Here is a 59422-nt window from a genome sequence, read left to right on the forward strand (position 1 = left end):
TTGTGTTTCTGACTGACAGGCTGTAGATTAGAGGTCCCCACGACCCTGTCCTTGGTGTCGAGGAACATATCTGCTAGAGGAACTCAAAGAACTCAGAGAAGCTTTTCACTTACTGGATTACTGGTTTTTTACAAAAAAAATGTAACTCAGAAACAGCCAGATGGAGGAGATGCACTAGGAAAGGGGCAGGGAGCTTCCATGCCCTCTCCAGGTGTGCCACTCTCCCAGAACCTCCACATGCTCGCCAACCCGGAAGCTCTCTGAACCCCATCTTTTTGTTTTTTTATGGAGGCTTTGTTATATAAGCATGATTGGTTAAATCATTGGCTATTGGTGACTGGTTTCAACTTCCAGTCCCTCTCCTCTCCAGGGAGAGAGTCTGAAAGTCCCAACCCTCTAATTACATGGTTGGTTCCCCTGGCAACCAGCCCCCATCCTTAAATGCTTTCCAAAAGTCACCTCATAAACATAAGCTTAGGTGTGGCTGAAAGGAGTTTATCATGAATATCAAGACACCTTTATCACTCTAATTACTTACGAATTTCCAAGGGTTTTAAGAGCTCCGTGCCAGAAACCAGGATGAAGACCAATGATACGTTTCTTAAATCACAATATCACAGCATCTATTATTGATTCTTGCCTGAATCAGGTATCATTCTAAAGGTTGCCAAATGATGATCTGATTCCATGACTCCTTATACAATCATTCATTCATTTTTGACTATAAGAATACTCTTGCCTCTCTCTTTTTAATTTATTTTACTTATTTATTTAATGTCAGTATATAGTCATGGATTCTTGTTTATTCTGTGGGTTATAATCTTTTACTATCCTTATTTAATCTAAGGCTCAACTTGTCCCAGATTTGGTCATGGAAATCCTCCTTAAGATGTCTTCTTGTGTCCTTCTGACACACCCCCATCATTCTTTGAGTACTTCCTTACTTTCTAGATCATCTTTTTTTACAGACGGAGAAACTGAGAGAGAGCAGTTGGATAACTTGCCAAAGTTACCCTGCTGGTGGCTGGCAGCACCAAGATTTGAATGCAGGCAGTGTGTTTCCAGAATCCAAGCTCTTAACCATTGATCGTATTGCCTCATTACAGGGGCAAGAACCATGACTTCTTGTTCATAGCCATATCCCCACCACTCAGCATGATGCCTGACCCATGATTAAGTGTTCAATACAAATGTGTTGAACAAATTAATAAATGAATGAATGAATGGTCTGTCATATCTCTCAGGTCCTAACTTCCCTCCTTTCCAGCTTTAAATTCCACTCTTAATCATTATAATTACTCTTTTGCATACACTCCCAAGTTTCTGGCTTTGTCCTATTCAAAAGACAATCTGCCAATATCCAACTTTTTACCCACTCAGTGCTTCTACCAAAGTGATGTAAGTGACCAATGCTGGTGTCAACTGAAAAATAATGTAGGAGCCTGCAAGTAAGAAAAAGAGTTTATTTGGGGTCTTAAGAATTGCAATTTGGGAGACACAGATTCAGGGAACTCTGAAAGAGTGTTCCAAGGAAGAGAAAAAGTCGGATGTTCATAAAGACATAAAGACAAAAAGCCACGAAGTTGTTAAAAGTTGCCTGGTGAGAATAGTGATTGACTCTAACAAAAGTCAGAAAATATCTGTCCTTAAGGAATTACAAGTTGTTTGAGCATCGGAGTCCAATAAGTAGATAGACTGTCACGAGTTATTTTAGGGTAGTGTTGGAGAAGTATCTTGAGTTTCTGGCCAGGAATCTGGTCAAAAGATCAGATTCCATCCAGGCTGAGGCTTGCATAAGTCACACTTCCTTAATGGCCTCTTGGCTCCATTTTAGAGAGCTCTCTTAGCAATACCAACTCCATTTTGATTTTCCTTTCACACTGGAGAAAAATCACACAACCCTGCCGAAAAGCCTGACTTTAAATTTGTGATCTATAACCTCCAGTAAGCCCTTAATTCTACCTAGAAATCAGCCTAGACTTTCACGGTCCATTTGCATGCCACCTCTATTTCATACCTTCTCAACTCTCCACAAAGTTCCTCCCATTATCCCCTTGGATACCATACAAGTGAAAAATTACTCAAAATTATCAGTCTTATGGGAAATGCATCTTAAAACCACAATTAGATACCACAACACACCTACCAGAATGGATAAAATTTAAAAGACCTAGTGACATATGTTGACAATAATGTGGAGCAACAGGAACTCTTATTTACTAGTAGGACCGTGAAGTAGGACGACCAACTTTGGAAAGTGTCTGCTAGATTCTTATTAAATTAAGTATACTTCAATCCTTTGACATGGCAGTTCCACTCAGTATCTACACAAGAGAAACGAAAGCTTATCTTCATAAAACACAAGTATACAAGAACACTCGTAGCAGCTTCATTCATAATAGCCCCAAATTGGAAACAGGTGTCCATCAATAGAAGCATGAATAAACAAACAGTGACATACCACATTCCGTTGAGTGAAAGAAGCCTTACACAAATGAATGTATACAGGTGGGGGAGGGTATAGCTCAGTGGTGGAGAATGTGCTTAGTATGTACAAGGTCCTAGGTTCAATCCCCAGTACCTCCGTGAAAAATAAATAAATAAATAAATAAATAAATAAATAATTACCCCCCCAAAACCCCCCAAAATTTAAAAAAATATGAAATTATAAAAAATGCTCAAAAAAGGAAAAAAAATTTTTAAATGAATGTATATAGTATATTTCCATTTATACAAAGTTCTAAATCTTTAGATATTGAGCACTTGCAACATGGCTAGTGCATGGGGGGTGGGTTACAGCTTAGCAGTACAGCACATGCTTAGCACGCAGGAAGTCCTCGGTTCAAGCCCCAGGATCTCCATTAAAAAAATAATAATAATATAATAAAAGGAAAGAAACATGGCTAGTGCAAATTGAAATGTAATACAACCATAAAATACACGTGGGATTCCAAAGACTTCATACTACTCCCCCAAAATATCTCATTAATAATGCTTTCATATTGACTATATATTTAAATGATAATATTTGCATTAAAATATATTATTAAAATGAATTGTTTCTTCTCATTTTACTTTCTTTAATGTGGATACTAGAAAATTTTAAATTACATATGTAATTTAATTTGTCTTATAATATACTTCTGCTGGGCCACTTGGAAATAAAGTAAAAGAGGGACCACATGTAACAGGCCCACTCAGGGATTATCTGATTCTCTGGGGTAATAGGAATATGTCTTAGTATTTATTATTGATTAGGGACCAAACTCTATAAAGCTTAGATATTAACTTTGCAAATAATATGATGGATTGATAAGTTGCAAATGACTTTTGTCTGGCAAAGATGCAAATAATATCTGATGGAATGATTTCTGCCCAGTAAACAATAAAGCCCCAGAAATTAAGGTTTTATCAGCCTGTAAGACAAGAATTAGGTTTTGAATCTCACTTATCAATCTTATTTCAGCATTCTTTCTTCCCTTGACTAAATATGCTTCCATCTCGCCTATATGTTTTTGAATCAACTGTCCCATCTTGCTGATTCCCTCTATTCTGAGCACTTACTACATGGCAGGCTCTGAACTTGACTTACCTTATCAAGTTAAGTCTCATAAGAGTCCTAAAGGTTGGAAATATTATTATCCCCATTTAAGAGATGAAGAAACTGAGGCTTAGAGAGAATTTCCTAGCTCACTCATAGTGAAACAGGGTACAGAGTAGTAACGGAGCTGGGATTTAAACTTGGGTTGTCTGACACGAGTCTGGCCTCTGAACCTCTATTTTACACTGTGTCTTTGTTATGAAGGAAACTGTCCCCCCTACCCAGTAAAGATATGTTGAAGTCCCAACCACCAAGACCTGTGAATGAGGCCTTATTTGGCAATAAGGTCTTTGCAGATTTAATCAAGTCAAGATGACTAATATCTAATACGACCTTATAAGAAGAGAGAAATTTGGACACAGACAGCGAGAATGCCACATGAAGAAGGAGGCGGTGATTGGAGCGAGGCACCTACAAGCCAAGGAACACCTGGGGCACCAGAAGCTGGAAGAGGCAAGGCAAGATCCTCCCCTAGAGGCTTTGAAGGGAGTATGGCCCTACCAACACCTTGATTTTGGACTTCGGGCCTCCTGAACTGTGAGACACCAAATGCCTGTTGTCTTAAGCCACCCAGTTTGTGGTACTTTGCCATGGCAGCCCCAGGAGAATAAGTCTCTGAAATGGACCACACAGGGTGGGTACATAGTGTGGAGATGAGTGAGGTACCCCCAGCAATAGGGGACCCATACCTGGAGGGCATCTTTCCTCTGTCCCTCATCTGTGTTTGCAAAATGCCCTGCTCCAACTCATAGGGCACCATATCAGGACAGACTGTGTCTTGGTCTCCCCAACCACAGCGGCGGCTTCTGGAAGTGAAAGCTTTATGGGCAGAAGGGATTACCTGGTGTCCTATCTAGCACACCCATCTGGGTTAGCTCCACTTTTCATTGTCTTAAAGTATGATAGTTACACTAAACTAACAGTAAACTGATCACAAGGCTAAAGATTACTGCCTGGTGGGAAACAGTCGGTTATTTCCTTCTGGATATTGACCAGTTCGGCATCCACTTATAAATTTATTTCAGCATTCCTGATCGCTGATATGCATGTGTACTTGGAGTTCTCCTTTGAACTGGCTGTAACATTTTATAGGTTCCCTCATTCATGAATGAGCTAAATAAAATCTCTGACATATGTTCATCTTGTATCTGTGTAAGAGCTATGATTTTACGTTTTAAAAAATAGTATCCTTCAACACCTGCTCCAGCTCTGAGACTGTACATCGTCTGCCACGCAGGCCTGAGCAGGAGGCAGGGGTTCAGGACACACTGGGGAGAGGCAAGAGAAGCCTTCATGCCAGAAGTCCTAGGGGAAATCCAAGAGTCTTTCCCTCAACCTTGGAATTTCTTCTAAAGATCAGAAAAAGCCCCCACAGAGTAGAGGTGATAAATTTCCAGCCTCAACACCCTCAGAAGCCCAGAAGTCCTCTTACACCACCAAGATGGTAAAAAAAAATTGGCTCAGAGTTACCTGAAATCATGTAACATGCTGGTTATTAGGTCCAGCTTGTCAAAGCAAAAACTGCACGGGACAACATTAAACAGGCAAGAAGCCTTCGTTCAAGGGCATTGCAATAGAAGACAGAGGCCACAACTCAGTCTGAACTCAACTCAGCTCAAACAAAAGGCAGCTGGGTTTTTAAGAACCGGGGTAGGGGGTGGGGGTCTTAGGTCATTTGTGGTTGCTAATTGTCTTCACCCAAAGGAAAAGGAATCATTCTTGTATTTTGAGGACAAGAGGTAGCTTCACAACTTGGAGAAAGGCATCCACCAAAATCAGGCTTCTAAGGAGACTGGGAGATATAAGTGCTATTGCCTTTGATATTTATATTTCAGAGAGATGGTTCCCAGGTCCGTGTGAAAGACATTTCCTGGGTTGTAAAACTGGTGAGAGGCTTTTAAAGAGATTTATATGCATCTCAAAAGGGCAGAGAAAGAATGTACAATGGTAAGTTTTATAAAGTAAATGCACTAAGAAACAGGAGGTCGGGGCCACTGTGGTTAGACCATCCGGATTCTGGAAGGGCTAGGGTGAGAAGGAAGTCAGTGGTTTAGAGGCAGGAACAAGTCCATCTAAAGTTTAGTTAAGCTGAGGGAAAAGTTACAGCCCCTTGGTCATGCTCTATACAGCTGGTCTGCTTGGGTTCAAATTCAGACTCCACTGCTTATTAGCTTGGTGACCTGGGGCAAGTTACTCAACCTCTCTGGGCCTGGTTTCCTCATCTTATAAAATGCAAATAATTTATACTTAATTCATAAGATGGTGGTGTAGATTAAATGTGTTAATCCAAGTACAGCACGTAAGCCAGTACCTGGCACATAATAAATATATTACTTGCTGTGGGTTAAGTTACTTTACCATCCCGAGCCTGGGTTTCTCCAATCATCCCATCCGAGAATTCACATGTAAAATTAAATGAAATAATGGCTGCAAATAACCTTAGCACAAGCCTGGCACCTGGTAAGACTCTTAAATGACTAACATTCCTGGAACTATAGTTACTATTACTGATATTTGTATTGTTTGTTGTTCAGGCTCTTATTCCGTATTTTGTTACTATAATCACTATTTACTATTATTTTATTTTATTATTACCTCACACTACCCCCTATTATTAATAGTAATATTGGCAATGTTATTATTATTATTTCACTATTCCCCACATCTGGTCCCCTCCCTCAAGCAGTCTCAAAGGCTGCCAGGGCCTCTCCTTCCTAAGCCAGGCTTTTCCTCCCTGGGCCTCTACGCCTTCATCTGATTGGAGGAGAGGCGGGTGGGGCTCAGGCCCCAAGTCTCCAACAGGAAGCAAAGACTGACAGCAGCACCTTACATCCCTCTGGACAGGTGGGACGCCGGGTCAGAGCCACTGAATGAGTCCTAAGAAACCAGACAGATGGCAAGGTGGGCGGGGCCTGGGGAGGTGTACAAACCTGTGAAACATGCATGGCTCCCAAGCATGGCTAAAAGCCCTATTCACCCCTCCATGCTGCTCAATTGTCTCATCCGGTCTCCCCCTCACCAGTGGGATCGTCCATAAGTGTGGCTCCACCTCAGAAGACAAAGGAGTTGAAAGCCAACATCCCCCAGGGCTGTGACTTGGGATCTCAGCTTCTTTATCTGCTAAAGGTCTTGACTTTCCCATCCTAGCCCAGTTTCAGGTTAGTGTAAGCAATGAGGTAAAAATTACTTCTTTAAAACACTATACAAAGTAAACGTTTATTGAAGCCTTTATGTGCCAGACATTGACCGCACAGAGGCCTAAGGTACAGTCCCTGCCCTTGAGGAGCTCACAGTCTAGAAAAGAAGACTCCAAAACGATTCCCACAAAGATGGAGGGGCAGGGGGCAGAGCCTTCAGAGGACGGAGCCATTTTGTGAGCCCGCCTCTCCTATTCCAGGTTGGCTGTGAAAAAGCGAATAGGAAGCTTAGCATCGTCTATCCTACCTTCCCTGGGACAACTGACTTCCCTCTGTCCTAGGCACCGAGAGGAGACCAAGGAAAGACAAAGATGAGGGGGATGCAATTGATGCCCTCAAAAAGCTAGGACACCCTGGCAGGATGTATACAACGGTGACTTTATTTCCCGAAGCCGCAAACCAGTGCAGCAGAAGCTGGGGGGGGGGGGGGGAGGGGGGCGGAGGGGAGGAGACTGGGAGAACAGGGGCTGGGCCAGCCCAGTCCAGTGGTGAGAGAGGGAGTAATGGGAAGAGAGGGGACCCAGGGCCGAGGAAGTAGGACAAGAGGTGGAGAAGCTCAGAGTAGGATGCCGGCAGCCGCAGCCAACAGAAGAGCAACCCACCCCGCCGACGGAGCTGCAGAGCCTTTATTATGGGCCTCATCTTTTATAGGGTACTGCCCCATATTCCTACGGTCCTGGTGGCCACCGGCACCACCAACCGCTGGCACCTCTTCCCGGGAAGTCTCAGGTTTGACCTCTGGTGGAGAAGTCTGGCTGGTAGGGGCCGGGGTGGGTTTGGTAGTGGTGGTAGAGGTGGAGGTGGTTGGTGCTGGGGTAGAGGTAGTGACGGAGGTGGTTGGGGCCGCAGTGGTGGACCGAGGAGGGGGCAGCAGGACAAGGGGCGGGAATCGAGGAGAGAAGTAGGTCTTGTTGCGGAGGTCCGAGTTACAGCGGGACCCCTGGCAGCAGGAGCCGCTGAGCATGAACCCCGGGCCTGTCACCGAATCCCGGGTGCAGAACTCATCCTGGACGCAGCCCCGGACAGGCAAGGATACAGTCACATTTGCTGCAGGAGGGAGACACCGGTAGGTCCGTGATTGGAGGGAGGGCACAGCCAGAATGAAACTTAGGGGCAAGACAAGAGCAAGAACCCCCAAAACAGAGGACAGAAGGGCTCTTCATCCAATAATCCAAAAGTCTCAGTTCAGGCCCCACTTTGAAAAACACCGTCTCACTGTCTTTGGTGCATGGTGGACCACATTTCCCACAGTACTTTGAGAGGAAAAATGTGTAGGCTGAACTACAAGTCCCACAATGCCTTGGAAGAAAAGTTTGGACTGGGATACACTTCTCCAAAGAGCACTGCCCCACTCCTCCCCATCTCCCGCCAAAATTCAGTCAGAGTCAGAACTACATCTCCCATGATACACCTGGCAGACGATGGCATTCGAAGACCATCTCCCATGGTTCCCTGAGGCTGAGGACAGGAGGCTAAACGGCGTTTCACCTAATACTCTGGGACATGTGGCGACCCTAACCCCTTCGGTTTTAAGGAGTCAGAAATAGATTTCCCACGATACTGGGCAGAAGCTTGGAGGCTTAAATACGTTTCCCATTGTACGTCCTCCCAATTCTGCACTGGACAGGCCTCCATGGAAATTAATTTCTCCCAAAACTCTAGGCCAAAAGCATTCCTATTTCCGCGCTGTTTTGGGGAGAGGGCTGCATTTCTCACTATGCTTTAGGACAAGCCAAGAACGTAGGCCTACAGTTCCCAGAATGCACCAGAGTTGGGGGAACTCTTTGGGTAAAGAGCTATCTGCCGCCCATGAGGCCTCAAAAAGGCTACCACAACCCTTGCAGACCCAGCGCTCCAGAGCTCGCTCACCTGCAGTCAATGTGACGTTGCCGTCGAAACAGCCCTTGTAGCCGTGGTCGCTGGCGTTGTAGCAGCTCACAACAGGTGGCGCCGTACCCTGGCACGCCTCGCGGCTCAGCCCCACGCAGCTGTAGCACTCGACGCCGTTGGGCTCGTAGGCACTCTCATTGCCTGCGAGGGGAGCGAGGAGGAAGGAGGAGGTCGAGGGGGTTCAGGAGGCACAGCTCTACTCGCCGTCCCTGTAGCCGAAGGCTCTGACCCTCGACGTACAATCAGCTCAGCCTCTGGCCCCGCCCTGTACAGTGGCCCCGCCCATTGATCATAGCCCCGCCCCTAGCTTCTCCGTACGTCAACAATAAAGTCCCGCCCCCTGCCTCGAGGCCCCCGCCCCCAACCCGCGCGGCGTGCTCCCCTTCCAGCTTGTGACCGCCCCTAGCCGCCCAGCCCCGATGTGGCTCCGCCTCTGGGCCTACGGCCCCGCGTCCACCGACCTGCAGGGTTGAGCGCTCTCGAGGTGAGGTTGAGCTTGGCGTTGCAGCGGTCCTGGGAGCACTGCTGCAGCTGGATGAAGGCCAGAAGCCCATGAAGGTCCAGTCCGCGGTCATTCTTGCCGGGCAGTCCCGAACCGCAGCCCCGCACTGCCACCGAGAATTGCCCGTGGACTGTAGAGAGGGGAGAAGGCGGGGTCAGAGGGCCGGGGCCTCTGGGCGGGGCCTCGAGTGGACCAGAACGAGAGGATAGACCCGCAAGTGTAGCAGGGCTGGGGCCTCAGAAAAAGCCGCTCCGAAGGGACATCCTACAGACCGAGGGGCGGAACCTCAAAGAGCGGAGTGCGAGGTGAGAGACAGGAAGAGAAACACGGGACACAATCGACGCGGGACGGCCAAGAGTGGAGCTAGGACGGGGCACGACCATAGAGGGGCAGAACCGCAGAAAGCAACATCAGAAGAGACTGAGACTGACAAAAAAGGCACGGGATCAGAGACAGATAGGGACTTCTAGGAGCTGTGGCCTCAGACAGGGGCGGGTCAGAGGGGCGGAGCCTCAGCCTAGGGACCCTAGGAGAAGACCCCACTAGGGATCTGCAATACCAAAGACCCCCTTGAATATGGGAAGCTGGATTGATGGGGAGAGGATTCTGGCAGGGACAGAAGAGGGCAGGGAGATCTCAATGGTGCAGGGAAAATGGATAGGGTGTGCCCTTGAAGGAAACGAGGTCCCAGATCTGGGTACTCCCAGTTCACCCCACCTGTTCGCAACTCTCCTCACCGCTTTAAGCCCTAATAGTGTGTTGAAGGGCTCAGTCCAGGCTGAAAGGGAGGAATCAGGCTGCATTGTGTGGGGTGTGGCCAAATTCAGAGGGAGGAACGGTACTATAAGGAGGCGGGGCGCGGATGGAAGAGCGTGAAGGGTTACGAAGAGACCCCGAGAACCCACTCACTAGTCTCCACCGCCCCTACGGCCTCGGTGCATACGTCCACGCCCGGCGGGCACTTCACGGTCTTGGTCTTCTGCGGAGAGCATCCGTCATCTGCTTTCTGCACGCAGCTGTAACACTCCAGGGCCTGCACTCCTGAGGGTGCAGGGACCGGTAGAACTGAGCGATCCTTACTGAAGCCTCTTCCCCCAAAGGAGAAATAGTCCTTCCCACTCCCTCTGTCTCTGTACAATCCTACTGCACACCCTTTTCCAGGGCAGGGGTAAGAAAAACCTCCCCACAAATCTGAGGCCATGAGATACATTGTGTCCCTTTCCTTCAAACCCCCTCTGTCTATAGTGGAAGCATCTTTTCCAGAGCTTCCTATGCCCAAGGTGGAGGAACCCCTGCCATGGATGAAGGGGCTCCTTCCAACAGTGTTCCACTCAGGATGGGAGAATTTTACCCACAGTCAGATCGGCTCAGTGAGTGATCCCTTCCCACAGCGCTCAGGATGGAAGAAATTTTCCCACAGCACCCCCGGCCGGAGAAGCCGATCTTTCCCACAGCCGGTCTGCTCAGGGTGAAAGAACTTTTCCCACAGCCCCCTCTGCTCAGGATTGGAGATCCTTCTCACAGCCCTGTCTGCAGGGGGTGGGGGAACTCTCCTCCCTAGAGCTCCCACTCAAACTTTCCCAGCAGCAGACTCACCTTCTCGAAGCAGCAGTGGCAGCAGCAGCAGCAGCCAGCCTGTAGTCCAGATCACTGCCCGGGTGCCTGCTTTCCTGGTGGGGCCCATGGTTCCAACCTGCTCTCTCGGCTTCCCCCCTAGGTGTGCCGCCTCCCAACCCTGGCCCTCTTACCTGAGCCCAAGATGAGTAACCTCCCCGCAGGCAACCCTGGCCTTGCCCAACCAGGCCAAATCAGCGTCCGCTGTGGGGTGCGACACCCGCCCCTGGGTGCGTCACCCACAGCTGCCAAGGAGGGAAAGGGCGGGATTCAAGGTTCCCTGGCAGTTCCCAGGAGAAAGTCTGTGTGTTTGGGGGGGGGGGGGGAGAGTACTGAGGCTCACAGAGAGGTCTACTCCATACCTAGCATTCAGTAAATACTGAATGGGTGCCTGCAGCATGCCAGCTTTGAGCTGAGTGATGCTGGAGACTAAGACAGAACCAGCACCTGTCCTCACAGAGCTCACAGTCTGATGGGGGAGACAGATATTAATCAAATAATCATACAGATTGTTATTTATGAGGACAATGAAGGAAGAAGTGTAGGGAGCTACAGGGTGGTGTGGAGTCTAGAAGTGGGGGCTGGTGGGTGAAGCTTCCCTAAGGGTGTAAATGGAGTTGCCTTAGGGTCTCAAAGACTTGAAGGTTTAGTCCGTGAGGCTGGTGGGGAGTGGGAGGGGCAGATCCCATTAGCAAGCAGAGGGAGCAGCCTGTGCAAAGACCTCTGTGGGAAGTAGCATGGACCATTCAAAATACAGAAAAGAGCAGTATGCCTGGAGCTCAGAAGGTGAGAAGAAAGAGGTGGAAAATGAGGCAGAAGAGCCAGGCAGGGGCGAGATCATTCGGGGCATCACAGGCCCTGAGGAGAGATTTAAATTAATTCTGAGAAAGATGGAGAATGTTTCAGGGGGTATAAATAATCTGGGGGATACAATCAGATTTGCTTTTTAGTCTATAAGTCTGGCAAGTGATGCAAAAACTGGTCAAGAGATGAAAAGGAAAGAGGGAAGAGTGGTTCCCTAATCCCATGGAATTACATGGCCATGAAGACAGACCAACTACTGGTCTGGGCAGCAACGTGAGTCTCGTAATTCTATGTTGAGTTTGGGAGACCTTAAACAAATAAAAGATAGCATGTGACTCCATTCCTATGTCTAGAACAGACAAAACTAATCAGTGGTGAGAGAAATCAAAACAGTGGTTACTTTGGGGAGGGCACTGCCCCGGAGTGAAAGTAAGGAGACCCCACTATCTTCATCTGGGTGATAGTTACATGTGTGTACAAATATGTGATGAATCACCAAGCTGTATGGGGTCTACTTATGCACTTCAATGACTGTGAACTATTCTTACAAAAAGAAATGGGGGGTGGGGTGTAGTATAGCTCAGTGGTAGTGCTTGTGCTGAGCATGCACAAGGTCCTGGGTTCAATCCCCAGTACCTCCATTAAAATAAATAAATAATAAATAAATAAACCTAATTACCTCCCCCCTACTCCCCCCAAAAAGAAAAAAGAAGTGGGGGGAATACCACTGTGGCCTCTATTTAAAAAAAAACAAAACTGTAGAAGGAGTGAGAGAGAAGACCAGGAGACCAGGGAGGGAGCTGAGCAATCTCCCATGTAAGAAAGAAAGAAGCAGCCCCTGGCAGCTGGGAGTTGCCTGGAACTCACAGTGAGGCCTGGGCCCTCTGTTACACCCCAGCATCAACAGAACACTAACATCAGACGGGACCACCCAGTGACCTGGATGGAGAGAGATACACAATCAGGACCATTGCCCGAACACAGAAAGAAAGAAACAAACAAGAACACTGTGTGAACCACGAAATAACTAAGCATCTCCATGTATAAGCAAACATAAGTGACTGTATTGTATTGTATTGTATTATATTATATTGTATTATATTATATTATATTATATTATATTATATTATATTATATTATATTATATTATATTATATCATATCATATCATATTATATTATATTATATTTTGAGCTACAGCTTTAACTGTGCTTTGTTTCTCCTGACTCATAGATAAGATTTAGCTATGGCGGGAAAAATAGCGGCTGTGTTCATAAAGATTTTATCCATTCCCCTGACCCCGTAGGGCACCCCTGTTCCCCAACAATGACTATCACTTCAGTCACCTAGGTTGGGTCACCTGGCATCAGGCTGAAGCTCAGAGAGAGAAAGTGAATGACTGATCATGAAGTCATTCAGCACTGCCCCCTGACTCTCTGCCCCCCAGCCTTGAAATCCCAGCCCCACTTATGGTTTGCTGTGTGACCCTGTCTAAGTGTCTTAACCTCTCTGAGCCTCTGAGGTGTCTGGTTTCTAATGAAGGAGAGTCTTTCAGGGTGGAGTGAGGCAGTGGACAAAGTATCAAGTCTGAAGTCAGACAGACTGAAATTTTAATCCTCTCTGCTGTGTGAACTCAAGCAACTCCATCTCCCTCTCTGAACTTCAGCTGCCTCCTTTGTCAAAGGGGTCTGAAACCTCCTGTCTCCTGAGGGATGGAGTGAGGCAGGGTGACAATACTATTATTATTGTGTGCTCAGGAGCAGAAGGCCCTGCAGGCTCCAGCAGCGTGGGAGAGTTTCAGGGAGGAACCCCAACTGGCCAGACCAGAAGAGCTGGCGTCTTGGGAGGGAGTGGGACCCAGGGTGGGGAGTCTCCTCTTGCTCAGGCCTGCCCGGATCCTGGGTGCCTGAGCCTGGAACCAGAGCCCCTGCCTGGCCCGGGGCCAGAGACAGAGGAAGGTTTGAATGCTGGGCCTCTACTTACACCAACTCTGTGACTCTCCCCAGCTCCTCTCCACAGGGATCACTGCAAAATGATTTAGAATTGGTTCCCCAGATAGATGAGCAGAAGGGTCAGTGTGGAGGCACCACATCCCCAGCCCTGGAGTTCAGGCCAGGGCCTCAGACAAGCCTAGGGCGATATTTACTATGGGTTTTCTGTCCCCTGGGGAAGAGCAGGCTTGAGTCCAGTGACGTTCCCAGCCTGTCTCAGACCCACTCCCTCTGGGACGTGCTGAGATGTGTCAGAGAAGGGGTGGGGTCAGACTCAGGGCTAGCTACATAATTTGTGGGGCTCAGTACAAAATGAAAATATGTGGACCTGGTTCAAAAGACAGGAAAGAGTGTTATTAAATAAATATAGTATTGTGCACTTAAAAATCTGTTAACAACAACAACAATTTGTTGACAGGATTGATCTCATATTAAATATTCTTACTGTTGAAAACACACACATAAATGGACACCTAGGAAATGTTGGAGATGGATGCATTTATTACCTTGATTGTGGTGATAGTGTTATAGGTATATACATATGTCTAAATCCATCAAATTGTATACATTAAATATATGCAGTTTTCTTATATAAATTATACTTCAACAAAGCTATAAAAAATAAAAATTTTAAAAGTAAATGCACAAAAAAAGGCACTAAAGTAGAAACTCTCTTTTCCTTTCTTCCCCCACCTCTCTCAATCCTTACGGTGTCTAATGTCATGTGCCCTTGGGCACAAGGATACTCGTGGGGTGAGCACGGCACAGACCCTCACAGGTATCTAGAGACCCTGCCCCCCAACTAAAACAACCTGGGTTCCCCTTCCACTAGCTGCCCGCTGCCACGTCCCACTTGAGATGCCATCAGGCACGAGATGCCTGACCTTCCCGGGGGCACCCAGGCCCCTACCAGAGCTGGAGGATAGCAGAGGTCACTGGGCAGGGGCAGGCAGACAGAACCTGTCCCGAGGAGATGGGAGATGGCAGGTGTGGGACCCTGTTTGAGCCGAGGCCCCAGTCTCCCTAGTTCATGCTCCATGAAACTTCAGACTCCACTTACAAAACACAAATTCAAATACAAAATTAAGAATTTTCAGCCAAGGAGCTTTTCTGAACTCAGAGACCTGTCAACTATACTAGTCACACGCTTATGATGCTGGTTCCAGAAAGAGAACCCAGTTTGTAGACGGGCTGGGGGAATGAAATGATCCAAAAATGATCTCTGACATCTGGAGGTAGAGGCCAAGGAACACCTGGGGTCCCCAAGGGCCTGGGGATGGGAGTGTTTGCATTCCCAGGCCTCAGGGGGCACATCTGGATCCTCAAGGAATCCTGAGACAGGACACCCAGGTCCTGAGATGTGAATCAGAGACCGAATGCTGTTCCAGAGAGGTTTAAGGGAGGAAAAGACCTGTTCCACACAGTGACAGCCCAGAGTCGTCAGGGCAGTAGGGGAGCCCAGGTGACTGTGGAAGCCTACCAGAGATCAGGGAGAGCTTCCTGAAGGAGGGGACAGACACCTCGGGTGAGACTTAAAAGATGAAAAGTTCTATGTCTGTCTTGTTCACCACCGCCCCATCCTCAGCATCTTTGTCATCAATTTATTCAACCATAAGACAGTCCCTCAACACCTAGTTTGCAGATAGGCCCTCTGCTGTGTGCGAAGGACTCAGTAATGATGGAAACAGCCCAACTCCCACCTCCTGGGGCTCCCACCCAGCACCGGAAACACAGTCATCAGGAAAGACGACCCAGAGTAGTCAAGACTGTGATGCGGAGAGCACGAGCAGAGTGATCAGGGCTAGGGTGGGAAGGCCTGACTCAGTCAGGAGAATCAGGGATGGCTTCCTGGAGAAGGAAACATCTGATCTATGACCTAAACGCTGAGGAGTAGGGCGGAGTGGGGAAAGGTGATTTAGCAAAGCGAACATTATGTACAAAGACCAGACTGAGAGGTGAAAAGATAGCATTTTTTTCACTTTCATAGAATATAATGTGCCCTATGGTCCTGGGGACACAGTCGTGACCAGGACAGCCCTGGCTATGCCCTCATAGATCTCCCTGTCCATCAGGACATGGGTCCATCACCAGTGATGATGCAGGATGTTCAGGGATGGGACAGCTTAGCTCAAAGCCAGGGCTTGACCCAGCTAGGGGAGTCAGGAAGGGCTTCTTGAAGGAGGCGACATCCCAGTTAAGGCCTGAAGAATAAGGAGCTGGCTGGTTAAGGGAAGGGCAGAGGGAATGACATGTGCTAAGGCCTGGAGGGCAGAAGCCTCTGAGTTCCCAGAAATTGCCAGTAGCCCAGTCAGGTCCAAAAGGGTGGAAACAGGCGGGCCCACAAACTGAAAAAACAAAATTGCCACAAGACTAAGGATGCATGCCTCCCCACTCTCCCTCTCCCAGCCATGACCTTGGGGTGGAAGGCCTCCATTCCTAAAGGGGAGAGCTCTCACAGATACCCATACCTCAAGGGTCCTGCCTAGGAGCCAAGGGGCCCTGGACCCCTGTGCTGGGAACCTCAGCAGTAACCACTGTTTTCCTTCCATGTTTAATTCGGTATCACAGGAGCACCAATAAATAGTTTCTTCCGGTCCCCGAAATCTTCCTCCTGCCCGGGACAGAGCCCCAGGGGCTGGCTTCCCGTCTGGGGAAGGCACCTGCAGCCCAGAACATCAAGGCTTAGACCAGCCCAGCCTCGAAAATTCCCAAGAGAGTTCCAAAGGGGAGGGGCAGGGCTTCCAGGTGGTGGGCGTGGCCTGGGAGGAGGGCGGGCAGCGCGGGCAGGGCGGGGCCTCGCTAGGACGTCCCCCTGATAGGGTGTGGCCAATCAGGGGGCGTGGTTCTCGTCAGCGGCTGTCACGATGACGTCCATCCAAATACGCATGGCCTCAGGGCTCGGGGCCACCATGTAGAACAGGCGTTCATAAGTTTTGACACAGAACGTTAGGCGAGGGTTGGGGCTCTGGAATAAGTAGTGGAGTAGAGGTAGTTAAGAGAATGGATACGGGTTCACCTGCTTCGAATCCCACCCTTGCTAACTGACATGCTGTGTGGCACTGGGCAAGTTATTTAGACCCCCTGAATGTTTCCCCATCTGTCTTCCTAAATGATGCTACCTACTTCACTGGGTTATGACGATTAAATGAATCAACACAGGAAGGCGCTTAGAATTTTGGGAGCGAGAGGAATTTAAAAGAAGGACTCATGTCCTCTCCCTCTAGCTTACCTTCTCCTATATTAGAAATATGGATATTCTAATTTCCCCCCTCCCCCCGAATCTAGGTCCCCTTGGTTTGTAACTGGGGAAAGCTAGTGTCTACAATCCCTGTATTGAGTATTCACTTGCCAACCTTGAATAAAGTAAATCCCTTACATCTGTTATCTATTTTGAACCTCAACTCTAAGGAAATGGACTGACGGCTCATTTCGCAGGTGAGAAACTACGACTGGAGAAGGGAAGTCATTTTCCTGATGTCCCACAGCGGGGATTCCAACATAAACTCTAAAAAGCCACAGTCGGTCACTCTCCAGAGCTTTCTAAACATTGTATCAGTTGCCAACATGTAGATTTCTGGCACTGCATTTTTATAAAAGTTCCAATTCCTGAGTTCTCAAGGAAAAAAATAAATATGGATATGACACCATGGGGCCCATTCCCTTTTGGCAGTTCATGGGCAGATGCTGAGAAATGATCATGTCTTTTCGATGTTCCCTGGCTGCCTCAGTTCTCACCCTGCCCTTTTTCAGTCTTTTAGTCTCAGCTTGGCATCTGAGTTTGCCAAATTTTTGCTCTAAAACTTTTGTTCCAAGAAGAGTTACAGTGGCTGAGAGCCAGAGAATGAGCTCTTAATTTTTGGTCCCTGCAGTGAAATGACCATTGGTCTCCTCGGCTGGATGGAGGACCCTGACAGTAAGGGCTGTGGGTGGCCTTTCCTGGGAATAAACTCAGGCCTGAATGCTGAGGCTCCAACCAGGAGGACAGGGCAGAACCCAGCAGGGGCTTCACCTTGAAGGCACAGCGTAAATGGTCATAGTAGACTTCCTCGATGGCCTGGAAGTAGATGACGCCTTTTAGCTTGGCCTCTTCTTTGTCTGATGGAGGGAGGTGAGGGAGAAACAGAGCCAGTGAGAGGTGTGTGTGTGTGTGTGTGTGTATGTGTAGACGTCAGGGCAGGAGGGAAGTTATTGGACCCAAGTCCTGAGACTGGGGTTGGCATAAGGAACATGGTGACAGATTCTGAAGGTCCCTAAAGTAATGTGGCTGGGAGGTGAAGCGAGATGGAAGACTGAGTGTGGAGACTGGACAAGATTGGAGAATGGGATCCTGGGAGCTGGAATCCTAGGTCCCCGAGAGCCTTGGTCCAAGAAGGGAAGGGACTCAGGGAGAGGTTCAGGTCCTTCCTAGAGAGGAAGGAGGAGGGGCCTGGGCCCCTGGGATTTGGGGGTGGGGCCTGGACCCCTGGGTTTAGGGTGCTGGTAATGTCCAGACTCCTCCTGTGTATCTTATCTTGGGGTTTGGGAAGCCTGAATTGTACAAAACTGTTACCCATGTTACTCAGGAGGGCTGGGTCACTAAATGGGGAAGGGGCTAGGGATCCAGACTCATGGGCCTAAGAGAGAAGAGGGCCAGGGGTGAGACTTCTAGGTCTCTGGAGTAAAAGTCTGGCATCACCTCTTCCAGGGTCCTGGGGGCCTGAGGCCCAAGGCGGCCAGGCTGCGCTTACCCGCATAGTAGGCCAGGCGGCGGGCCTGGCGGTCAAAGCAGAACCACCTCTTCCTCCAGGTTTTGATGCGGCCTCCCATCTTCACCAGGGATCCGCGGCAGCATGCCCCGGACACCTGTATATGTGGGCAGTTATCCGGGTTGTGGCCCCAGCGTTCTAGGTGCTGCCGCAGATCCAAGACTCGAGGGCCTGGAGGGCCAGATGGGGGAGTGGGAGGGGCCTGGGGAGGGAAGAGAAGGGGGCAGCTGACGTTGTAGGGTCAGGAGGGGGTCCTGTAGCTCCAGTGTAAGGCTAGGCATGGCCTTTAAACAGGAACATCAATAATGACGATCAAGGTGATATTTCCAACAGCTGCGCTAATTGACTGACATTGCCTGGGGCTTTACCAGCATCAATTCCTTGACTCCCCACGGCCACCCTTGGGACAGGGCTACTATGAGCCCCATTCTTCAGATGAACACACTGAGGTACAGAGAAGGAAAATAATCCAGCCAAGGTCACACAGTGGCAGAGCTGGGATGCAAACCCAGGTCTTCCTGACCCTAGCACTGACCCTGAAACACTAGAGGCATGTCACAGAAGTAAGGGACCCTGATGGGACCTACTGCCTCTGTAAAACAGGAGCCAAATAGTGAGTGATTAATAAATTAGAGCACTGTTTCCATTATTATTATTGCTGATGACATTATTTTTGTGATGAAATTAGTGATTATTACCTGTGCTAAGCACTTTATAGGTATAATCCCTTTGCCCCTTCAAACTCTCCTGGAGGGTAAGTACATCATTTTACAGATGTGGAAGCCAAGACTCAGAGAGGTTAAGTAACTAGGCCCAAGGCACACAACCAGAGCTGACCGAGCCAGGACTCCCCAGGCAGAGTGGTCATCTCAGGTGGCCATAAGGGGAGAAGAATTAAGGCCATGAAAGTGTCTACTGCCCCGAGGCCCAGTCTGATTATACCTATTCTTCCCAAATCATCCCTGCAAAGAATGGTAAGATCCCCATGGCCACGCTGAGGCTCAGAGCAGTACACCTCAGGCTTCAGCATGCAAGTGGACCCTGCAGGGATCTTGCAAAAATGCAGACTCAGATTTAGTCTGCACAGGGACCCTGATGCTGCTTGTCCACGGACCACACTTTGAGTACTGGGGGCTGAAAAGACTGAAGCAAGGCCAAAGCAAGAAGGGATGAGAAACAGAGGTGAGACTCATTGGATGGAGACAGAGGAGAGTGAGGAGGGGAAGTGGGGAGGAGCCCGGAATGCACAGGAGGGGAAGGGGTGCTTAAAGGGCATCCCTGGGGTCATCTCACCAAATCTGCACAGTAACCCTAAGGTTCTCCATGTATGGAAGGTCCCACTAGGTGTCTGGCACCATGCCAAGTGATCACCTCGTTGCCTCTCCCAAACAACTGTCCTCATTTCACAGAGGAGGAAACTCCCATCAGGCTTTCTGACCTGGCCATTCTGATTCCAGCCATGAATCCCAAAGACACACTTGCTTACGCATACAAGAAGGCAGCCCGAGGTGTAAGGGGGCGGTGGCGGGGTGACAATGCAGACAACACAGGGCAGGCTGTTTAATAAGTGATGATGTTACACAGCAAGTGCTTCATTTTTAATGAGGTAGAGCTTAGGCCTGACAACCCAGAAGGCTCCCCCGGCCTTCCTGCTTTATTTCTCTCCCTGGCTCTTAACGGCACCTGACCTGCTACTTGTTTTACTTATTGATGTTGCTTTTTGTTTATTTTCCCCGCTACACACAGCTTCCCCGAGGGCAGGGATTGTCACTTTGGTCACTGCTTTCACTCAGGGTCTACCACATGGTAGGCACTCCTTAAATATTGGGTTGAAATAAATAGGGAAAGGCCAAATGGCTGAGAAAACAAAAACCAGGTTGGGAATGATGTGCTCGTTTACAAGGAAAATAAATTCACAAAATATGGTCTGATTGATGTCTGGAAAAGTAGAAAAAAAAGATCTGAAGGCTTCTCAACAATAGAAAACACCTGCACTTCAAGCAGGGCAAAGGGAGACCTTCACGTTCCCAAATTCTATAGTGTTTGTTATAACAAAAAAGTATCCGTGCTATTAGTGGAGGTAAAAATAACATTTTAATAAGAAGCTGTCAGCTAAATCCAGAATACGAGAAACTCTACAGGATAAGTGACTTTGTCCATGAACAAATGGCATTTTTTTAAGTGGGGGAGGGAGCAGATTTCAGAAATTTTTAAAAAAAAATTTCGAGGAGGGTAGGTAATTAGATTTATTTATTTACTTATCTATTTATTTTAATGACGGTACTAGGGATTGAACCCAGGACCTCCTCCATGGTAAGCAGGAGCTTTATCACTGAGCTGTACCTTCCCCCCATCTCAGAGATTTAAGAGACGTTTTAACTACATGCATCGGGTGTGCTTTGTTTGGATCCAGATTTAAATAACCAACTTTAGAAAGACATTTTGGAGATCATTAGGGAAACGTGAATATGGACTATATATTAGAATGTTCCAGTATTTTAATAATCTCATAAAGTATGACAGTGGAATTTTTCTTATGTTAAAAAAAAGCTTATCTGTTGGAGATACATAGTGAGGTATGGATGAAATGATACAATATCTGGAATTTGCTGTAAAATATTCCACTGCAGAGTAAAGTATGGGTGAAATGATACAATATCTGGAATTTGCTCTAAAATACAGGAGGAATCAGTACAACAAAGTTGGCAAGGAAAACAAGATTCAATATTGATAATCCCTTGAGCTGTGTGGTAGGTATATGGGGCATTTATTAATCTATTCTATCTTTGAACATGCTTGGCTATTTCTGTAATAAAAGTTTTTTTAAAGCAATCAAACAAGTAAAACAGAATTTAAAGTAGTATTTAAAAGCCCCAGCATGTGGTTACCCTCATTCTACAGTAAGTGCTGACACTGTCACCCACTTACAGGAGAGGAAACTGAGGCACAGAAAACCGAGCATGTTACCCAAGGACGTGCCATGGAGACAGAAGACCCTGAGGGAAACAGAAACTAGGTCTTTTGAGCCCCCCTTTCCTTGCCAAGCTGGGGACACTTTTCTGTGCCACTGGAGGAGAGGATGGGGGAGATGAGAAAGGCCACAGGCCAGGGGACCAGACAGAGCAGGGGAGAGGAGGGGGGAGGGGGAGGGGGGACTGACCATGATGGCAGGTACAGCGGGGCCCGAGGAACCTTCCGTGCTCCTCCTGGTCCCTTCCTGTGGATGTGAAAGAAAGCATCAAGGAGAATGCTCACATAAGAACTGGGGACAATGTCCTGGGTTCCTGGGTCCTGAAGGAGGAGGGGCGGGGGGTCTGGGCTCCTGGATCTGAGGGAGGAGGGGCTGAATCTCCTGACCCCAGGGAGGAGGGTCTGGGGTCTCACCCTGGCCTGGAGCAGCCGCTCCCTCTCCGCCACCGCCTGCTGCAGGAGCCGCTCCATGCGGGCGATGTCTGGGTGGAGGGCCCCACAGCTGGGAGGAGGGGACAGAGACCAGGACAGGTTACAGGGGCCCAGCCTCTTCCTCCCATCTCCCCACCTTCTCCCTGACATCTCACCTATTCCCGGGGCCACAGTTCAGCAGCTGATAGAGGGGGTGTCTCCCAGAGTCTCCTGCTGCTGGTGGGAGGGCGGAGGCCTCCAGGGCTCCTGGGGGGAGAAGAGCTGGGGCTAGGGGGCTGAGATTCTCCCATGTCTAAGCCCCTCCATCTCTCACCCAGTGGAGGCACCCAGGTTCCTGTGCTGCAGAGGGCTGGTGACGGGGGAAGAAGGAACAGGGGACGGCGGCTATACTCACCAGTACAATGGAGAGACAGAGGCCGCGGGGATCCCCTCTGGCTCCCTCTCTCTCCCCTCTTCCGTGTTAGGCTTCCCGTCCTCTGCAGGCCAATGGAGCCCTGAAAACACACAGGGCCCACGCACACCGGAAAAGATGCTCAATCTCAACCATTAAGTCAGAGAACCGCCAAGTAAAACCACTATCTCATTGGCACAGATCAAAAAGCGACTGTAAACATGATGCTGAGTGAAAGCAGCCAGTCACAAAGGACCACACAGTGTAATGTCCAGAACGGGCAGATCTAGAGACAGGAAGTGGTTTAGTGGTTGCCAGGGGCTGGGAGGAGAGGGGAATTGAGGGGTGACGGCTAAAGGGGACAGGGTTTCTCTGAGGGCAATGAGTATACTCCAAAATTGATTGCGGTGATGGTCGCGCAACTCTGTGATTATACTAAAAACCACTGAATTGTACACTTCAAATGGGTGAGTGGTGGGGGCAGGGAATAGCGCAGTGGTAGAGCTCATGCTTAGCATGCACGAGGTCCCTGGGTTCAATTCCCAGTATCTCCACTAAAAAAACTAAATAAATATACCTAATTACTTACCCCCCAAATAAATGGGTGAGCGGTAGACTAGGTGAATTATTATCTGGATAAAACTGTTGGAAAAAAAAAAGCCCACTGTGCTGGTGAGGATGTGGGAAACCCAGACACTTTCCCATTATGCTGGGGCATGTTTTATTGGAACTACCTTTATGGAAGCCAATTTAGCTCTTCTTCAAAAATCAAAATGACAAATGCATAAACCTTTGAGCCCCAATTCTACTTCCAGGACTATATAGCCTGTGGATACACTCAGACATGTGCAAAATGACCTGAGTTCAAGGTTACTCCCTGCAGAAGCCTGGGGACCACCTAAGTGCCCATCACAGGGGCTGGGGTCTATAAATCAGGGATCATTTGTCCAGAGGAAAACTCAGAAGCATATGAAAGGAAGAGGATGCTCCTCACATCAAGTAGAAAATCATGTCCAAGACAAAAGCAAGTACAGAGCAGTGGAAAGAGGATACTACCCATGCATAAAAAGAGGGGGAAAGGATATACATGACTGACTGTATCAACACAGAGTATCTCTGGGAAGATGCAAGAACCTGGTAGCCCTGGCCGCCGCGGGGAGGGGAACTGCGTGGCTGGAAACAATGGCGGGAGGCTTTTCTCTGAATATCCTCCTGTACCCTTTGAACTTAGAACGAGGGGACTGTTAGGTTTTTAAAAAATAAAAAATAAACATGACAACCAAATGGAGCCTGTGTTCCTGGACCAGAAAAAAATTTTTTTTGTTTGTTTTTTTGTTAGAAAAAAAACATTTGTGGACAACTGACAAAATATGAGTAACATCTGTGGACTTGAACAGTATTATTTCAATGTTAGCTTCCTGAATGTGGTCACTGCACTGTGGTTATGTAAGAGAATGACCTTGACCTTAGGTAATAAATATAGAAGTATTTAGGGGTAAAGGGGAATTACGCTTCAGAAGAGAATACATTGTGTGTGCGTGTGCGTGTGTGCGTAGAGAGAAGAAAGCAAATGTCAAATGTGGGAACATGTTAATTACAGAATCTGGGTGACAGGTATACAGGAATTCTTTCTACTATTTCTGCAATTTTCCTGTAAGTCTTAAATTATTTCAAAATTTAAAAAATACCAAAAAATAAAAATAAACTTATTTGAAAGTAAGTAAGTAAAGAAATAAACCTGAAATAATTTCTTAAAGAAAAAAACAGCAACAGCTCTGCATGAAAATAAAAAACAATAAAAATAAATAAGTTGCATAATTTGAGCACTGATAGGGATATTCATTGCCATAGATGGTAACTCATCCAATATATGTAATCCATGAGTTAATAATAATACTAAAAGAAAAATCGAATTGGTCACCTTGGAGGATGCAAGAGAACCAGTCCTTTATTCTAAAGACAGGTGAACAAAGTGAAACCATCAAGCATTTTTCCTCCATTTCCTACAAAAAACCATATCCCTGGGTAGCCAAATAATCAACGAAGGCAAGTCCTTCTTTATAGAAATACTTCAATCAATAACTAAAGGACTGACAGATGGAATTTTACCACTCATGACCTCTAGTGAGCCAATCAACAAAGGCACGGAGGCCACAAAAAGAGAATCAGATGTACAGCCCCAAGAATACTTGCCAAAGTGCTGACCCTGCATCTGCTCAGCGCCCCCATCAACTTTATAGGAAACAAAGAGGCAGAGCGAGGTGACATGGACCCCCGTGGATGCAATCAGCAAACCCTGCCTGGGACACTCTACAGAGCAACAACCTGCTTTCTCCACCAGATAAATTGCAAGGGGGACAATAAAAGAAATGGTTGGGTTTGGGGTGGGGTCTATGGGTTAAAGGAGACTTAAAAGAAAGACAGAGCCATGGAGGGGGAGAGGATAGGTCTACCATAGCTCAGTGGTAGAGCGCGTGCTTAGCGTGCACAAGATCCTGGGTTCAATCTCCAGTACCTCCATTAAATAAACAAATAAACCTGATTACCTCCCCACTTCCAAAAAAAGACACCCACACAGAAAAGACAGCCACACACAAAAAAGTAAGACTCAACTATAGTTTTTAGGGATAGACACATAACTGGTGGAACTTTAAAGAAATTTAAGAAAGATACTACGATAAACATCAGTCCAGGGCTACCGTCCAGGAGACTGATGCAGGGGCACGTGGGGGCTTCTGGACCAGCTGCCAGGTCTATCTCCTGACCCAGGTGGCTGGTACCAGACTGTTTCCATATAATAAATGTAATCATTAAGCTGTGTATGTGTTGGATGTGATTTTCTATATTTGTATTATTATTTTTAATAATGAAAAGTTTAAAAAAAAACATAGCCAATATTTATCAAGAGCTCAGTCTGTGCCTAACAAGGTACTGGGCACTCAGCAGGCCCATTTCAGCTTCTGACAGCCCTGGGAGTTGGGAAAGTTTGGCTCCACTTCATAAAGAGGAAACGAGTCCTGAGTTTCTGTACCCCTTCACACTTTCCTTCCTTCAACTGATCTTCCCCACACTTCCTGGCTGAGAGAACATAGCACTGAGGAAAAAGGCGAGTAGAGAGACCCAAGCCCTGTCTGTAAGGGACTTCCGTTGTAGGAACTGAATGACCCGTCATATAAGTGTATTGTCAGAAACTGCTGTGAGTGAAGAGTGTTATAAAAAAGGATCACCCTTACATCTATCAAAATTCATCAAATTGTACATTTGAAATATGTGTATTTACTGTACAGAAATTATTCCACAATAAATTAATTTTTTTAAAAAAAGGATCATCTTCCAACTGGAAGACCAGAAACAGCCTTCTAGACACTGACTCTAAGGCTCAAAAAATAAGAGTTGGCCAGGGGAGACTGAGGGAAAGGGTGTTCTAGGGGCAGATCAGCAAGTGCAAAGGCCCTGAGGCAGGAACAAATATGGCATTTTGGTGGGTCAGCACTCCTGCAGCTGAGCAGAGTGAATATAGGGAGGAATGGTGAGAGATGGGCAGGGGCCAGATCATGTGGAGACTGTGAGCCATGGTGAGGAGCCTGGAGGAATTACTGAAGGCTTTTGGTGGGAAAGTGAAGTAGGAGGGATGAAAGTCACTCTGGCTGTGGTTTGGAGAATAGATTACTGGGAGACAAAAAGTAAGATGGAGACACCATTGAAGAGGCTGGTATAGGGTCACAAAAACCAGAGATCAGGATGGGAGTGGATAGAACAAGGATGATAAAAGTTATAATAATATTAATCATTATAACTGTAATCAGAGCAATAGCAGCCCACATTTACTGAGCACCTACTGTATGCCTGGCAAACACTAAGCACTTAAATGCGTTAACCAATGAATGCTGTTATTAGTCCCATTTCGCAGCTAAGTAAACTGAGGCACACCCGTGTATCTAAGTTCAGCCGGCTAGGAAGTGGCAGAACAGGTATTGGAACTCAAGCAGAGTCGGTATACTTAGGCATCATGTGATCCTGGGAAGAAGGGGTGGAACTTGAGAAGGATTTAATAGGACTTGGAGGGAGAGAGAGAAAGGGGCAAGGAGGAGTAATTTGTTAATTCCTGCATCCATTTAGCCACTGTTTACTGTTTATCTGGCTGAGTAAATAAATATTCTCTGGGCTCTTTGTGTGCCCTGAGGACTCCCATTGCTCCCTCTGACCTAGTGCTAATCAGGTGCCCACTTGGATTCTGAAGGATGCCTATGAAACCCTCGTCTCCCAAAAGGCACAGGCTGTGGAAACAGGCAGACCTGGTTCAAACCTAGCTCTGCCGCGAAACTGGGTGTGTGCCTTTGGCAAGTCACGTCTCTTCTCAGGCAGATTCCCCCTCTGTAATGTCCCGCCGCCATGCCGTGGCTGATGCATGGGTTCACCGGGTGACCTCATGTGAAGCACAGAGAAGAGTGCCCAGCACAGCCACCAGTGCCCAGGGGCCAGTGTCTGGCCCCCAGGCGACCCCAGGTGCAAGGTGGGTACCAGATCCATGCCGGTGGGTATAGGGTCCACCTGGCCATAGAAGCTCCATGTCCACAAGGGCCAATAAGTCAGGGAAGGGCTCCGTAGGAATGGACACGGCTTCCCACCAAGTATTTATACATACACAATTCACTTATAAGGGTCATGTTTACCCTAAGTCATGTTGCCTGGCAACAGAGCTGACAATCCACCTTTATCACCCTTCTAGGGGAACCAGCTAGAAAGATCTGCTAACCATTTACCCAGATAATAATAGAACCTACTTCTGCAGGCTCTTCTGAGCAAAAAATAAAATTTTATACATATATAATTTCATGAATATATAGTATATACTGTTGAATTATATGTCCATGAATTCTATAATATAACTTTTATATTAATATATATATAATTTTATACTATACATATATGTAAAATTAGGTTGAAGCATGTCAATTGTCAATATTTGACTGTTTCTAACCTCCAAATAATAGCAATTCCATATGGTTTAAAGAGATAAGATGGCTTTGAGTAGACCCTGGCCTAAATTAAGCTCTCAAAAATTATTATTAATAATATTAGTGTTGTTAATATTAATTAACAAATAAAGAATATGTAGCATATTATATCAGACAACATAATTAACAATTATATTTTACCCTAGACAATGTGATTAATCGATAATAATTAATAGTGTTATTATTATTGTGTGTACAAAGCCACACACAGAGATCTCTATGACAGCATTGCTTAAACTGCAGAAAACCTCAAATCACCATCCGCAGAGGGAGGGGTAGCTCAGCGCCCCCATGTAGGATTGTGTGCGACACAGAAGCTCAGAGTAATTAGAGCATAGGCTCTGGAAATAGTGCCTGGGTTCAAATCGCTAGCTGGTTAAGAAGCAGCACCTCTCTGCCTCAGTGTCTTCATCTAAAAATGGAAATAAGAACCTAGCTTGCAGAGTTGTTGCAAAGTCTTAATGAGTGAACCCATGGGGAACATTTAAAACAGTACCTGGCACCCCATAAAGTCTCAACGAATATTTGCTGTCATTATTACTGTTCCTGTAGACATTGTTATCATTAGAGTCATTAAAAAGGATGAGGCACATCTGAGTGTATCAACAGGAAACAATCCCTGTGACAGTCTTAAGTTAGAAAATAAAAGCCAACAAGTAGCTAAGACACCCTTTTCTTGGAAAAAAAAATTTTACATGATATAACAAAAGCTACCAATTTCTAAGCACTTACCCCATGTCCATGCAACTGAAACAAAACTTTTTCATTGTGTATTTACCCCTGCGTCACACACATCTACTCTATTTCATTAAAAAAATTTTTTTTAACTTTTATTTTTAATGGAAGTACTGGGGATTGAACCCAGGACCTTGTGCACGCTAAGCATGCCCTCTACCAGTGAGCTATACCCTCCTCCTACTCTATTTCATTTAAAAAATTGATAGCAACCCACTCAACAAGTGTTTTAACCCATTAATACGTTGGGTCCCCCCAGTTTTAAGCAGCTCTGGAAGGAAGGATATCCAAGAGACAAGGAGCTGCACTGCTTCTGGGGAAGGGCTGTGGGCTTTCTTATCAATATGTCCTCTTTGGTCGCTTTTAAAATTTACACCTGGGTGGGCACGTTCCCATTTCTCCAAGGGAAGGGTGGGGTGTTAGGCAGAAGAAAGAAAAAGAATAATAAAGCTGGAGGCTGATAAAAATAAAAATACCCCCTGATCAACCTTCCCTCTCCCCCACGCCCCACGGCAGAGAAAGCCCCTGTGACCAGGGAGACCCGGGGTAACCGAGGCATTGAGGGGGCACCTGGAGGGAGCTGTGAACGGAGAAGAGGCAGGAAGAGGTGGCGGCGGCAGCATGGGCAGTGGGGTCCTGGAGAACCAGCAACTGGCGGTCTGTTTTCTGGGTGAACAGGAGCTGCAGGAGAGGGGGTGAAGGTGGGTGACTGCTGGAAGGATGCTCTGGCCCCTGCCTCCAGTGCCAGCCCATTTCTTGGATGGAAAAACAAAGGCTAAGGTCTCAAGAGAGCTGAAATGTGGTCTCAGTGAGGGAGGACTGTGGACAGAGGCTGCTGGTTCCCTGAGGAGGAGGGCCTGGAGGCCTGAACTCCTGGGTCCCAAGAGTAAAAGGGGTCAGGCGTTGAAAATCCTGGATTTCAAGGGGGTCGAGGGCCTGGCTTATTGGGTCTGAGGGAGGAGGAGGCGGACAGGTACATGAAATGCCCATACCTTAGTGAGGGCCTGTTTGGACTCAGGGAAGTCCCCGCCAGGGGCTCCCTGAAGGTGATTGAGCTCCAGCAGGCGGCTCCGTTCCTAGGGGAGGAGCAAAGGCAAGACCTCAGCGACCACCACACCTTGGCACCACACGGGACCATCTCAGCAGCTGTCCTGGCGCCAGGAGACATCTGCGGTGCAGGGGTGGGGTGCCCCCGGGGGAAGTGAGGACAGCGGACAGGTGTCTGGGGCACCCTTACCTGCATCAGGGCCTGAAGGGCCTCCTCCTTCTTCCGGCTCAGCCCCCGGGTCTCAGCCGCCATCTGCTCCCCCAGCGACCTGAGCTGCTCCTCCAAGACCTGGATCCGGCGCTGTGGGCAGCCCAGGGCCCTGGTTACTCAGCTGCCCCAGGGGCCCCGGCCGGCTCCCACAGAACCACGTCCTCCTTGAGAGCCTGGGGTTTGCTCCACCCCATGACAGAGACCCTGGGACCTGGGTGCCTGGGAAGGGGTGGGGGACTCAGGGTTAACCTCCCTGGTGCCCTCTTCCCTTCTGGGGGTCCAAAGAGACCTGAGTGGGTTGGCGGGACGGAGGATCCGATATACAGAGACTGAGGGAGACAGAGACCCAGAGAGAGTCACTGAGAAAGAAAGAGAGAGAAAGGGACAGATAGAAAGACAAAGCAGACTAGATACAGAAAAGAAGACCCACAATAGACCCCAAGAGACAGACATGCAGAGAAAAGAGACAGAACAGAAACAGGCAGAAGCCGTGTGAGACTGGAAGGGAAAAGAGAGAGTGGCGGGAGAAAGATCCAGAAATAGAGGTGGAGAGAGGAGAGGCAAGTCAGAACTTCCTAATCCAAAACTTCAGGAAATTTTGTATTAAATATAGTCAAATATGTCGCTTTTTCCAGCAGGGCCTGTCAGACCCTTGACATAAAGCTCCGAGAAAAGACTGGTGGGAGCATCTTTTGGGATGAGGGCTTGAGAAGCATGGAGTATAGTGGTGGAGCTCCAGTGGGTTCACATCCCAGCTCTATCCTTTAAGTGACCTTGGAAAAGATTACTGGGGCACCTTAACCTTCAGGTTTTTCATTTACAAAATGGGAAAAAATAATGAATTTTCTCCAGGGATTGTTAAAAGGATTCAATGACTAAATGCTCAGGAACCATTTAGGACCATGCCTGCTACACAGTAAATGCTCAATAAACATCAGCGATTGTCGTTACTAATCTGAAGAACAGGATGCAGGGAGGACATGAGGACCGAGAAGGGACCACACATGGCGTGGAGGAGGCAGAGGGCAATGGCGAGGGAGGCAGGGCCAGCCCAGCCTGACCCACCCTGTGCTGCGCCACGCTGGCCTGTAGTTCCTGGACCTTGGGGTCCCGCGCCCGGGCCCCGGGTTTGTCACGATCCTCGTCCTCCCGCCGGCTCTCCTGCTCCAGCTGCTGGAACTCCAGGTCCTCGTAAGCATGCTGGGCCACGTCCAGCTGTTCTCTCATCTGTTGGTGGGAACACAAAAGGGCTGGAGGCCTGGACCCCTGGGAACCGGGAGGGTCATGGGCTGGGGCCAGGATTCCTGGGCAGTGAGGGAGGGGAGCCTGAGGACTAGACTTCTGAGTCCTGGGGGTTAGGGGGCTGGGGCCTGAATTCCAAGATGGGTGGGAAAGGAGGGGGCTGTGGGCCTGGATGACTGGGTCCTGAGTGGCCTGGACACTGGGTCCCTGAGAGGGTCTCACCTCCTGCACTCTCTGTAGAAGCCGCTCGCGCTGGTCTTCCGGCTGCAAGTCAAGCTGTCCCTGGGCCTCCTGGAGTCTTTGGCGAAGACCCTCTACACGAGCCCGCTCTTGGCTCAGCCGCTTTTGATCCTGAATGAACAACCAGGCTCTTAGCCTCAGCCTGAGCACGGGGAGGGAAACAGAGGCCAACCAGGGCCAGGCCTGCCAGATTCAAGGCCTTCCCTGCCTGGGGTGTCCCCCTCCCTGCCTAGGGTTTCGGCTCCATGAGGGCAGGGACCCTGTCTGTCTGGTTCACCCTGCCTGTCTGGAAGGAGGGCACAACATGAAGCAAATGAATGGAAGCTGAAAAGTACAGGAAGTGTAGGGGGCAAACTCTGGTCAAGGAGGAGGAAGGTGGGGTGGAGGGAAGTGGGAGGGAGCCAGTGGGAAATGGCAATGGAAAGGCAGGCAGGGAGCAGCTCATATCGGGTTTGGCCCACCAGGCTGTGGAGCCCAGATCCTGGGAGCCATGGAAGGACTGAAAGGATGGAGCAGGTCTAGGTGTGGAATCGTCCCTCAGGGAGATAGTTGAGGGGTTGAGACCAGCTCCTTCATGAGTCCTCCAGGCAATGAAAAGGAGACCACATCTGAGGTCTGGGCAGTGCAGAGGTAAAGGAGACAGTCTAGACAGAGAGGTTTAGGGAGCACAAAGAATAGGGCATGTGGACTGACAGGCTTGTCAGTTACCTGTCAGGACTGACAGGTGAGAGATAAGGAGGCGTGCAGAGCGAGGCACAGGACTCTGGCCTGGTGACCAAAGGGACAGTGAGACAGGGACAGTGTGGAAAAGGGAGTTGCTGAGGTCAGCTTTGGATATGGTTAATGAGAAGAGGCCAGACTCCTGGGTCTGAGGGAGGAGGTGCTGGGGGCCTGTGCTCCTGAGTCTGAGGGAAGAAGGGCTGGACTCCCAGGTTCTGGGGCAGGAGGGAGCATGCAAGAATCAGTATCCTAGGAAGCAGGACACATAGGTCTAGATTTTGGGAGAGAACTCAGGGCTGGGAGAAATACAGGCTCTTTGAGGGTAAATGAAGACCCCAGGGCCTAGCCCCAGGAAATTCCAGTACATAAGGATAAGGGTAAAGAGAGAGATTGATAGAATTACAAAGTTACCCTTTTCCAACCTATAGTGCTAACCAGTCTAAGCCATGACCACCAGTGGATGTTAAAGCCTTTAGGTAAATGATTATTATGCAGTGATCAGAGTGACCTCACAGAAGAGACGATGCTCCCCTGACACAGTGCACAGGAAGCACTACAGCACATCTGAATCTGATCCAGCCCCTGCATCTAACCAACCACCTGCCTGCAGGAAGAGACACGAGATAAAGGACACCCCAGGCACACAACCAGCCACGTGCATGGGACCTCCTCCAACAACTAGGATGAGGGGGAAACAGTCAGGAACCATTAGAGGTGAAACAAGACACACAAGGCATTTCAGCCGATTACAATATATTGGCCTTTCAGGGACCCGATTCAAACAGCCGACTGTTAACTGTCGTTTTTGAGACAATCCGGGACCCACAAAAACTGGACTGGAAATGAGACAATATTAAGAACTTATTCATTCTTAAGGTGTAATAATGATATAGTGATAATGTTTTTTAAAAGGCAATATTTTCAGGCAGTATGATCTCTGAGATTGGTTTTCAAAACTAGGGACGGGGAAGCAAATCGGGGGATATGAAACCAGACTGAGAATTAATCACTCAGCTGGGCAGTACATCACCTGGCAGTCCTCTAACTTATATTTTTTTGGTTTGAGTTTTTTTCACAATGTGACATTTAAAGAGCAAAGAGGGATGAGGCAAAGGAAGATGCCCCATTCAGCCAGGTCCCAAAATCATGGACAGGGAGGACGGAGGAAAACAAGGAGAGGCATACGCCCACCTCCCCACCCCCAGCCCAAGTATCCCCATTTGGGGAATGGGGGTAACCCGGGGGCCCAGGTCCTAGGAGCACCACCAGGCGTAGCCGTCCAACAAGGAAGAAAACTGACGATGAAGACCCAGCAGGACGAACAGACCTGTTCCTGTTGCTCTTGGCCGCCCTGCTCTGCGTCCACCTGCTGCCCCAGCAGCTCCCGGAGCTGCTCCTCCTCCCGCCGAGCGGCCACTCGCTCCCCAGCCAGCTCACCCCGCAGCAGGGCCACCTCCACCTCCATCTGAGGAGAGAATGCAAGGGCTGGGACCCAGAGGCCTGGGTCTGAGTAAGGAGAGGGCTGGAGGCTCGGACCCCTGGGTCTGAGTGAGAAACCTGGGAATCTGAACCCCTGGATTCGGAGGGCGGATGGAGCTGGAAACCTAGGAATCTGAACTCCTAGATTCGGAGGGCGGATGGAGCTGGAGGCCGAGTCGGCTCCCGCAGCAGTTGGAAAGGACTGGTAGCCTGGCCTTGAGGGTCCCCCAAGAGTTGGGGCCAGATTTTGAAAGAGCTCTGCAGCCTCACCTCGATCCTCAGCTCCTTCCGCTGACGCTGTAGCTCCTTCACTCGCTGCTCCATCAAGGCCACGCGAGTCAGTGCCTCCAGCTGCTGTGCTCGAAGCCGCCGCGCCGCCCCTCGCACCCCTTCCCCAGACTGAGTGGGTGCGGGGGGCGTGGCCGGAGTCTGAACGGGAGGCGGAGCCTCGGCCTGAGGTTGGAGAGTATGTGGTCAATTGAAGAGGACTCGCCCCCTGCAGTCACTAAGTAGGTCTGTTCCCCACCCCATACCCCACTCGGAGGGTCTGAGTTGGCCTAATTCCACCACGCTCTTTCATTCGAGGAGGGAAGGGTGCAGGTCCGCTAACTGCTCGGCCCCAGGAGGTGGCCCAGGGGCTAGTAATCTGAACAGGGGATAAAGAGCCAACTCAAGGATGGTGCTTCTTTTTCTCTCTCCAGGTCCCATTCTCTTGGGGTCACGTCCTTGTAGGCCCTGCATCTCTCTTTCTCTTTCCCCGGGTCTCTCTGAGTGTTTCCTCCTGTTTCTCTGGATTTGTCTTCCCGACTTACTGTCTGTCTTCTGTCTCTGAATAGCTATTTCTCTTTCTCCCTCGGAGTATCTCCCTCTCAAGGTTTCTCTGTCTCTATTTCTGTTTCTCTGAGCATCTTTGTTTCTGGGTTTCTCTGTGTCTCTATCCCCGTCTCTTTGAGGCTCTGTCTCTGGTCTTTCAGTGTCTCTGTCTCTTGTGGATCTTTGTCTCTCTGTCTCCTTTGTCTCTGGGTCTCTGTCTATCTGCTCTCTCACTTGGTCTGGGTCTCTCTGGCTCTGGGTCTGGGTCTCTGGCTCTGGGTCTGGGTCTCTGACTATGGGTCTGGGTTTCTGGCTCTCAGGAGTCTCCATATCTCTGGGTCTCTATCAGGTCTCTCGATACCTATCTCACTGTCATCCACTTGGGTCTGTCCCTCTGGGTCCCCAGTGGCTCTCGCCCTCCCGGTCCCTCACCGCATCGCGGCTGCTCTCAGTGCTGCTGCCTTCTCCCACTTCTTCCTCTTCCTCCGCCTGCTGCTCCGCTCTTTGGGCGCTCAGAAGCTCTGCAGGGGCCTCGGGCACCTCCTGCTCGCGGGGGTCCTCGGGGTGCTCCTGAGGCTGAGTGGTCTCTTGAGACAGGATGTCTGCGTCGCACTCTGGCGGCGGGGTCCCCTCGTCTGGGTTGCTGCGCGTCCCCATGGCCGCTGCGGGGTCCTGTTGGGTGGGCGGGGCCTGGAGTTCCGGGGGCGTGGCCCGGTAGCGTGGGGGCGTGGCCCAGGGCCCTGAGCTGCCCCCCCCCCCCCCCCCCGTAAGCTCTGGCTCTGGGAGAGTGCTCCAGAGGTGGGGCCTAAGAGTTCAAAGGATGGGGCTGAGCATTCTGGAGGTGTGGCCTGGAGTTTCTAGGGGCGAGGTTCGACGGCTCCTAGGGCGTCACGCCCCTGGAGGCGGGACCGGAATTTGAGTCCGGGGTCCCAGGGCGCCCCCTGCCGGCCTCTCCCTGCTATCCAGGTGTCGAGCCTGCACTCTCACAGCAGCTCCCCACAATCCCTTGGACCACTTTAAGCGACCCTATCACCTTCTCCTTCGCGGACTCTGGAGTCCGGGCTCCCGCCCAGTAATCTTAGCTCCGACCCCACTGTGTAAGGGAGCGGCGCCCCTGCCGCCTCACCCAGGGATCCAGGAGTCGGGACTCCTGCTCTCCCTCTCTCTGGACAAACCAGGAGCTTGAGTCTTCCGCTCTTCCCGGAGCGAGATTCCCGCACTGCAGCCCCCTCCACGCCCGCAGACCCGGGCCCCTCACCCGTTCAGGCTCCGGCGCGCTCCGCTCTGCGCTCCAGCGCTGCCGTTTCTGCCCACTAGACAGGTGGCTGGGAAAGAGGGAGGAGAGAAAGGCTGCTCTGTTCCCCCTCCCCAGCAGCCCGGAAGTGGAGGGGGGGCCAACAGGTCTAACAGCTCTGGAGGGAGGAGAGAACGACCAGCTTGCCCCGCCCGCAGTCGCCACATCTGGCCTTCCCGGCCCCACAGGCCCCACCCTCAGAAAACCCAGCATGACGACCCCCTCACTCCGCCTCCAGCGCCCCCATTCCTGCCCCCTGGAGGGCCAGGCGCCTTGGTCACCTATGTATAAGCACCTCCCTAATGCCCAGACCCTGGGAATCCAGAAGGGAAGAAGGGAATGGAGACAGGGGCCTCTCCCCTCTAATGAGCCCTTTTGAAGGGCCCCGACCGGTTTGGGGAGCTGGACAAGGGGAGGGGGTGCCCTGGGCTGAGTAGGAGACCTGCCCAGAGACAGGGGAAGTGTGACCTCCCCCACTTTACTATGGGTGGAGGGCAGAGGTTAAAGGTGTCAGCCAGACCCTTTCCTCTCTGGGCAAAAACAGGAAAATAACTGGAATGTGAGAAAGGATTATTGGATGTCAGGTGCTATGTATATAAAGACTTCACACACATAAATTTATTTCATCCTCACAGCAGCCTATAGAGAAAGGGACTATTATCTCCATTTTAGGATTAGGAAATTTAGGCTGAGCAGGACAAGTGCACACAAAGTCTACACATGATATTAACACCATATTTGTCCTCTGGAAAGTCCATGTTCTTAACCATTAGGTGTACTGTCACTCAAGCTAGGAAGTGCCTGGGAGATCATTTCAGATGAGAGTAATGCTAATAGTTAACACTGATAGGTCTGCCATGCAGGCAGTGTGCCAGCCACTTCATACATATGGACTCAGGATCATCACAACACCCTGTTATTAGTACTATTATTTCCATTTTACCGATGAGGAAACTGAGGCTCAGAGAAGTGAAATGCCTTCTCCTGGGTCCCACACGGGGAAGTGGTTTAAACTTAAGACAGTGTTCTAATTCAAGGAGCTGAGAAACCCTGCCCCAAATATCTGTTTGCTTCTGATCTTGTGAGTTAGAAAACCTTCTCCTTCCAGGCTCCCAGTGTTTCTACCCTGCCCTGCTCCCTGGTCTCTCCAAGGACCAGAACTAACCACAGGCACCTCAGCCTAGAAACCCAGTTGGTTCCCCCAGAAAACAGAAGTCAGACTCAGAGGAAAAAAAAAGATTTTTATTTAAGAAGTTAGAGAGGCTGGTGAGGGAGGGGAAGAAGAGAGAGGCTCCAGTGATGGTACCTCTCCCTTCACCCCACCTAGTACATTCTTAACGGATATAAGAACCTGAGAGTCGAGGTCAGGAAGGGGGTGTCTGGACCCCACAGCGCATGTTAGCTGGAACTGCAAAGTCTGAAAGGAAGAAGCTAAGGGTGAAATCAAGGGGCCCAGGCAGACCCTCCCACTTCCCCCATGCCCCACTGGGGGCCTAGAAATCTTAATAGCCCTTCTTATTGGGGAAACTAGAGTTCTGGCCCTGGTGCTCCTCCTCCCTTCAGACCCAGGGCTCCAGACCCCCAGCACCTCCTCCCTCAAACCCAGGAGTCCAGAGCCCCAAATACTCACCTATCTGCTGAGGTTTGGGCAATTTCAGTTCATCCATGACCTTGACAAACTCCTCACAGCTGAGAGTGAGCCGAGGGTTCAGAGTCCGCTCCTCCTCCACTGTAGACACAGTGAGTCCTAATGGCCAAGGGAGGGGGAGGAATTTAGACCAGTCCAGTGCCTTGAATCACCAGGAACTACATTTCCTAGAAGGCCTTGGGGTAGCTCTCTGGCCAAGGACTAACAGATTGCTTTCCCTCCTCAATGGGCACAATGGGAAATGCAGCTTCCCACAGTTCCCTAAGTTCTATGAGGAAGTCTCAGGAGAGCCTAAGCCTTCTGGAATTCTAGGTGTCATAGTTTCTATGTCCACACTCCATACACCTAAGCACTTGATCTTTCTGCCAGAGGGATTTCTGGAAGTTGTAGTCTCCATGCTCTGTGAGGCTTACAGCAGTTTGGTATAGCTCCCTCTCAAATACTAAGTTATGTAAATCCCACACCTCCTCCAGGAAGCCCTCACCATGGTAATCATGAGCAGGGTAGATCAGACAGTCTCCTGGAAGTGTGAAGATCTTTTCATGAACTGAGTGGTACAAGGTCTTAGCACAGCCTGTGGAGGGAAAACTCAGAGGTCAGAGGAGCAACAGGAGGAGAGAAGCTCCCTAACCCCTTCCCTTCAGGAAAAGGGTGGGAGAGTAAAAATCACTGTAGCTAAACCCTCGCCCTCATTTTCTGCCAGCAGCCCTTAGTCTGGGTAGAGAAGGGGAGGGAAGGGCATTCTAGGCAGGTGGAAGAGCATATGCAAAGAATTGAGGAACGGTGAGAAAATCAGCATGGCTGTAAATAAGGTTGGGATGAGACCCTGAAGCACCAAGACTGTGTTGGGAATGGATAAATGGGAGGGTAGAAGCCTCAGAGAGAAAAAGACAGAGACTAAGATGGAGAGATAAGGAAAGAGGAAGCAAGAAGCAACCTGGGGATCTGATTACCCCCTGCCAGGTCACTGTGGCTCTGTCTCTCCTCTCTCACCCCTCCTCGCCCACCTGCTGCAAGGCAGCTACTCCCCACAATCCACTGTCCACCTTACATTCACACTCACACGCAACGGGGAGCTGAGGTTCGGAAACTAAACACCCTCCCCACAGAGAAAACCCTTAATCTAATCCCCACCCCCAGCTAAACGCCAAATGTACCACCACCTCCTAGCAGTTAAACTACTGAATCTAACAACCTCCTAGAAGCTAAACTGCTAAATCTAAACTCCTGAAACAAACTCCACACCCTTCCCCCAACCAGCTAAACCCCTCCTGGTGCGGGGGGTGGTGTGTGTGTTAAAAATACGTCCACAAACGCTTTGAAACTCTTCTCTTCAAAATATGACATTTAATTCCCCTTACCTTGACATACTAGTCTAGACTAAGTGACTTGCATCTAGGATACTGCAGAAATAAAAGAGTTTATCTTCTGAGACTAGGTCATTAAAAACAAAAATTAGGGCTTCTGTCTGTCTGTCTGTCTCTGATTGTTCCCACTGGGAGACTCCAGGTGCCATGTCATGAAGACATTCGAGCATGCCCTATGGAGAGGTCTACGTGGTGAGGAACTGAGGCCTCCTGCCAACAACCAGCACATGTCAAGCCTTCAGATGACTGCAGCCCAGGCCAGCAGCTTGGATGCAACCTCATGGGAGACCCTGAGCAAGAACCATCCAACTCAGCTACTCCCAGAGTCCTAACTCTCAGAACCTGTATAAGATAATGTTAATCATTGTTTTAAGCCATGAGGTTCTGAGGTGATTTGTTTTATAGCAATAGATAACTAACATATACTCTGGAACCTGTCTCCCAACGGCTAAGCCCTGAACCCAGCTCTCCAGCTGCTAAACTCTAAATCTAATCCTGACCCCCCAAAAGTCTAACATTCATTCATTCATTCTTGCAACTGATGCTTAGAACCCTGGCACCCACATAGCCATTCTAAGATCTTGGGCTGGGGAAAGAAGCCTGTGACCTTGCTGGAAGTCAGTCCGCCCACACCCTCGGATAAGCAGGGCGTCTCCAGTGAAGGCCATGCTGTGGTCATTCAAGACGAAGGTGACACAGCCTGGGGTGTGGCCAGGGCTGGCCCGGGTCTCCAAGGCCTGGCAGAGAGGGAGAGTACACAGAGTCACCAATAAGCCTGTGGATTTATCCTCATGGTGAAACCGGCCTCAGAAGTCCACATCCCATCCCAGGGTCACATCGAGATAACCTCTTTTTGATAAAAATGTTAAGTTAGATCTCAGGCTCAAACCTCACACCAGAGTAAACTCCCAATGAATTAAAAACTTAAAGTGAGAAAATAAAACCATAAAATTATGACAATAGAAATCCAAATGAATATATGATCTCTGGTTAGGGAAGAACATTCAAATGTGATCCCCAAAGTCATAAATCATTAAGGGAAAGATCAGTGGTTTGAATTTAAATGAATCTGAAGTTTCTGAATGGCAACATCATAAACAAAATGTAAAGAGAACCAACAAGCTGAAAAAATACATTTGTAACACATATATACTACACAGTGGGCAGGATACTTTACTTCCAAACAGACCCTGCAAATCAATAAGAAAAAGATAAGCATACTACAAAAAACATGGAATACTAAGCAGTTATTTAAAATTATGTCACTGATGTAAAATTTAACGATGCTATACACAAATATTTAATGGCATGGAAAGATGTTTACTATCTAGTAAGTGCAAAAAAAAGTTACAAAGCAACTTGCACAGTGTCATCTTTTTAAAAAACATATTCATTAACTCAAAATATTTTTTAGGCTTTTCCTATATTATCTTTTTTTCACAATAAATATGTCACTTTATAATTAAAAATAAAACACAAAATTCAGAATAAACTAAAGGTCTAAACATTAAAAAAACCATAAAAATTCTAGAAGGAGACATATTTATACATATAAATTATTGAGGTAGGAAAGGTTTTTCTAAGCACAATAGGAAATTCAGAGGCCATAAGGTAAAACAGGGACAGATGTGACCATATAGTTTAACTTCATTATAGAAAAAGACAAAATCAGAGTTACCAGACAAAAAAAAAATCAGAGACAGTATTAGCAGCATGTATAAAAAAGTATTATAAAGTGTGAATAGCCATAATATATAAACAATTCCTTAAGCATCAATAAGAACCCCCAAAAGGGAAATGAGCAAAATAAAAAAATAGGCAATTCATGGAAAAGGGAACAAATAGTCAAAAAAAAAAAAAACTTTAAAGGTGTTTGATTTCCCTTAAAAGGAAGGAAGGGGAGGCGAGATCTCAATTTTAAAACTCTTATTTTTCACCTATCAGATTGGTAATTATCAGATTTGCTTAGGGTGTTTGAAGCAAGCCCTTTCATTCCCTAGGTTGTGGGTACAACTCAGTAAAACCATTTTAGAGGGCAGCTTAGTCACTTCTAGCGACATCTCAGATGCATACACTTTCTGATCCCGCAAAGCCACTTCCAAGGCTCTGCTGTTAAGAACCCCTGACACACAAGCACAGAAACACCACCCAGGGAGAGCTGACTATCTAAATCCCCATACTCAGTTCAGGGAAGCAACTGTCAGAAAAAATTATTACCCCAATGATCTAACAATCACTTATAAGATTAGTTCCCACTCACATATCATTCCTCGTCTCTTAACAGAGCCCGATTAGTTCCCACTCACACATCATTCCTCCTCTCTTAACAGAGCCCCCTCCCACCAATTAGCATCCTTGTCCAAGTCAGTCATCTGCTGACTATTGAAGGACACCATGTGCAGACCCTGTTTCTATACCCAATACCTATTCTAACCTTCCCTGCTCAGATCTCCAATTTGATTTGGAACATCAGAGTGCCCAGCCAAGCACATTCCCAGCCTCCCTATAAGGGTGAGTAGCCTCTGACAGTTCTCTGGCCAATGAGATCTCAATAGGTCTCCTGAGGATTTCTAGGAAAGCTTTTCCCTTCCTGATAAAAAACTGCCACCTCCCCTTTCCACTTCATCCAGCTCTGAACACAAGGTGTGATGGCCAGAGCTGCAGCAGCCACTTTGCAACCATAAAGAAAAGCCCAAGAGAATCCCACAAATGATAGTAATGCCAAATCAAAGAAAGTAACTATCTTCTTGCAATTCCTGCTATAGGAAAAAATTGAACTCCTATTTATTTAAGCCACTATATGGGTTTTTCAGTTCCTTTCTGCCAAACACCTTCTTAACTCATCTACAATAGGATATATGTGCAATGCAAAACAAGTGCAAAGCAAAATCACTAATCTTGCAAAATCTTGTGGGAAAAATCACATCCCCCAGCCAAAAATTAACATTATCTTTTCGTGGTAGAGGGATGATCTTTCCCTTTTTATTTCGTATGTTTCCATACTCTCTGGATTTTTTTTTTTTTAAAACAAAAAGCACAGGAGTCTTTTGAACTAAAAATGTGGATGGATATTCAGGAGTAATGTTCAAAATATTTAACTACAGTTATAGCATGGGTACTGGCCAATCAGAAGGATGCCAGCTATAAACAACCAGTAGTTAGAAAGTGTATATACAGTTGACCCTTGAACAACGTGGATTTGAACTATGTGGGTCCACATATAGGCGGATTTTTTCAGTAGTAAATAGTACTACATGATCCGGTTTGTTGAATCCATGGATGCAGAAGAACCGCAGATAGTGGACTGTCTGTAAGAAAAGCCCTGATTTTTTAATGTAGGGAAGGTCAGTGCCCCTAATTCCCTGGGTTGTTTAAGGATCAACTATATATGGTGTATGCAATTGTGTTATGTGTATAAATGGAACACAATTTTAATATCAATTGAATGAAATCCTGCTTGCCTCATGAACCAAGATTCCCTAAGCCCCTAATGACTGAATCTATATCGCAAGTGGCTTTGCTGTTGACCAGCCTCCCTGTTTATCTTTCCCTTTTCTCAAATATCTGTCCCCACAATCCTGCTCATCTCAGGCCTCTTCTCCTTGGGCCAACCAGCAGCCTCCTCTCTGGCCTCCCAGCCTCCAACCCATCTCCTTCCTGACCCTGAGGAGCTTTTCTATCACCCAGATCCAATCTGGCCCCTCTCTGCTCCAAACCCTTCCCTGGCTCCCACGGCCCCCAGGGCAGAATTCTGGTTCCTCAGCCCCTGCTCTGGTGCCTGCCCACTTTCCCAGCCCAGTGTCTCATAGCATTCTCCTTTTCCCAACGCACCCAGCTACTCTGAAGCCCAGGGTAATTTCCAGGAAACATCAGAGTTTTCCCACACCTCTTTGCCCAGGCAATTCTCTCTGCCAGGTACACGCATCCCTCTTCTCCCATCAGTCAGGGAGAAGTCCCACCTACTTTTCAAGAGCCCTGGCACTGATCGACCCCTTCTCCTGTGCCTGGCTCCCTTCTAAGCACTCGGCATGACTAACTCATTCAGTCTACATACATCTTTATGGAGGAAGTACCCTTCCTGGCCCCATTCTACAGAAGAGGAAACTGAGGCACAGAATGAAAACAGATTATAACTACATGCAATGATATGGGTGAATTTCACAGATGCTATAAGCAAAAAAAAAAAAAAAAAAGAGTGCACTAGGCATCAAGGATGGAGCTGGGAGGAATGGAATGAAGTGTGAAATCTCAGCCTGCCCAGGACACAGGGTAAGTGGTATTACACAGGTAAGGGTAAGTGGTATTACATGAAGCTGAGATTTCAGTTCTAAATCCAGGTGAAAATATTAATCTCTTGGCGAGGACACACGAACTAGTGGTTAAGAGCAACCTCTGGAGCCAGATGACATGGGTTCTAAATTTGGCTCTGCTGTTACTAGCTGTGTGACCTTAGACAAGTTACTTCACCTTCTCTGCTCATTCGTAAAATGAGGCTAATAATTGTCCCCACTTCATAGGGTTAGGAGGAACATTCAATTATTTCACATATGTAAAGCACTTTAAAAATGCCCAGCACATAATAAAGGCTATATAATAAAAAATAATAATCATATTTTAAAATTCCAAAAACACTGATCTCGTGGAACCACAAGGCCTGAAATCCTGGCTCAGCCACTTTCTCAGCATAACTTTTGAGCAAGTCACTTTCCCCTCTCTGTAAACTGGGGAAACTATTTCTGATCTCACAATGTAGTTATGAAGGTTTAATGAGACCTATTTGTCAGAAAAGGCAGAATGGAGGCTCAAGGGCCAAGTTCAGCCATAGCAGTGTTTTGTTCAGACCCCTCAGTAGTTATTAAAAGTCTGACTTTGTTTTTGACCTTTAAAAGTTTGGAAGATTTCTCAAAAATGTATATTTGCAGTTTCTAATAAAAAAACAAAAGGCTTGGTAGTAGACAGACTACATTCTGAAGCATGAATAATCAACTTTAATTATGTAGTGGGTGTCCTCCCAAAACGGGAAGCACACCCCAACATTTGCGCCCCACCACTTCCTGCTGCCAGGAAATGGTACTTGATTCTGAAAATCCTGTGAGATAAATGCCGAGAAAATGCACTTACAGAGCTCAGCACAATGCCTAGTGAGAAGTGAACACTCAATATTTGTGAACTATTATTAAGTTATTTTATTATTGTATTATTATAGTATTATTATTATTAACCAATACAAAAATATCTGTCCTCTACTTCAGCTGATAGCAGAGAGAAGTGTTAGAAAAGGAATTAAATGACCCCATGAGGAAATAACCAGACACACCCAGAAAGTGGAACATTCTACAAGGCAACAGGCAGGAAGCTTCAAAAGTCAAAGTCACAGGACAGAGAGGGTATGAAACTGCTCTAGATTAAAACAGACAAAAACACCTAATAGCCAGATGCCATATTTGAACCTCGATTGAGTCCTGGTTCCTATAAACTTAAAAATTATTCCTGGGCAACTGGATAAATTTGAACATGGGCTGGATTTCAGAAATACTTAAAAATTATTCTCTATCAATTAAAAAAATTATTGTGTATCATTAAATGTGACAAAGATTTTGTAAAAGGTTCTCAAAGTATAGTAGAGGGAACTCTGAAGGTCTGCATAATCAAAATTATTTTCACAATAGTGGGAAGAGGTCTTTTGCCCTTTTTCATTCTCATTCTGCCTTGAAGAATTCAGTGGAGTTTTCCAGAAGCTCCATGACTTGCGATGATGTCATCGCTCTGACAGTTGTTAAAATATGTGCTTCTGTATTCTTGGTTTTTTTTTTTAAGTCTCAGTTTTAACTTCTAACCTAGTAAAAAAAATTTTTTTGCATATCTGAATAGTTATATTTCTTTTTTAAAAATTGATATATAACTGACATGTAACTAATACAGTGACTATTGATAGATAGAACCCAGGTAAACAAAAGCTTTTTCGGGCCCTCCATACTTTTTAAGAGGGTTAAAGAATCCTGAGATGAATGCATTTGAGTTGGTGAACCAGTGATGTCGGAGAAAGTGGTTATTCTTAGAAGTCTTTAGAAATGTCTGCAGTTTAGCTTTTGAATGCTAAGGGGGGCAGGGAAGTATACACACAGGAGGGAGAAATAAAGCAAAGGTGGTAAAAATGTCGGTAACTGGTGAACATCAGATGAATGGTATGAGGGTGTTAACTGTACCATTATTTCGACTTACTATAGTTTTGAAAATACTAAAAATAAAACCTTGTGGGTGGGGACACCTAACTTCTTGCCCTAAGCAGTCTCACCATTCCCAAAACTTGTTGAGTAATCCTCTTAGCTGTAGAATATTCTGCAGGGATCTTGTGGGGCCTGCCTAACCCCATATTCTTTCCAAAGATTTATTCTTCCCTTTCACGATGCAACAAGTGCGTGACACAGCTCCACAGCTGCTCTTTTGCCTACTTCCTGCCACAGAGCTATCTTCCCAAAGCTACCTCCCATTAATTAAACCCGACGCAAAAAAGGAGCAGGGCCGCTCCCTTGCCTGGCAGTTCCCGTGGGCCGCACTGCCCCCTGGTGGCAAGTCAGCTCTCGCCACCTTTTCCATTTGGTCTCCAAGTTCATACCTCTGCTCCGTGTTATTCAAAAGCGCTTTATCTTGGGATAACCAACTACTGTTTTTAGGCTCTCTAAATTCGAAAACCCAAAATGTCATTTTCTTTTTCTTCTTTTAAAAAAAATTTAAAAATTGAAGTACAGTCAGTTACAATGTGTCAATTTCTGGTGTACAGCAGTGTCCCAGTCGTGCGTATATATTTATATTCTCAAAATGTCATTTTCTGTTGTAGCTAAATTCTCTGAACCTTCATCAGCTAAACATTCCTTTCTTATGTGAAAGAAAACAAAATTAGAATTTGTTGTTCTGTTTAGGGGACCATGTACTGATAACTACAACGTAAAGATGCATCAAAAAATAGGATGGAGTGATGGATGGATAGAGGTGTATGTTGTAAATGTTTTCCCAACTTTTCTGTATGCCTCCATCTTTTCACAAAATGTTGGGGTTGGAAGGGGCGGGGAGGTGGCGGGTAGATTGGTTCCATAATTCAACTATTTAATTCCAAATAGGAGGAACCACTGAAAACCACAGGTGGGCCACATGATGATCATCTGTGAGCTTTTAAAATACACTGATTTCTTGCCTCAAACAATTAAATCAGAATCTCTAAAGTGGAACCTGACAAGGGAGAGTAATAGCTCAGTGGTAGAGCACATGCTTAACATGGATGAGGTTTTGGGTTCAATCCCTGGTACCTCCACCAAAAAAAAAAAAAAAAAAAAAAAGATTAAAGTGGAATCTGAGGGATTAGTATCTTGAGAAGCACCCTCCCAAAATCAATATATTTAAGGCAAGACGACTCTTCTGAATCCGTCACCCATGGGAGCTAAAACTGTCAAGTCTCAATCATTGCTTATTAAACCAGAAAAATCCATTCTACAATGAAACCATCCAAATTTGGCTCACCGTGAATGTAAAATGTACAACCAGTTCAAAAACTGGCAGTTTCTACTAAAGTTAAATATACCTCAGTTCTGAGACACAGCAAGTCCACTCCCTGGAATTGAGTGTAACGGCCACTAAGAGATTTGTATAAGAATCTTCACAGCAGTGCTATTCAGAATAGCCCAAAACTGAAATCAACCATCAAAAGGAGAATGGATATAAACTGTCATCAATTCATGTCACAATGACATGGTCTACAACAGTAGTTGGCAAACTATGGCCAGTGCACCGAATTTGGCCTGCCACCTGCTTTTGCAAGCCTGAGAACTAAGAATGGGCTTTATACTTTTTCATGACTGAAAAAAAAAAAAGTCAAAATAAGAATGACATTTCACAACACATGAACATTAGTGAAATTCAAGTTACTGTGGCCATCAGTAAAGTTTTGTTGGAGTAGAGCCAGGCTTATTCATTTATGCATTGCCTCTGAATGCTTCCACACTAACAGGAGAATTCAGTCATTACAACAGAGACCCATACAGCCTGCAAAACCAAAAATATTTACTGTCTGCTCCTTTACAGAAAAAGTTTGCCAACCTCTGCTATATCCCAAGAGAAAGAAAGAACTACAATCATATACAACAGTATGAAGAGTAAAAGAAGCAGACACAGGAGTACACACTATATGATTCCTGTTTATAAGGTCCAAGATGCAGAGAACTAGCCTATGAGTAAATAAGTTAGAAGAATGGTCCCTTGGCAGGCTGTGATGCCCAGGGAGTGGGACAAGGAAGCCTTCTGGGATGATGGTCATATTCTGGATCTGAATCTGAGCAGTGGATACACAAGGACAGATGTGTGTAAAAATTTACCAAGCCACACACGTACAATATGTGCACTTTTTACTATATAATATGCATGTTACAATTTGAATTTTTTTAAATGGGGGGGGGGAAGAGGAAGAGAAAAAAGTGCCCAACTTTAAAGGTTTATAAGGAACTCGGTTGAAGACCAAACAAAACGCTGAATAATCATAGAGACAGAAAATAAAAAGGACCGTTGACAAGGATGTGGAGGAATTGGAACCCTCACACAACTGGTGGGGACATAAAATAATGCAGCCACTTTGGATAATAGTTTCTGATAACAGTTTGGCAGCTCCTCAAACTGGTAAACAGAATTACCACATGATCTAGCAATTCCATCCTAGGTATATACCCAAAAGGAATGAAAACATACGTCCAAAGACTTGTACATGAATATTCATAGCAGCACTATTCATAACAGCCAAAAAGTGGAAACAATTCAAATGCCCATCAATTGATGAATGAATAAATAAAGTGAAAAATATCTGTACAATGGAGTATTATTCAGCAATGAAAAGAAGTGAAACACTGACACATGCTACAACATGGATGAACCTTGAAAACGTATGATCAGTGACAGAAGCCAGTCACAGAGACCACACATTGTATTTTATCATTTCTATGAAATGTCCAGAAGAGGCAAATCTACAGAGACAGAAAGTGGATTAGTGGTTGCCTAAGTCTGTAGGAGTGAAAAGGGGGCACAGTGGGGTGACAGCTAAGGGGTGTGGGGTTTCTTTCTGGCTTGATGAAAATATTCTAAAATTAATCGTGGTAATGGATACACAACTCTGTGAATATACTACGTCATTGAATAGTACAATTTAAATGGGTGAACTGGATGGTTTGTGAATTATATCAATAAAGCTGTTTAGAAAAACACATGCTAAAGCTACACCTTCACAGCTAAACCCTTCCACACTGAATCACTGAAATCACTCATCCAATTGAACAAAGGGCTCATCTTGACACAAAACTCCAATCATTTCTAACACTTCTAAGGCTTCCCACCCCCAAGAAATGCTGGTTAGCACCTGCTTATCATATACAGTGTACATAAATGTACAATGCATTTTTTTAACCTGCTTCCAGAAAAAGGCTTGAAATAAAGAGGCTGTGACCAGTGGAGCTAAACCCTCTGATCCCACGCATAGTCCTCATTTCTGCAGAATGCTGACTCAGATATACTGTTCCTGTTTAGCAAAACCCTCTAACCTGGAGGCTGAGACCTCACCCTGTCACCTAACATTCTGTCCCCAAAGTCAGGCAAACTTTCTAAATCTTTAGCAACTCTGATCAGAAAAAAAGTCCTGCCAGCTCTTTCCCCTCCCTCTGAGGGTCACTCCCCTTTGAACCCTCCTCACCCATCATGTTTCCCTCGACTGAAATTCTTGCCAGAAACCTGCTGATTATGCTTGTGGCAGAGAGAGGAGGTAGGAACCTTCAGACTTTCTCCTGTGAGGTAATAGCAGGTCTGGGGTTAGGGTGAGGCAAGCAGCCGCCTAGGGCACAACATTTAAGGAGGCGCCAGCCTAGGGCACTACATTTAAGGAGGCGCCCACTTGAAGGTGCCAACCCTGCCTTTGCACGACCTGGAAAATGAGCGCCTCCTTAAATATGTTTGTCTTCACCCTAGTCCAAGCCCAGGGCAAAAGGACCCTCTTCCTCCAACAGTGGCTCTAGGATGTCAGGGCTGGGCCTCTCAGCCTTGACCTTGGAATTCCAGCTCCGAATCAAATTGTATGAGACACCAGGCCAAAGGAGCTGCCCCAAAGCTACAGGAACTTCCAAAAATGTTGACTTAAAGGGCTTGGCTAGAGATACACCTGCCCAGGGCCTCTTGCCCCAGTTTTCCACCTGGGTTTATGGTGCCCTCCACCCAGAGAGAGAAACTGGAGCCCAGGATCAGGAACCCAGGTCTGAGGCCCCTCCTACTCCAGGACTCAGGAGTCCAGCCCTCCAGCCCCCTCTTTCCTTTACTCCACGAAGTCCAGGCCACCACCCTCTCGGGGACCCAGCATCCAACTCACAAAGCGCCCGAAGGGGATGGAGTCTCCATCCTCAATGTGCAAGTCAGCCTGGGCCCCACTAAGGCGGGAGATCATAGACTGGCAGCCGGGGAGTAGGGTCCGGAGCAGCCCCGTGCCCGTAACGTGGTCGGCATGGCAGTGGGTATTCACTAGGAGAGAGAGGAGGGCCAGGTCTAGGAGCGCACAGAGAGGACGCAGGATTCCCAGCCCCAAGCCCCGTTCTCCCTCAGACCCAGGAATCTGGGCCCCTAACTCCCCAGTCCACTCTACGGCCCCGCCCCTAAGACCCAGGAGTCCGACCCCCCAAACTGACCAGCATACAGCAGCCGCAGCCCCAGCTCCTTGATCAACTGGGCATCCCGATGCGCTGTCTCCAGGACTGGGTCGATCAGAACAGCTTCTCGGGACTCTCTGTCACCCAGGAGGTAAGTGTAGGTGCAGCTCTTGGGCTCAAACATCTGGGAAGGGGGTGGAGGACAGGTGAGAGTGCAGAACCAGACTCCTACTCATAGAGGACCCAGGAGTCCAGGCTTCAACTCAGTTCTCTTCCTAAGATCCAGAAGCAGAAACCCCAGCCCCCTTTTATCCCCGGAGTCAGGAGTCTGGGACCCCAGCACCTTACTCCGTTTGAACCAGCGAGTCCCAACTTTAATTTACCCCCAATTCTAGGTCTCCATCACCCTCTTCTGTAAAGGACGCAGGAGTCTGGCCCCAAGCCCAGGGGATCCCAGATCTCTCCCATTTAAAGGACGCCAAAGCCTAGCCCCTCGCCCTTTTCCTCAAAGATCCAGGCGTCGGGGCCCGGGTATCTGTTCGGATTTAAAGGACCCACGAGTTCCGCCCCCGCCACCTCACAGGGCCCAGTAATCTCGCTCCCGGGTCCAGCCACCTCGAACCTGCCGTAGGAGGATGGGGGCTCCAGACCCACTCTGTTGGCTGAGCTGCCGTCCGGCGACCCTCAGTGCGGACCCCGCCATCGCGCCAGCGGCCGGATAGGGACTGAGCCGAGGCGGAAAGCCTGCGGAAGCCTGTGCACCAGGGCTGATCCCCGGAGGGGCGGGGCAAGGGGCGGGGCAAGGGGCGGGGCCCGCCTTAAAGGGGCAGAGGGTGCCTGGGGCCAAGAGCGGGGCCGGCGGAGAAGGGCTGGGGGTGATGGTGAGACTTCAGAGACCTAGGAAACAGTGAGACCTGGAGAAAGAAAGAGCAGAAAGCCACTCAAAGGGCGACGGAGGCACACCGGGAGAAGCACAGACTTCTCTCCCTAGAGAGACAGAAACTCAACAAGAGACCCTAATATACTCATCGCCCCGGGGCCATTTTATTGGAAAAGCAGGTGGTCGAACCCTCATTGTTAGAAAGAAAAAGATGTTTGGTTCAGTGTCTTTAGTGTCTTTGGGGACTGTTGGGTGGGTGTCTGGTCCCAGAACAACAGATTATTCTGTTAAAGTTTATTTTAAAATCGCTTAAGTATTTTACCAGGGATGTTTGTCTCTTCTCAGGAAGAAATCATTTTCAAAAAATAATTGTCCATGATACCTTGCCAAATCAGGTTGGGGATCATTTGGCGTCTGTTGGAATGTGAGCCTCTAAAAACAGCTTTTGTTCATTTACACCAAGGACCCAGAGATGAGAAATTGTCTAGTCATCAAGTGTCTGAAAGTTTGCTCTTTGGAATCATATCAGTAGTTAGAATATGGCATCCCACTCTTGTCTGGAGGGTCTAAGTCACTTCATCACAGATACAGAAGGCCGACTCTACCACACCATTTTATATAAGGGACTTGCACATTTGCCGATTTTGGTATCCAAGGGGGTCCTAGAACTAATCTCCCATGGATAACAAGGGAGAGGGACAACTGTAACTGTCTCTCCCCCTGTGTTTAGAGAGACAGCCAGTGCTTCTTCTGTGGTCCGCTCTCCTTAGCTACAGCAAGTCCATAAAACCCTACTTTGTCCCTGGTCGGCTTTATCAAGGGAGAGATTCAGCCAGCCACTCAGAGACAAGGAAGATGCTCAGAGACTCCGTGATACCAAAAAGAGATCTGGAGAGACTTTCAGAGATGCATGGAGAAATACAGAGTTGACATGGGATGTTCGTCAAAGAAATATGGTCACAAAGGTACATTTGGAGATTCTAGAAGACTGTGGAGATGGGGAGAGATGTGGGGAGCAGGGAGAAATGTGCAGGAAGAAGAAGAAAATCTTTCAGCACTGGGAAACACCCAGATCGAGGAGAAACAGGTATAAAGAACAGCTCAGACTCAAGGAGAGACCTTTGTTCATTTATTCCTCACATTGAGGTCTCCTGCATGTCTGGCCCAAGCTGGGCAAAGCTGGGGACTCAAGGTGAGTCCTCAGTTTGGTTGGTGGGGGAAAGGGGTACAGACATCAGTGTTAAAACAAGGAGAGGTACAGAGATTGCCAGGAACTCAGGGAAGGGAGAAATCAAGAAAACAGGGACCCCCAGGTACTCTTTACTGTGAGAGTCCCCAAATAAGACCTCCTCACACCTAGGGCCCATTCCTAAATAATTTTTGCAGGATTGCTAGACCATTACTTGTCCCTTGAAGGTGTACACACCCAGTGGGGGTTTTGTAGGGTCAGCTATGTGATGTTCTAAGAGTTAGAAACTGGCATCACCCTTCCCAGCTGTGTGACCTCGGGCTCAAAACTTAACCACTTCTGGGCTTCTGTTTTCTCATCTGTAACTTGCAGTTGAAAATAGCTCCTCTCTCACTGTGAAGATCCAAGAAAAGATACATGCACCCCAATGTTCATTGCAGCATTGTTTACAATTGCCAAGATAACGTCCATCAACAGATGAAAGGATAAAGATATGGTACATATATACAATGGATGACTACTCAGGCATAAAAAAATGAAACATTGTCATTTGCAGCAACATGGATGGACTTGGAGGGCATTATGCTAAGTGAAATAAGTCAGACAGAGAAAGACAAATACCGTATGATATCACTTATATGTGGAATGTAAAAAATAAAATGGTGGGGAGGGAATAGCTCAGTGGTAGAGTGTGTGCTTAGCATGCACAAGGTCCTGGTTTCAATATCCATTAAAAAATGAATACATAAATAAAAACCTAATTGCCCCCCAAAAAACCAAAAAAATTAAAAATAAAACAAACTAGTGAATATAACAAAAAAGAAACAGACTCACAGTTACAGAGAACAAACTGGTGATTACCAGTGGGGAGACAGAAGATGGAAGCAATACAGGGGTAGGGGATTAAGAGATACAAACTATTAGGTATAAAATAAGCTATGAGGATATATTGTACAACATGGGGAATATAGCCAATATTTTATTACTTTTAATGGAGTATAACCTTTAAAAATAGTGAATCACTAGATTGTACACGTGTAATATATAACATTGTACAGTGATTATGTTTCAATTTTTAAAAATATCCAATGAGACCACACATGCAAAGAGTTTGGGAAGCACCCAGCACAGAACAAGTTCTTGGGTATTCTGCTCTCAGGGAGGTGGCTATCATTGTTTCATCACCATCCTTTATTCCTTCCTTCTCTTGCTACTTCCTCCCAATTCATCATTAAGCCCTGTTAAGTTAACCTCTCCAATCAGGCTGCTTTTCCATCATCACACCCTCTGCCCTAGTCAAAGAGGTAGCCAAGTATGAATGCAAATTACACGAATCCCAGGGTTAGTTTGCAGAGGTTCAAATCCTGGCCCTGCTACTTCCTGATTGTGTAACCTTGGATAAGTCTTTACACGCCTCATTTTTATCTTCTGTGCGACGAAGAGTAGCACCTCCACTTGAAAAACTGTTGTCAGGATTAAATGAATGAACATATACAAAGCACTCAGGACAGTTTCTGATATACAATAAGTGCTGCAGAAATGCTGGTAATTAATATTATAATTAACATGTAACAGCCACCTCACTGGCTTCTGTGTTCCACTCTGCCTCCCTACATTCCATTTTCCATGCAACAGCAAGTGAACCTTTTAAAATGTCAATGAAAAAGAGGCAGAAGAGTCACAGCAAACAAATTCAAGTGTGGATCTTGCTTAAATCCTGATTCAAACGAATTAAGTGTAACAAAAAGATTTTTACGGGATACAATGTATGGCATATGCATATAGCTTCAAAATCACCTGAGAGGAGTGGGTGGGGGAAATGAAACAACCTTGGTCATGAGTGGATAACAGTTGAGGTTGGCCAGTTCTATTACTGATGCAGAGAACAATTCTATTACTCTCTTGACTTTTTCTATAGGTTTGAAATAAAATAAAACATGGTACTTGGAAAGGAAAAGAAAGATTCAGATGGGACCATGGGGGAAATGTGGTAACATAAAGAAACAAGTCTAAATTTTGAAGGGTGTGATAAAGATACTGTGGTTATGTGTAAAAAAGAAAAAGTGAGTCCTTATTTTTTAGAGACACAGGCTGAAGTGTTTCTGGATGAAATGTCTGGAATTTACTTCAAAATAATTTAAGAGGCTCAAGGAAGGGTGTTGGGGGATGATGAAGGAAGACTAGCCATGTTGAACCTAGGTGATGGCTATATGGGGGTTATTTTCATCCCCTCCCTCTCCTTTTATGTATGTTTGAAACTTTCCATGACCTTAAAAAATGGTAAAAAAAAAAAAAAAAAGACGATATGCAAACCTCAACAAGTTCATATCACTTCCCATGTTTAAAACTCTCTCTGGGTTTCACAACCAGTTTAGGCCTACTTCCAACTCCGTGACCTCAAGTTCACATTTTCCCCATCATTCTGTCTTCCCATCAGAGAGGGCCTGATTACTAATTCTTTCAAGTAATCACTTGACATAGATTTCTTGGACACCTACTATGTGCTCAGCCTTGTTGTGGATGCTGGGCACAGGGAGATGAACAAGAGAGAGAAGTTGTCCATCTTAACAGAGCATGCATTCTGTGAAGACAGGTATACAGGGTTAAGCACACACAAGGGGGATGAGACAACAGAAGGATGGAGGAAAGGAGGGACTCTATGAGCTGAGGGTGGGGCAGGGGAGGCCTTCTGTAGTGTTAATGTTTGGGCCAAGATCTGAGGCAGGGAGTTAGGCAGGCAAAGTGATGAAGAAGGAACTTGTGGGGACAGAAGGCACAGCTAGTGTAAAGGCCATGAGGTAGGCTTGACCATGGCATGTACAAGAAATGGAAGGAAGATCAGTGAGTTTGGAGCATGACGTGACAGATAGGAGAGATGCCCTGAACACAGCATAATCCTTCCCATCTTGGGGTCTGTGCACTTGTGTCCTGGGACAACCGTGACCCTGCCATGGCTTAGTTCAATGCACAATAAAAACAAAAAGTAATATTGATAACATTTATTGAGCACTGTAAGCACTGTTCTGAACACTTTTCATTGGTTACTGAATTTAATCTTAACAACCCTCCATTTTATAAATGAGGAAGCCCAGGCCTAGAAAGACTTGCCCAAGGTCACACAGCTGGAAAGTGGCAGAGCCAAGATTTCAAAGCAGTTACTCATGCAATCTGGCTCCAGAGCCCAAATAATCTTTCCGTACAACTCCCACGGCTCCCAGGGCTTGCCGGACTTTGTGAATTATCAGGCTGAAGACCCACCCACGAGGGGTGGTTTGCAGGCACTTCACGGTTATTCCTGTGCTGGGCGGGAAGGTGCACCGTCACTTCCCAGGGGAAGGGTGACACGCATGCCTCTCTCGGCCTGGTACCAGGAGCTCTAGCCAGGCACCAGGTCTTGGGCACCTGGGGACCGCCGCCCTCCCCGCCGCCGGGCCGTAGCATTGGGGTGGGGGTGGAGGGCTAAGAATCCTGAATCGCCCAATGGCGAAGAGTGCCGAGCGCTGTGCAAATAACGTGACTGTCTTTGGGCGTCAGCTCGTTCAGAGCCCAGAGTCCCGCTCCGCCCTCTCTCGAAGAAATGGCTAGACTTTTTTTTAGCCAACGCCTTGAGTGGTAGAATAGGCAGCGGGCTCTTGAAGCTGATTAGGGATACGGAATTCTCTAAAAGAAAGGGGACATAGAAAAAGGAAAGCTGCATACGCTGCGCGCTGTCTCAGTGGTTTCTGAGTTAGGTTCCCCCATGTTAGCTTCTACACGTGGTTGACTCCCGTCAGCCACCGTAGGCCCCACAAGCAGCGGTACACTTTCCTCCGGTCCTTCGACCGTTAGCTCTGCGCTTGCTCACCAGCTTGCCTTGCCTTACGCACCTACCCCCTCCTTCCATTCCGTCTCCCTCGCAGCAGCCTCCGCGGGCCGGGACTGCGCATGCGTACTGACACCCCCACCGACCTGGCGTGGGAGGAGGGGATGGAAATGAGGCTGGGCCCAGCGGCTCGCGCGCGCTCCCTCCCTTGCCCTCCCGTTGCAGGCCAGGCGGTGCAGCTCCGCGGCGTCCGAAGGCAGCGCCGCAGCGGCCGCGGCTGCCGCGGGAGGGGCCCAGAGCCCCGCCCCCGGGGAGGGGCCGTCCGCAGGTGAGGGGGAGGCAGGGATCTGGGCCCGGACACCTGGGTTTTCGAGAAATGGATTGCGGGCTGGACATCAGAACTCCCGGAAAGGGATCTACTGGGTCCTGATGCATAGGTCCCGGAGGGGCTGCATCGGGTGCCTGAGCTTTGGGAGGGTGCATTAGTACCCGAATGTCATGCTCCCAAGGGGTTCGTTGAGGCCCGGACGCTTAGGACCCCGAGGGGGAAATCCATTAGGGGTCTCTGGATCGCAGCACACTAGCCACGCTCATTCTGTGTCTTCTTCCAGGTCTCCCCTCTACCCTCCCCGGCTCCAGCTCCATACCGGGGATGAAACTTGGCGACAAGAAGGAGGGAGTTCACACGGCGTCAATGGACTGAGACTAAGCCAAGCGCCCGGTAAAGCTACCTAATCCCGCCCACTGAGCGCGTAGGCTCCTCCCCTGGGGCAGAGTTGCTGAGCAACCGACTTTGAGTCCTGTTTGTATAGCTCCACCAATCCCTGTCTTAGGTTCCGCGGCCGGTCCCTCAGTCTCTGGACATAGGCCCCGCCCACTCCGCGCTCTTGAAGGCCCCGAGTTAAAGTTGTAGAGGCCCCGCCTACTCCACTCGAAGGCCCAAACCCTGGGACTAAGTTCCAAATGTACTGCTTCTGGTCGGGTTTGCATAACCCCGCCCACTGTACTCTTAGGCCCCGCCTTCCCGCAGCGCCCATCCTCCCTTTATAGAATTCCAGACTTAAATAGACCCTGCTCCAAAGCAGACTGACCCCTGACTATAGGCCCTCTATCCCTATCCCCAACAGCCTAATAACCACCGGCGTCACCTCCTCTCCCGCCCTAGGCCCTCCCTGTAGGTTCCTGGGTCAGCAAGATGCAGGAGCGCGATGTGGAGTCTGCGGCCGGGGTCACGGATCCTAGTCCCACTGGCAAGGAGCCTGTGACCAAGAGAGAAGGTGAGCGCGGCCCCATCTGTGGGTAGGGGTCATTTTTCAGGAATTGGGACTAAGAAGGAATCTCAGGGTGAAAGTTTAAGGGCTCAGGGTGATAACCATTTCGGATCCCAGAAACGCGACATTCTGGGGAGTCCTCCAGGTAGTCTTTGGGGATCTCAGCGATCACTTCTAGGGCTCAAGAAATTACAGGAGGGACAGGGGAGATGACATGAAGGATTTCCGGGTGATCACTTGGGAAGATACTAGAAACGGACATCTTAGCTTCGGGGAAGCCTCAGCTCTGGGGTCCAGCTAGGTAACCCTTTGGAGTCTCTTAGGATGATGCATGGCAGAGGGGTGAGGGGCAGGAATATGCCATTTGGGGAATCTCGCTGATTCTTGAGGTGCCCAGGTACACTGGAATATCAAGGTCGAAGGGGAGAGCGGTCTAGACTCAGGGCGTTGGCTGCTTCCTGGAGCCCACCAACCCTCCTGTCCCCTAGCTCCCGACCAGGGCCTGACGCAGAAGCCCAGCCAGTCGGTTCCAGGGCCCGACACATCCGCGGGGGCGCCTTCCCGACCCCGCCGGCGGCCCCCGCCCCAGCGCCCGCACCGCTGCCCCGACTGTGACAAGGCCTTCTCATACCCGTCCAAGCTGGCCACGCACCGGTTGGCGCACGGCGGCGCCCGCCCCCACCCGTGCCCCGACTGCCCCAAGGCCTTCTCCTACCCCTCCAAGCTGGCAGCCCATCGCCTCACGCACAGCGGCGCCCGCCCCCACCCGTGCCCGCACTGCCCAAAGGCCTTTGGCCACCGATCCAAGCTGGCAGCCCACCTCTGGACCCACGCGCCCGCCCGCCCCTACCCGTGCCCCGACTGCCCCAAGTCCTTCTGCTACCCCTCCAAGCTGGCAGCCCACCGCCACACGCACCATGCCACGGACGCCCGCCCCTATCCTTGCCCACACTGCCCCAAGGCTTTTTCATTCCCCTCCAAGCTGGCCGCCCATCGCCTATGTCACGATCCCCCCACCGCACCGGGCAGCCAGGCCACTGCCCGGCATCGCTGCTCCAGCTGCGGCCAGGCATTTGGCCAGAGACGCCTCCTACTCCTTCACCAACGAAGCCACCACCAGGCTGAGAGCCAGGGGGAGCGGGAGTGAGCCCACCCCTTGGCTCGCTGGCTCCCTCTGCCGCCAGCCCCGATCAATAAAGAGGTGGCATCTCTAAGCCTGTATGGACTTGCCTCTTGCAGATAGCCGGAAGGGAGGTTGGCCCCACACTGGCTCTAACTTAGAAGGCGGAGGACCTCGTTGTTTCGGGGTGGGGTTGGGAAGGGAAAGCGCCATCCACAGAGTTAGTCCTGGGCCCCAAACCATGGACCTGGAGGTGTGGTTTGAAAGCCCTGGCTCTGGTTTTTCCCACTTAATCATATGGCAAGGTTAAAACACCTGTGGGCATCGTGTGCTGAAGAGTGTGGGGAAACAGGTTCTCTCCTTATTGTTGGGAGTTTAAATTAGTGCCTGCACTTTGGCCATTGACTGTATCTATAAGAAACAAAATGCACATATGCTCATGTCACCTATCGCACTTCTAGGAATTTATCCTTTAGATAAACTCAAACACGTGAAAAAAGGTATGAGAGTAAGCATGTTCACTGCAGTGTGGAGGCTGTGGCCAAAGACGGGAAACAGCCTGAATGCCCATCAGTAGGGGACCAGCTAAGGAATTCCAGTTCGGCCAGAGAATGGAAGATGTAGCTGTAGGGGAAAAAACTGCAGCTCTACATGTACTGACATGGAAGGATTCCCAAGATAATACTAAGCGATAAAAGCAAGAACAAAGAGGTATACTACCGATAGCATAAAAATCTTTTTAAAGCCTGAGCTTTGGCGCCAGCCCTGACCCACTACTTAAGAGCCTCAGGGTCGCAGACAAGCTCTGTCACATCTCCAGACTTAGATGCCTTATCTATAAAACGAGAGTGTTATAGGGCCTCCACAAGCATCATCTCAGGCAGACAGTTCCCCTCTTGGAGCCTGTTTCTCCAGCTGTAAAACAAGGATAACTGAGCTGATTTTGGACTGTTCTTCATTCTACAGATGTGTATTAAGCAGGTACTGTGTGCAGGGCCGCACACAGGGTGTTAGGAACACAGCAGTGGGCCAGACAGATCTGGTCTAGTGAGGGAAGTGGACACCAGTCAAGTCGTGGCAAAAACAAGGTAAAGGAGCCGAGTCCACTTTGAAAATCAAGTAGGGAGCCTTGTCTCCCCTCTCACCAAGAATGATTACAAAGCTGTGGTAATGAGGCTGGTGGTGCAGGCTAGTGGGAGGGCACTGAGCGCTCAGATACAGACCTGTGCTTATGAGGCATTCTCATAAAACCTTATTTACAAAAATAGTAGATGGGCTGGATTTTGCCTGTGGACTGTGGTTTGCCAGCCCCTCCTGTAGACGAGTTGGGAAAGGATAGGCTGATCTGTGAATGAGCTGATAGGGAAGAAAATTAAATGGGATCCTGTGGTAGGCAGAATGATGGTCCCCTCAAAGCTGCTCCTAATCCCCAGAACCAGTATGTTGGCACACACGTGGCAGAAGGGACTTTGCAGATGTGCTGGAGGGTCTTATGTTGAGATGGGAGATGATCCTGATTATTCCAGTAGGCCCAATGGAATCACAAGGGTCCTTACAGGGGAAAGAGTGGAAGAATCAGAGTGGGAGATGTGACAATGGAAGCAGAGACTGGAGTGATGCGGGGCCAAGAGTCAAGGACTGCAGGCGGCTTTTAGATGCTAGAAGAGGCAATGGATCCTCATTTAGGGATTACAGAAGGAACATAGCCCAGCCGGCACCATGATTTTAGCCCACTCAGACTGACTTTGGACTACCAATCTCCAGAACTGTAAGAAAATAAATATGTGTTGTTTAAAGCCACTACGCTTGAGGTAGTTTGTTACAGCAGCGTAGAAACTGACAAAGATCTCTACCCCAAGAGCACACACAAAAATAAGTTTCCAGTGACCTAAGATCTGAGTTTGAAAGACAAAACTCTAAAGCATTTAGATGGAAATAAAGGAGAATATCATAGTAACCTCAGAGGTAGACAAAGTTATCGTTTAAGACACAAAAAGTACAAATTGTAAAGACTGGTATATGTGACCATAAGCAAACCAAGTTACAAACTATGAGATACACACAGTATTACAAGGGTGTATACCTGGCATTTCCTGTTAGACAGAGGGTTAGGAAAGACCTTGAGGAACTACTGTTTGAGCTCATATCAGAAATGGAGGACAGGATGAGATGGTTTGTGGAATCCCCAGCAGAAGGATGGAACCAATTAGGCTGAGGGACCGGGGGCTACTCAGCAAGGCCTTGGGGGAGGAGAAGGATCCCTCCTGCAAACCCGGCAGTATGGCTTGTGTCCTGGAAGATTTCCTCCAAAGCAACCACTACCATCAGCGTTTCGAGGACACAAATTCATTTGAGAGGTGCCGATCTGGTCCAACCTTACCTGGTCCAGATGCGAAAGCTGAGGGTTAAGAGAGATGGGATTTGGCCACAACCAAACCAGGGGGCAGCGTGGAGTCAGGGTGGATGCTGGGCCTCCTGACAAAGCCCTGCTGCTCTTTGCACGTGTTCTGCCTGAGGACCTTTGCACTTGCTTTTCCTCTGCCTGG

The 59422-nt window shown here is 48.0% G+C and overlaps 4 protein-coding genes across 6 annotated transcripts; 1 reads left to right on the plus strand and 3 right to left on the minus strand.

Annotated features, from left to right (window-relative positions):
* Nucleotides 1–6803: 6803 nt before the first annotated feature.
* LYPD3 (LY6/PLAUR domain containing 3) lies at nucleotides 6804–10968 on the minus strand. The gene is made up of 5 exons (XM_031458767.2): nucleotides 10787–10968; nucleotides 10100–10231; nucleotides 9150–9320; nucleotides 8668–8829; nucleotides 6804–7845 (listed from the first exon to the last, which is right to left on the minus strand). Exons 1-5 carry the CDS (start codon nucleotides 10872–10874, stop codon nucleotides 7355–7357), a joined length of 1044 nt encoding a protein of 347 aa, XP_031314627.1. The 5' UTR covers nucleotides 10875–10968; the 3' UTR covers nucleotides 6804–7354.
* Nucleotides 10969–14079: 3111 nt separating this feature from the next.
* Nucleotides 14080–34963, minus strand: PHLDB3 (pleckstrin homology like domain family B member 3). Of its 2 annotated transcripts, XM_031458766.2 has the most exons (16): nucleotides 34900–34963; nucleotides 34074–34313; nucleotides 33099–33281; nucleotides 32677–32814; nucleotides 30612–30740; nucleotides 30213–30374; nucleotides 29127–29237; nucleotides 28882–28965; nucleotides 28460–28570; nucleotides 22140–22239; nucleotides 21901–21991; nucleotides 21728–21815; nucleotides 21504–21560; nucleotides 18326–18545; nucleotides 17608–17693; nucleotides 14080–16563 (listed from the first exon to the last, which is right to left on the minus strand). In XM_031458766.2, the coding sequence occupies exons 2-16, from the start codon at nucleotides 34296–34298 to the stop codon at nucleotides 16429–16431; spliced, it is 1920 nt and encodes a 639-aa protein (XP_031314626.1). In that variant the 5' UTR covers nucleotides 34299–34313; nucleotides 34900–34963; the 3' UTR covers nucleotides 14080–16428. The 2 variants fall into 2 exon arrangements, with proteins under 2 accessions (XP_031314626.1, XP_064345466.1); XM_064489396.1 differs by lacking the exon at nucleotides 32677–32814.
* Nucleotides 34964–36156: 1193 nt separating this feature from the next.
* On the minus strand, nucleotides 36157–49388 carry ETHE1 (ETHE1 persulfide dioxygenase). Its single transcript, XM_010981465.3, has 7 exons — nucleotides 49237–49388; nucleotides 48654–48798; nucleotides 48341–48489; nucleotides 38558–38687; nucleotides 37068–37157; nucleotides 36566–36682; nucleotides 36157–36352 (listed from the first exon to the last, which is right to left on the minus strand). The coding sequence occupies exons 1-7, from the start codon at nucleotides 49315–49317 to the stop codon at nucleotides 36300–36302; spliced, it is 765 nt and encodes a 254-aa protein (XP_010979767.1). The 5' UTR covers nucleotides 49318–49388; the 3' UTR covers nucleotides 36157–36299.
* Nucleotides 49389–54066: 4678 nt separating this feature from the next.
* ZNF575 (zinc finger protein 575) lies at nucleotides 54067–56977 on the plus strand. Of its 2 annotated transcripts, none has more exons than XM_031458773.2 (4): nucleotides 54067–54813; nucleotides 55097–55206; nucleotides 55651–55762; nucleotides 56245–56977. In XM_031458773.2, exons 3-4 carry the CDS (start codon nucleotides 55681–55683, stop codon nucleotides 56901–56903), a joined length of 741 nt encoding a protein of 246 aa, XP_031314633.1. In that variant the 5' UTR covers nucleotides 54067–54813; nucleotides 55097–55206; nucleotides 55651–55680; the 3' UTR covers nucleotides 56904–56977. The 2 variants fall into 2 exon arrangements, with proteins under 2 accessions (XP_031314633.1, XP_031314634.1); XM_031458774.2 differs by lacking the exon at nucleotides 54067–54813 and adding an exon at nucleotides 54833–54922.
* The last annotated feature ends 2445 nt before the right edge of the window (nucleotides 56978–59422 follow it).

This window comes from Camelus dromedarius, chromosome 9, assembly GCF_036321535.1.
Source record: "Camelus dromedarius isolate mCamDro1 chromosome 9, mCamDro1.pat, whole genome shotgun sequence".
Taxonomy (NCBI): Eukaryota; Metazoa; Chordata; class Mammalia; order Artiodactyla; family Camelidae; genus Camelus; species Camelus dromedarius.

What these genes read in the sequence shown, in the direction of transcription:
- LYPD3 (XM_031458767.2), bottom strand. Translation starts at nt 10,874, where the DNA reads ATGGGCCCCACCAGGAAAGCAGGCACCCGGGCAGTGATCTGGACTACA. An exon ending in GCCACTGCTGCTTCGAGAAG is followed by an intron (nt 10,232 to 10,786) that starts GTGAGTCTGCTG and finishes CTGCACCCTCAG; the next exon opens with GAGTGCAGGCCCTGGAGTGT. An exon ending in GAGAGCGCTCAACCCTGCAG is followed by an intron (nt 8,830 to 9,149) that starts GTCGGTGGACGC and finishes CTCCCCTCGCAG; the next exon opens with GCAATGAGAGTGCCTACGAG.
- PHLDB3 (XM_031458766.2), bottom strand. Translation starts at nt 34,298, where the DNA reads ATGGGGACGCGCAGCAACCCAGACGAGGGGACCCCGCCGCCAGAGTGC. An exon ending in CTGAGAGCAGCCGCGATGCG is followed by an intron (nt 33,282 to 34,073) that starts GTGAGGGACCGG and finishes CTCCAACCTCAG; the next exon opens with GCCGAGGCTCCGCCTCCCGT. An exon ending in GCCAAGAGCAACAGGAACAG is followed by an intron (nt 30,741 to 32,676) that starts GTCTGTTCGTCC and finishes TTGTTCATTCAG; the next exon opens with GATCAAAAGCGGCTGAGCCA.
- ETHE1 (XM_010981465.3), bottom strand. Translation starts at nt 49,317, where the DNA reads ATGGCGGGGTCCGCACTGAGGGTCGCCGGACGGCAGCTCAGCCAACAG. An exon ending in GCGGACTGACTTCCAGCAAG is followed by an intron (nt 37,158 to 38,557) that starts GTCACAGGCTTC and finishes TTCCCTCCACAG; the next exon opens with GCTGTGCTAAGACCTTGTAC. An exon ending in CCCTGCTCATGATTACCATG is followed by an intron (nt 36,683 to 37,067) that starts GTGAGGGCTTCC and finishes CTTGGCCATTAG; the next exon opens with GACTCACTGTGTCTACAGTG.
- ZNF575 (XM_031458773.2), top strand. Translation starts at nt 55,681, where the DNA reads ATGCAGGAGCGCGATGTGGAGTCTGCGGCCGGGGTCACGGATCCTAGT. An exon ending in GCCTGTGACCAAGAGAGAAG is followed by an intron (nt 55,763 to 56,244) that starts GTGAGCGCGGCC and finishes CCTGTCCCCTAG; the next exon opens with CTCCCGACCAGGGCCTGACG.